Here is a 72,089-nt window from a genome sequence, read left to right as displayed (position 1 = left end):
GTATATGACCAGTACAGAAACCGCAGCTTCAAAAGTCGCTAAGGCAAAACAAGAAAAATTTGAAAGAAAAATCATTCTGCTTACCTGCTGCTCTGTCTTCCCTGATTCCTGAGCAACTCTTTTCCTCCTGACAGGGGATTCTGCTAACAGTTCTGGCTTTCCCCTTTCCTCTGGAAATAAACAAGAAAGGCTGGTAAGCAAAATGAGTTTACAGAAAAATTATGAATGATTGAAAATTGAACCAGATTATGACATTTTTTATTTACTCAAGACATACTCCCATGTTAAGAAACAAAGATACATAAATATAAATATGATCGAGTCATTTTTGTTTCCCAGATATGAATGCATTTATTAGTATATAGAAAGGACCAGGGGTCATTGCTTCTATTATCACTTCCATAAACTGCAAATTCTTCTCTGCTTCTCGAATTTGAGCAGGAGTAACCTGTAAGCATGCAGATGAGATGATAAATGTTCACAAATATATAATCAGGACTGGAAATCTAGTAAAAATTTGTAAATGCAATAATGCTCAATTTTAAGGTTCATAGACCAAAATTGGAAAATTGTATATAATTGACTACTTTGTTCCCAATTGCTATAAGCTACCAAATGCATGAAATTGTCATAAATAAAAATAGAAATATCTAGGATAGCTCATATGATAGTTCATACCTTTGCCATACCAGGAATCATCCCAAGGACTCGAGACACAGAACCCATTTTAGCAACAGTACGAGTTTGCTTTAGAAGATCATTAAAGTCAAACTTTGCACTCATGATTTTCTTTTGCATGTCTTCAGCATCTTCTTCAAGCATCTATAATAAATGCAGTTCATAACTGAATATTCTATTTTTCATTTTTTATCAATGACAGTATAGAAATATAGTAAGACTTACAACTTCTTGTGCCTTTTCCACAAATGAAAGAACATCTCCCATTCCTAGTATACGTCCTGCCATTCGGTCGGGGTAAAAAGGTTCAAGATCTTCCATGCGTTCTCCCCGTCCTACCAGCTTAATTGGTTTTCCAGATACCTGTCATCATGGAATTACCCAACTAAATAAAACATATAAGAGAAAGGAGAGAGCTTCAAATGTTGGACTAAATCAATCACAATCCAATTTCAAATACGGTTTAGAAACCTAGGCAAAACTGTCACTTAAAAATTAACAAAATACTGGAAGACCTCTCATAGCTGAGGGCCAAAATCTATACATTCATAAACTAAAAGCAGCATCAGTATATTTTGACTCTGAAATATGTCTTCAAAATATATTTCTAATTCAATGTGATTCTAATAAATTATGGAAACATACATTTCAGTTGCAGATCCTTCAATGAAACAGCAGTTATTAGGAAAAATCTATCGGGGTTACCGTGTTTATCTCTCAGAAGATTTGTAAATAACATTTCCTTAGACACCTACAATCACTTATTAGAGGCGAAATGTTACACAATCCAGTTTCCCTAAAAGAATTTATTAACATTCAATTGTCAGTCAGCTAAGTTTTTTGGGAACATTTTACTATATCCGCACTCCACAAAAATTATTATAAAACTTTTTTATGTCATTTTCTAAGAAAACATCAAAGTCAGTGGAGGCTAAGCTGACAAACCGGTTCTTATGATTTCTAGCATTGTGCCAGCATAATGACAGGAACCAACCGGTATTGAAAGGAAAGATTGAAGGAAGAACAAAATCTTAATAGAGAACTCCTCTGTTTACAACTCTAGGCTGATTTGAGAGGGCCTCACATCTCCAAACAAATTATGAATCACTCACCAATTATCTTCAAATGGAATTCCTTCGTAATTCTTATTTATGGAGCTCCTATTTCTTTTAGTAATTATTACTACCTCTGTCCCAAATTATAAGACGTTTTGGGTGTTTCACACGAATTAAGAAGTACAATTAATTTGGTATCGGAAAGACAAATTATGTATGACTTTACAAAATTGTCCTTCTTTAATTATATAGAGCAGAAAAATTAAAAGAATTGAAAGAAGGAAGAGTAATAATAGTAGAGGGTATATTAGGAAAAAAATCATTAATGCTGTATTATAATTGTATAGTGACTTATAATTTGGGAGTTGGAACAAATATTTTTGGCAAAGTGACTTATAATTTGGGAGAGAGGGAGTAACAGACAAGAGGCCCATTAAGGTCTATATAAACTGACACAAAGTGTCAAAGCAAAATACAAGAACAAGAAGGAAGATAGGATTTTTTGGTCCACGTGCACCTATTAATAATATTGTTAAAACTAAAGGAACTACCTTTTAAGAGCTTGTAATGTTGAAAATTCTGGTATAGAGGATAAGAATCGGTTAAGACGAGAACCAATGCATGAAAGACTGAAACTAAAATATAAAATATAAACATTTCAGGAGCTAAGATAAAGACAAGCAAACCTCTTTGACACTCAAAGCTGCTCCACCTCTTGAATCACCATCCAACTTTGTCAAGATGGCACCAGTTATTCCAATCTCAAGATTGAAAGTAGTCACCAGAGCTGTTCACAAGAGAAAAAAATAGTAAGTCTGAAATTTGGGTTGGTTTTGGTTGTCATGGTGAAACTTTGGTCTGGTTTTGGCACAAAATTATAACTAAACCAAAGTAAATATTGTTCTTATGGTTTCTCAAGGTGCCATCTATGGACAAATGCAGAGACTAACTCCTTTGATGATATATGGCACATTTAATGGCTATCTCTCAAATGATGAAATTCCATACGCACAAGTCAAGGAACAAACCTTTGACCATATGCTTAAGGAACTTGAGCCGCTTGCCCCTCAGACCACACCAGTTTGGTTGTAAAAATTATGTTTAATAATATGCCAACCATTAATTTAGTATCAGTTTATAAATATGAATAATTTAGTTTTATAGAAACTATTTTCTTCTTCATGTAAAGGTAAATGAATAAACGCTTATAACTTCACTTCTGAATACCTGCTGCTTCTTGCCCTGTCATAGCATCCACAACTAGCAAAACTTCTGTTGGATTCAGTACCTGTTTCACTTCTTTTAACTCGTCCATCATAGCTTTGTCTATCTGTTTCATAATAAATAACAACGTTAATGAGCATGTGAATTTATTCAAACATTAAAAATATCAGAAATAATTATTCATTATAAAGTTTCCAATTATATGAAGAATTACCTGCAGCCTACCAGCAGTGTCAACAATAACCACGTCAATTTTCTTCTTTTTGGCCTCTTCAAAACCTTGTTTAGCAATCACTGAAGGCTTAACATCGGTACCTGCTGCATAGACAGGCACATCCACCTGATACAAGCTATAACTAATTATAAATATGTAACTAGAAGCAAATAGAGAGAATACACGGTGAGGTAAGTCCAATAATGCTAATTTGATCTTGAATCTTGATATTAGATTCCTGATTAATTTGTTAAAACATAAGTCTCCTCCGTTTACTTTGTGAAAACATTTTCTGTTTTCATTTTCTAAAAGATGTTCATTTTAAATTGCTAATGAGATGTGAAACTCTAAAAATGAACAATTGTCTTGGAGAAAAGATGAAATGCTAGTTAGAAATGATGCAATTTTGAAAATAAAGAAAACAATCTTTTGACAAGTAAAACTAACACGAGTTTTAAGAAATAAGAAATAGAAAATGTTTTGACAAAGTAAACAGGGTCTAAGAATGATTCTGGCATTTCTCTTGTTTCCTTGTTAATTTTAGAGCCATACGATCATTAAGTAGGCTACAAGATGCTAAAGCACCCCTGTTAGGACTTAGGAGTCCCACATTCAGTAGATAAAGTGTTCAATGTGGTACTTAAGCCACGGGACTCTCCCACCCTATGGACTAGTCTTTTGGGTTGGACACTCCTCACAATTGGTGCTCTCTTTGAGAGTTTGACCACAGAAAGGGCTAATTATAGGCTGGATTAAGATACTCTACCCAATACAGATAGGTGAGTGAAGTTGCTAAAGAGGAAAGAGCTACAATTGAGTCAGTGCTGATAAGGTGAAATCCGCCGTGAAAAGGGATGGAAATGTTAGTACTAGTAGTCCCACAATGAGCGGGTAAAAGTACTTAATTTGGTACTTAAGCCATGATGCTCTCCCACCTATTAGACTAGTCTCTAGAATTGGGCTCTTCTCATGAGTTTAAATCCTAACAACCACCTATTCCAGACCAGTATAATTGTTGTAGCCCAGTAATCGTCTCATATCCCGACGGTAGTCTCTCCAATCCTACAAGGTACTTCATTCTTGATTATTATTTAATAATTAAATAATATGTTATAATATGCTAGAAAATTTTGAATAGCACACTCTTCATCAGTTTCATGCTAGCAAGCAACAACATACTTCTGCAGGCCCCATCCAGAAAACTAAATTAAATTATAAAATTAAAATGACATTGCTGACGATATTTAAATGAGGTGTATGCATCTTTAAAGAAATTGCAACTTGTAAACAGCTTCAGCTACCTGCTTGCCCAAAATAGTCAGCTGGTCAATAGCAGCAGGTCTGTAAACATCCCCAGCAACTAACATACAACTCTTTCCCTGATCAGGTTAATATGATTCGTTTCAATAAGGTGAAGGAACAAAAAACCATCAGAATGTGATAAAGCATGTGGAAAGAGATTGGAAATACACCTGTTTCTTGAAATAAGTTGCTAACTTTGCACATACAGTTGTCTTCCCAACTCCCTGGAGTCCAGCCAATAAAATGACAGTGGGCCCCGAATTGGCAAAAGTTAGTTCAGAGACCTCTCCACCCATCAATTGTACAAGTTCATCATGAACAATCTGCAAAACCCAACAATCAACACCCACTTTGTTCTCATACGGAACTTCAGTAGTTAAAGGAAAAAAACAAGTTGATGCTATTTCATCCAAACAAGTTCTCTCACCTGCACTGTAAGTAAATTACTTTTAGATGTTATCAAGAAAAACCAGAAATTTACACTCATTCGTAGTGTCGTGTCAACTTTCTACAGTAAACAAAGATTAGTTGCTGTAATTGTGCATTGCCCACCACACATTTCAAATGCAGTTTAAGACTTCCCAATTGTTTTGACTTTAAAAGCAAGAATAGAATCGGTTGAATTTAAACGCAATTTTAAGGCCGTTCAATTGAACCCTTGAAGCCAAAAACATATATACATATTTGAGTCTAAAAACATTGCTCTAAGTGAAACCAAAACGCATTCCACAAATCAGACACCAGTGTGGGAACAATGTGAAGTTGCACTTGCACTTGCACTCTACAATTTTCAGATGGTGATTTCAACAAACATAACAGAAATGTTAATACAGTAAGTTACTTTTTTTTTTGAAATCTTGATATCCGGCCTTGCGACCAACTAATACAAGGGGACTAATCCCACCGCCCACTTGCAGTGGCCCCGTTTAAAGCAAGAGCAAAGCTTTGTATGGACATGGCCCAATACAGAAACTTTTTGCACCTAGCAGGATTCAAACCTTAGACCATGAGAGGAGCACAATCTCAGGACCCAAGTCTTCGCCACTAGGCCAACCCCTAGGGGACGTTAATACAGTAAGTTACATGATGCAATGAGAAACGACTGAATTCAACCTTAACCAATTGTTGATCGGGTTTGACTCCTCGAGTGACTCCAACACCCACAGCTTTATCAGTAACAGATTGCACAAACCTTCTTACAACAGGAAGACTAACCTGCCAACACAATATCCATGCACATTATACTAAAACTAGCAAAAGCATACAAATTTCAACAAACAAACAAAAAAAATCCAAACAAGATAAATGTTAAATCTTACATCAGCTTCTAAAAGAGCTCTCCGAATATCTCGCATAGGCTCCACAATATTCTCTTTAGTCAAAACCTCTGCAAAACCAAATCAAAATCCACAAATTTCAGCATGTAAACATTAAAATCGAAGGCATTTCCAGCGTCCAACACTTATAATTTCTTAAGCAATTAGCGATTAAATAAAAACGGAATAAAAGACCTTCTCGTTTGAGCTTGTTCCAGGCAGATTCAAGACCAGATGTTAACTGTCCGAACATTTCAGCCCTGACAACAACCGGACGAATCATGTCCGTTCTTCTGGAAGTTAAGCTCTTGGACTGAACCAAACCCCATATCTCTCTCTGAAAGACACAGAACTGAATTAGGAAGTAGCGAATTACAAGAAAAGTAGGTGAGGTAGTAGCATGCTTACCGCGAAGGAATTCCGAAAAGAAATGGAAGAGGAAGGTTTGATAGAAGAGGAGGAGGAGGAGGAGGAGGCGGTGGTTCGATTGTGAGAGAACGGTGTCGACAAATGGCGGGATGCTAGTACTGCTTCCATATCCGCCGGCTAAGTTCAGTCGCTACGAAAACTGCTATCTGTGTTTTATTTTATCCACAACAACTGCCAAAGTATATCAAAGGATTACATTCCATAATCATTTTTAATTCATTTATTTAACTTTCTATACTCTCCTCTCTCCACGATATTATTATTATTTTATATCACATAAAATATATTTATTTGATACCACATAAAATATATATAAATTTGAAATTAAATATTTAATTATAAAATAAATAATAATCATATAAACTCAATTATATTAAATCATTATATAAAAAGATAATCCATAAAAAAAATAAAAAAAAATAAAAAAATAAAAAATAATATATGAAACTCTATTATTGAAAAATAAGCACCACTTTGTTTATGTCTACTTTATTTTCTTTGTCCAAATAGTCCTTACAAATGTTCCTCTACTCTATGTCTCTTTTGTTAAGATGTCATATATTACTTCAACAAAGTCTTTCGTTTTTTTTCTAAATCCAACAACAAAGTATGAACTTAGGATTTTATTTTTGATAAATTTAGAAACAAATAATAAAATTAGATATTGATATTTTTATTAAGAGAGGGAAATGTCATAGCAACAAAAATAAAAATAATGGAGTATTATAAATATTAAAAAAAATAGAGAGAAGAAGGTAGAAGAAGATGAGAATCTTTGGGTTCATTTGTTGTCATTTATAGTTTCCAACTAATCCTTTTTTTACTCCTGACTTTAATGTTAGGACAATAAAAAAAGAATGATTATAATGCTAGGTCAATAAAAAAGGAAAGGGAAAAATGAAAATAAAAAACGAAATTTAAGAGAGGGAAAAAAGTCAAATTTAAATTTTAAAATGAAATATTTAAATTGAGAGAGTAAGTAGGTGTGTGTTTGTGTTTTTGTAGAAAAGAAAATATTAAATTGTGAACTAATGAGAGTACGTCAGGTGCTTGAGGTTTGAAAGAGTTTTAATTATAATATTTATCGATTCGTCTAATATTCGGTATAATTAAATTTGAGTGAAAGGACAAAGTAGTACGAACATGCAATAATATTATTATGAGTTGATTCGTCTAACATATAATACAATTATATTTGAGTGAAAATGTAAAATAATAAGAATATGCAATAATATTATTATAGGTTGATAGTAGATTATTATTATTATTATTATTATTATTTTATTATTATATTATATTTATTATTATTATTATCATTACATTTATTATCATTATTAATATTATCTTTATTATTATTATCTTTATTTTTATTATTATTATTATTGTTATTATTATTATTATCTTTATTTTTTATTTTTTATTTTTGGAATATAACCAAAAAGTAAGGGTTTGCAATCCAAAGATCCAGTCCAAATCAAGAAATACAACAAAAAAAATTAAAACACATAATTTAGGTTAATACAACATAAGTCTAACTAAATACTCTATCAACTTAGAGTTGGTTCAGACCATGTATATTAAGTTATCTATAATTTGTTGTACTATTTTGAAATTACTTACACTACCTCAATAACAAGTATCATTTATGTATTTTCAACATTCATACAAAATTTCTACAATTTAATCACTTTAATTTTTGCTTCTTTTCTATTACTTTCCTTTATCATCCATTGTAGCTCTCTTGTCCAATCTCCGGGCAAGTGATTAATTTGCAAACCACTTAAGAACCTTCTTTCATATATTTTATATGTGTTATTGTATTCAAATAATATATGTCGTAAGGTTTCTACTTGAGGGCAAAAATACCACTTGTTGTTATCAATTAAGTTGAACATGATCATTCTCTCTCTTATTGCAAGCTTTTCATGGCATGCCATCCACGTGACAAACAGAGCTCACGGTCCCGCTACACTACCGTAGAGCAGCTTCCTCAATTGGACCTCTTGAAAATTCTCTTTAATAGCAAGATACATTTTCTTCGTGGGAAATTTCTTACTACTTTTTGCCTATTGCCACTCATGTGTTTGTTGACCCTCGTTTCTCTACTTAGGAATAGCTTTGAGGGTTCACGAGCATGTCATCTTTATTAGCATTGTCATTATATTATCATTTTTTAAATAGTAGCAATGGATCCACTTGATCTATTACCACTAAGGTTCCATAAAATATTTATCATGTTTGCGTCATTCCACTCCTGCAACGAAATCAAGTTAAGACATCATTGCTTCTTCAGTGCACGCACTTTACTCCAAGCTATAAGTGACTTTCTTGTGATTTCATCCTTCCTGGTCCATAAGAAAGGTCTACAAATTGCCTCAACTTTATTAATCACTCTTTTAGGCAAAGGAAGACGTTTGAGCTAGTAGTTTGTTATTGCGAACAACACACTTCTAATGAGTTGAACTATTCCAACATAACTTAGAATATACTTCATCCATTTGGATTATATGAGATGAATCGAGAATATTCTTCTTGAGCTGGGAAAAATGAAAAACATGATGTAGATTCGAAAGAGATGGTGTCAAGGCCACTTTGTAAGCAACATATTCCACTCGCTGGCCAATCTAATATGGACCAATGAAATGAGGAGTAAGCTTCTCAGACTTCATCGCACGTCCAACACCCGTCACAAGAGTGACTCTCATAAATATATGATCACCTTCTCGGAACTCAAGAGCTTTCCTTCGCTTATCATGGTAACTCTTTTGCCTACTATGTGACGCCTTCGCCTTCTCTTGGATCATATTCACATTTTCAATAGTTTGTTGTACAATCTCTGGTCCAAGTACAACACTCTTTCCAGACTCATACCAACACATATGAGTCTTACACCTTCTTCCATATAAATCCTCAAATAGTGTGATTCCAATACTATAATGGTATTTGTTATTGTATGTAAATTCGATTAATAGCATAAAATCGTTCCAAGCGCCTTCTTGCTCTAAGATACAATCCATTAATAAGTCCTCTAGAGACTAGATAGTTCTCTCAGTCTGACCATCTATCTCCGGATGATACACAAAACTCAGCCTCAACTTAGTACCCAAATCCTCATACAAAATCTCCCAAAACCTGGATGTGAATCTCGGGTATATATCAAACACAATACTTGACACAATACCACGAAGCTTCACAATCACACTAATACAGATCTCAGCCGGATTCTGTAATGAAAAACTAATCTTAATCGGGATCAAATGCACCAATTTAGTCAGTCTATCCATAATCACCCAAATCACATCAAATCCCCTAGGAGTATTCGGTAAACCAGTCAAAAAATCCATCGGGATATTGTCCCACTTCCATTCAGGAATATCCAATGATTGTATTAGTCTAGACGACTTCTGACTTCTGACAAGTCAAACATAAATATACAAACTATGTGACGTCCCTTTTCATTCATGGCCACCAAAATATTTTCTTGAGGTCTTGGTATATTTTGGTATCCCTATGGTGAATACTCAAACCGCTTCGGAATATCTTCATCCTTCACTCGAATCTGATGATAGTCTGATCTCAAATCAATTTTGTTGAATGCATAAGCTCCTACCAATTGATCTATCAGTTCGTCGATTATGGGAAAATGATACTTATTCTTAATTGTAACTTTATTCAGCTGATGATAGCCAACACACAACCTCATAATGTCCTCTTTCTTTTTCACTAATAATATTGGAACTCCCCACGACAACACACTTGGCCTGACAAACTTATTCTCAAGCATATCTTCTAATTGCTTCTTCAGTTCACCCAACTCTAACGCAGACACCCTGCATAGAGCCATCAACATAGATCTAGTACCACATATTAAATCTACGACAAACTCAACTTCATGTTCCGGAGGCTAGTCACAATGTCTGCAGGGAAAACATCATGAATTTCACATGCTACCTGCACATCACTAGTCGCCACATTGTTCTCTACTCTCAGAGAAGCGAACATTACAAGCACCTGATCGTCCTCCTAAAGACATCTCAACTTTACCAACGAACATAAATTTTGAACTTGTACTCTCTTTGGGTTTGGGAAACAACACAGCCTCATCCAAAAACATGCACTCTTGCAACCAGCGACGGAATGAACCAACCCTCTATACCTGAAACACCTCGGAGAAGCAAAAGCTTTTCCCCCACTTGTTTCAATCCCGCTACTACTGGCAAGCGGTTAGAAAAACAAACGACCACATGCAGTGCTTCACACACATATCGCATGCCATGGAAAATATAAAAATCACAAAAATCTGGTCGGATGGACCGACCTGCTCTGATATCACTATGTAAAATCCTAAATCCCAAATTTTATTTTTAATGAAAAATCCATGCATAGGATATTACTTCATCAAAACTCTCATACATAAGCATGCAACTAAATAATTAACAACGGAAGATAAAAAAAACATATCATAAGTTTGAATAAAACATCTTTGAAAATTCATGCATAGGAATTTTTTTTGAAGCTTGGAGGTGATAAGAGAGAGAGAGAGAGAGAGAGAGAGAGAGAGAGAGAGAGAGAGAGAGAGAGAGAAAGGTTGATTTGTGAAACTAGGGTTACACGCCAAGAGATCCTTTTATAATTAATGGATGGAGTGATTTGATTGGACCAAAAATAAAGCAAATAAATGCACAAAAGTGGGACCATGTAGAACACGTGAAGCAAAAAAGAGAACAAATTGATTGGTTAAAATAGAACAATAAATTATTGTGAGATAAAATTGAAAAAAAAACTAAATGGATCAATTGATTACATAAAGGAAACAATAGATTGTTGTGAACTCTATGTGAAAAGAAATTTGCAAAAAAAAGGTGAACCAATTGATTCATAAAGACCATTAATCGATTGGTGTAAATGTTTTTTTTAAACTTAAATGCAAGTTTGTAAAAGTTTATATCATATAATTATCATACTTTAATGCACATAAGTCCTTTTGCAAACAATCATAAACATAAAAATTGTAAACATAAAAAATTCAAAGTATCATAAAAATTATATCATGATTAACATAAAAAAAATATAATGGTCATTAAATCATGTTGTCACACAAATTCAAAGTATCACCATAATAATTTAGAAAAAATTCAACTGAATTTTAAACATTTAGAAGAATGGGGTATAAAGAGATGTACATGAAATTAAATTTACTGAACTATAAAATAGTCAAAAGCATGCATGCACATTTGATTTTCTTTATGATCCATGAATCTTTGTGAATGATCCCATGTCTCATTCATCCAAGATTCCCAACTTGCGTTGAATTTTGTAGAACGGTTCTTTTGGCAATGGTCTATTGAAGATATCTGCAATTTAATTACGAGTATCCACAAAAGTGACTTCAATATCTCCTTGTAGAACATAATGATCACAAAGGAAATGATGTCTGATGTCGATGTGTTTTCTTCCGGAATGCATGACTGGATTCTTTGTAACATTGATCGCACTTGTGTTGTCACATCTTAGGGTGTGTTTGTTTCAAGTTATAAAATAACATTCCCGAGAATATGATATTAGAAATGCAATAATCTCACATTTGCTTCAAGTTTTTAAAAATTGTTCCTGGATATTCTTTATTCCAAGAATTTATTTTACACATGGTTTTTTCTTTAATTTTTCCCATGTTAAAGGGTGGGAACCCATAATTCCCATGGGAATAAAGTCCAACTAATTCTAACTTCCCACTAATACTCACATTTATTTTTATTTCTATTTTTATTTTTATTTTTTATAATTTTTTAATTAAATTAAATTCGGTGACATTCCTTGGAAATCTAATATTTGGCCAAACACGTGCATAGGAATATTATTCCTGGAAATAATAATCTTGGGAATATAATTCCAAGGAATGTTATTTTATAACTCGAAATAAACACACATTTAATGGTATGCATCCAAGATCAATTCCATAGTCACGAAGTTGTTGCTTAAGCCACAAAATTTGAGCACAACAACTACGCGCTGCTATGTATTCTGCTTCTGCGGTACTAAGAGCAACACATGCTTATTTCTTGTAGGACCAAGAAACTAATGCATTTCCTAGGACGCGGTAAGTTCCACTAGTGCTCATTCTATCAGTTTTAAAACCTGCATAATTCAAGTCAGAATAACCAACTAAATCACATATACTACCTTTTGGATACCATAGTCAAAGATTTCTTGTTCTTTTTAGATACTTCATGATCCTCTTTACGAGTGTGAGATGGGATTCCTTTGGATTTTCTTGAAAGTATGCACAAAAACAAACATTAAACACAATGTCAGGACGACTTGCCATCAAATAAAGTAATGAACCAATCATACCTTGGTATTTAGTGATGTCAATGGAAACACCGGATTCATCTTGATCTACATATGTTTCGAAACTCATTGGAGTAGCCATCTCTTTACAATTATCCATATCAAACCTTTTCAACAATTCTTTACAATACTTGGATTGGATTATGAAGATTCCATTCTTTAATTTCTTAATTTGTAGTCCAAGAAACTAATTCATCTCACCCATCATAGACATCTTGAACTCTCCTTTCACCATCAATGAAAATTCTTCACATATATCTTTGCTTGTTGATACAAATATGATGTAGTCAACGTAGACTTGAAACAATAAAGTATGATTTTTATTTTTCTTCATAAACAAAGTATTATCAACTTTACATTTTTCAAATCCTCTTTCACATATAAAGTTTCTAAGTATATAATACCATGCTCTTGGTGGATGCTTTAAGCCATAAAGAACCTTTTTCAACTTGAAGACATCTGAAGGATTCTTGAAATCTTCAAAATCGAGAGGTTGTTTGGCATAGACGTCCTCATTGATGTATCCATTCAAAAAGACACTTTTAACGTCCACTTGGAATAACTGAAAATTTGATGAACACACATAAAGTAATAAACAAATAGCTTATAACCTTGCAACCCGAGTGAATATTTCTTCAAATTCGATTCCTTCTTCTTTATAGTAACCTTGAGCCACCAATCTTGCTTTGTTTCGAGCATTTATACCATTCTCATCAAGTTTATTCTTTACTGAAATTCTAGTTAACAGACTTTCGATGTCACACGGGATGTTATGACATCTAATTCTGCGTAGACAAGAATTATGCAGAACTTAAAAAGTAAGTGCAGTAAATAACACAGGGAATTGTTTACCCAGTTCGGTGTCACACACACCTACGTCTGGGGGCTACCAAGCCAGGGAGGAAATCCACAATTAGTAGTATTAATTCAGACCTTAAACCAACTGTTTAATCCTATAACTTAATACATACCCAATGCAATTTCAATCTTACACTAAGATCAGAGTTCCTACTCACTCCCCCTCAATCACCTCAGTGATTACAACCTTTAATTAGATTAAAGTAAATGGTGAAGTCACACTTCAAACAACTCTTGATTGTGCTTAACAGCTTTAATCAAGATACACAACACTCACGCTTAAAAGCTTAGAGTGACACAACACTTACAACTCAATGAACACCCTAGTCCAATGCAATCATCTAGGAGATAATTGTTTGGCTCACAAGATACACCTAATACAAGACACACACAAATACAGCAGTGAAGTATATGGAACAATAAAATCTTCACGCCTAAAATCCCCGAGTTCTGAATGAAGGATTGCCATCCTTTTATATTGCAGTACTTGAGCCTTGTACTTGTATTTCCTGAAATTAAGGTTAAGCAAGTTAACCTAATTTCCACATATTAAGGTACTAACAAATAGGCTATTTGTTAGGTTCATTAATTGTAGCTTAGTTGTTAGTTTCCTGGTTTTTAGCTCAGCTGTTGGATTCCTGAAGAATGGCCTGAGAAAAATGCTGAAACAGAAAAACTAACCAACCTACAATTTAGCATATGTTGTCAGGAATGAATGTCACAACATTCAGTTTGACGTCCAAAGCATAAACCATATGCTAAGTCTGTTATTTTCCTGAAAACAGACTGTACAAAATGTTGTACTGTAAAGGACCACTCAGTCCATACTTCAATATCAGCTTACATTAATAAATGTCAAAACATCCAATTTGACATTTACACATAGAGCCTTATGCCATGGTCTGTTATCCTCCTGAAGAACAGACTGAGATACACACTGAATTGTAGCAGACAACCAACCTGCCTATTTTTCAGTATATGCTGTCAATGATGAATGTCAGAGCATCCAGTTTGACATTCAGACAGTAGGCCTTATACCAGGTCTGTTATTCCCTTGATAAACAGACTGAAATTAAATACTGAGTTATAACAGATAACCAACTGTTCTATACCTCAGTATCTGCTGTCAGGAATGAATGTCATAACATATAGTTTGACATTCTATAAATCTTGTATTAGCTAAACCTGCAGCATACTACTCAAGTATGTCATGACATCAGTCAAGACATCAGAGTACAGTTAGATGTTCTAACACACAATGCAGCCAATCAAACATCTCCAGCACATGTCATGACATCAGCCAAGACATTAGAGTCCAGTTAATGTTTTAACATAAAATGCAGCCAATCAAACATCTACAAACTCCCCCTCTGGCAAATTTTTGGCTAAAACAACTTGGCATCACAACAGAGTTCACAGCAGTGGAAAACACACATCTAGCAGGGAAATTAACCTAGCTAATACACTCAGAGCAGCAGCACACTCACCACAGATAGAAGTTAAATAAAAACTTCACATATCAGCACACATACACTCATCACAGCATACATAAACACACACAAACACACTCATAGAAGTGGAACATCATCTGCAACACAACCTCTGGATTAGAGGATCTTCAATATCTGTTTAGCAAAAAAATTTGTTGTCATGGGGCATCACAGGTGTTACTCCCCCTTTTTGTCAAAAATGTTGCCAAAGCAACACTTTAAATTACAGACCAAAATAAACAGAATTACACACAAATGACAGAGCCACAATCTTGATTTTACTTCATAGTTTCAACCAAGAATACCCCCTCTTGATCTTGCTTTACAGCTTTGATCAAGACACCACCCACTTGATCTTGCTTAACAGCTTTGATCAAGTAGTCACACACTCTTGCTTTACAGCAGGTACCCCCATATCAGATGCCATGACTTTGAGTCTGACATCTTGATCCACTCCTGCATGAGCCCTTTCTTGAAGTCCAGCAGGCACATAGGTTGTCTCATGTTAGGATATCCCCTTAACATCTTGTTACCACACTTGCAGCAAGTAACATAGCTGTGATCTGTTGTCCAGTCATAGCACACTTTCAATTGTTTAATAGGTTGAGATATTAAACAATACATCCCAAACATCATTGATTGCTATAAATCCTCAGAGAGGCATATTCCCAGTTTGCCCCTTAAGTTTTCAAACTGAGTAGCATCCAGTGCCTTTGTGAATATGTCAGCAAGTTGTAGTTCAGTGGCTACATGTTCCAAAGTGATCACTTTGTCTTCCACCAGATCTCTGATGAAGTGATGTCTAATGTCAATATGTTTGATCCTGCTGTGTTGGATGGGATTCTTGGAAATATTGATGGCACTGAGATTGTCACAGAACAATGTCATGACATTTTGAGAGACATTGTACTCAGTAAGCATCTGTTTCATCCACACCAGTTGGGAACAACTACTTCCAGCTGCTATGTATTCAGCCTCTGCAGTGGACAGAGATACACAATTCTGTTTCTTGCTGAACCATGATATGAGATTGTTTCCCAAGAAGAAACATCCTCCTGATGTGCTTTTTCTGTCATCAGCACTCCCAGCCCAATCAGCATCACAATACCCAGATAGGACAGGCTCAGAGCCATGAGAGTATAGCATACCCTAGTCACAAGTCCCATTGACATACTTGAGAATCCTCTTGACTTGATTTAAGTGGCTCACTTTGGGTTCTGCTTGGTATCTAGCACACACTCCAACTGCATAGGAAATATCAGGTCTACTTGCAGTTAGATATAGTAGACTATCTATCATGCTTCTATACAAGCATTCATCAACATTGGGACCTCCATCATCTTTGGTTAACTTTAAATGAGTAGGTGCAGGAGTTCTTTTGTGCCTAGCATTATCCATACCAAACTTCTTAACTATGTTTTTGGCATATTTGCTTTGGGAGAGAAACATAGAATCCTCCATTTGGTTAACTTGCATTCCAAGAAAATAAGTCAGTTCCCCAACCAGACTCATTTCAAACTCAGATTGCATCTGGTGAACAAAATGTTTCACCATTTGCTCTGACATTCCACCAAAGACAATATCATCCACATAAATTTGGGCAATCATGATTTTGCCATCTTCATCCTTCACAAACAAGGTCTTATCTATCCCACCTTTTCTGTACCCATGAGAGGTCAGAAATTCAGTCAACCTTTCATACCAAGCTCTAGGTGCTTGCTTCAACCCATACAAGGCTTTCCTCAACTTGTACACATGTTTAGGTTGGTTAGGATCACAGAACCCTTTAGGTTGTTCCACGTATACTTCTTCATTCAAGTACCCATTTAAAAAGGCACTCTTCACATCCATTTGGAACAATTTGAACTTCAGAATGCAGGCCACACCTAAAAGCAATCTGAATGACTCAAGTCTAGCAACAGGTCCAAACGTCTCATCAAAATCAACCCCTTCAACTTGAGTATATCCTTGAGCCACTAGTCTTGCTTTATTCCTAGTGATTACTCCTTTCTCATCAGATTTGTTCTTGTAAATCCACTTGGTACCAATGATGTTAGTCCCTTCAGGTCGTGGAACTAACTCCCATACTTCATTCCGTTTAAACTGCTCCAGTTCATCTTGCATGGCATTGATCCAATATTCATCAGTCAGGGCTTCTTTAACATTTTTTGGTTCAACCTTGGATACAAAACAGGAATTTGAGCTATTCTCCCTTGATCTGGTAGTCACACCACTATTGGGATCACCTATGATAAGATCCTTGGGGTGGTCCTTCTGGATTCTGATAGAAGGCACTTTGTTGGATGCATCTACCTCACACTCAGGAGGAGTCTCCTGTACCTCTTCTGACTTGACTGAAACGTCTGTTGATGTATCAAGGAATGTTCCAACATCCTCTATGACATTGATTCCTTCATCTCTATCATCCACAATAACATTTATGGATTCCATCAGGACATTGGTCCTATAGTTGAACACTCTGTAGGCTCTGTTGTTAGTTGAGTATCCTAGGAATATACCCTCATCACTTTTGGGATCCATTTTCCTTCTCTGTTCATGATCTGTAAGAATGTAACATTTACTTCCAAAGATATGAAAGTACTTCACAGTGGGTTTTCTGCCTTTCCATATTTCATACAGAGTGGAAGAGGTTCCTTTTCTCAAGGTAACTCTATTGTGAACATAGCAAGCTGTATTCATCGCTTCGGCCCAAAAGTGCATAGGAAGCTTCTTTGCATGAATCATTGCCCTGGCAGATTCTTGAATAGTTCTGTTTTTCCTTTCAACTATCCCATTTTGCTGAGGAGTTATAGGAGAGGAAAACTCATGACTTATCCCTTCAGACGAGCAAAACTCATCAAACTTGGAATTCTTAAACTCCGTCCCATGGTCACTCCTAATTCGGACAACACAACTGTCCTTTTCCCTTTGAAGTCTGATGCACAGTTCTTTGAAGACATCAAATGCATCTGACTTTTCTCTGATGAAGCTTATCCAAGTGTATCTGGAATGGTCATCAACAACCACATAGGCATACCTCTTTCCACCCAGACTCTCAACCTGCATAGGTCCCATTAAGTCCATGTGCAAAAGTTCCAGAGTTTTGGAAGTTGTAGGATGTCCCAGCTTAGGATGTGACATCTTGGTTTGCTTGCCAACTTGGCATTCTCCACAGACTCTTCCTTCATCAATAAGCAGCTTTGGGATTCCTCTAACTGCTTCCCTGGATATGATCTTTTTCATTCCCCTTAAGTGGAGATGACCAAGACGTCTATGCCACAACTTCACCTCCTGTTCTTCCTTGGCTGAGGAGCAAATTGTGGAGTAGTTTGAGACTTTAGGTTCCCACAGATAACAATTATCTTTGGATATGGATCCTCTCATAACTTCCTGATTATCTCCATTCGTCACAACACATAGCTCCTTAGTGAACTGAACATAGAACCCTTGATCACACAACTGGCTTATGCTGATGAGATTAGCAGTTAGTCCTTTTACTAATAACACATTATTCAGTTCTGGAACTCCAGAGCTGTCCAGCTTACCCACACCTTTGATTTTTCCTTTAGCACCATCACCAAAGGTCACATAACTGGTAGTGTGAGGTTGTATATTCACCAATAGGTTCTACATACCAGTCATATGTCTTGAGCAGCCACTATCAAAGTACCAGTCTTCTCTGGTAGAAGCCCTTAGAGCTGTGTGAGCTAACCTAGCAAACCATTGTCGTTTCTTGATGGGGGCATTATGCTTATATGCCTTATGCTTAGGTCTGACATGAGGGGTTTGGTTAGGATAACCATGCAGCCAGTAGCAGAAGGCTTTTATATGACCAAACCTACCACAGTAGTGACATCTCCATCTCTGATATTTCTTCTTCTGATGGTTACTCATCCTGGTTCCCTGAAGTTGAGACATTGGGTGTGACCTCCGCTTGAATTTCTGAACTTCAGCCTTTGAGCGTTTGAGTTCAGCTGAGGATTTCTTCACAAAGCCTAAACCAGATATGGTTCCTGACTTCTGTCCCACCTTTAGGATCTCTTCCAAGGTGTCTGTTCCTTTATTCAGCATTCTGATGGATTTCGTCATTTGATCTAGCTTGGAGGTCAGCAAGGTTATCTCACCCTTTAGACCATCTATGACTGTCAGATGCTTCTGTTTCTCGTCCTCCAGCTCCGTGATGAGTTTCTTCTGCTTTTCTCCTTGTACACTTACTTCTGCACTTTTGACACACAGCTCTTTATATGATGCAACAAGTTCATCGAAGGTCAGTTCATCTCCACTTGAGTCATCATCAGTGGCACAAACACTAGTTAGTGCAGTGACATGTTTAGCAGATTCTCCTTCAGATTCACTCTCAGAGTCTCCTTCAGACCATGTGACAGATAGCCCTTTCTTTTGCATCTTGAGGTAAGTAGGGCATTCAGCTCTAACGTGTCCAAAACCTTCACATCCATGACACTGGATTCCCTTGCCTTGGTTGAACCTTTCTTCAGAAGTTGATCTTTTCCTGATGTCAGACGAGATGTTCTTGACATTTGGTCTACCTTTTTGATCAATCTTCTTTACGAACTTGTTGAACTGTCTCCCAAGCATGGCTATGGCTTCTGATATGCTTTCATCACCACCAGTACTTCCTGCTTCTGAATCCTCTCCAGTATTTGATACAAAAGCTATGCTTTTGTTCTTCTTTTCAACATTCTTTCCCAATCCCATTTCAAAAGTTTGGAGAAAACCAATAAGCTCATCCACCTTCATATTGCAGATATCCTGAGCCTCTTCTATAGCAGTGACCTTCATGGAAAATCTCTTAGGTAATGACCTGAGAATCTTTCTTACAAGTTTCTCTTCAGCCATTTTCTCCCCTAAGCCACCAGAAGTGTTGGCAATTTCAAGAATATTCATGTGGAAGTCATGAATAGTCTCATCCTCTTTCATCCTCAGATTTTCAAACTTGGTGGTCAGCATCTGAAGTTTTGACATCCTCACCTTGGAGGTACCTTCATATGTTATCTTGAGGGTATCCCAAACTTCTTTAGCCAGCTCACAGTGATGCACCACTCTGAAGATGTTTTTACTTATTCCATTGAACAGTGCATTCAAGGCCTTAGAGTTTCCAAGGGCTAATGCCTCTTGCTCCTTGTTCCACTCTTCTTCAGGAATTTGTATACTAACTCCATCTTTACCTGTCTTCATTGGATATTCCCATCCTTTATTGACAGCTCTCCAGACCTTGCTATCTAGAGACCTCAAGAAGGCTATCATACGAGGTTTCCAGTCATCATAGTTAGAACCATCCAGCATGGGTGGTCTATTTGAGTATCCTACATCCTTGTCCATGGTACTAGAAAGTAACTTCCCTAGATCTCACCCAGAAATTAACAGGCAGGGTGCCTGCTCTGATGCCAATTGAAATTCTAGTTAACAGACTTTCGATGTCACACGGGATGTTATGACATCCAATTCTGCGCAGACAAAAATTATGCAGAACTTAAAAAGTAAGTGCAGTAAATAACACAGGGAATTGTTTACCCAGTTCGGTGTCACACACACCTACATCTGGGGGCTACCAAGCCAGGGAGGAAATCCACTATTAGTAGTATTCATTCAGACCTTAAACCAACTGTTTAATCCTATCACTTAATACCTACCCAATGCAATTTCAATCTTACACTAAGATCAGAGTTCCTACTCACTCCCCCTCAATCACCTCAGTGATTACAACCTTTAATTAGATTAAAGTAAATGGTGAAGTCACACTTCAAACAACTCTTGATTGTGCTTAACAACTTTAATCAAGATACACAACACTCACGCTTAAAAGCTTAGAGTGACACAACACTTACAACTCAATGAACACCCTAGTTCAATGCAATCATCTAGGAGATAATTGCTTGGCTCACAAGATACACCTAATACAAGACACACAAAAATACAGCAGTGAAGTATATGGAACAATAAAATCTTCACGCCTAAAATCCCCGAGTTCTGAATGAAGGATTGTCATCCTTTTATATTGCAGCACTTAAGCAAGTTAACCTAATTTCCACATATTAGGGTACTAACAAATAGGCTATTTGTTAGGTTCATTAATTGTAGCTTAGTTGTTAGTTTCCTAGTTTTTTAGCTCAGCTGTTGGATTCCTGAAGAATAGCCTGAGAAAAATGCTGAAACAGAAAAACTAACCAACCTACAATTTAGCATATGCTGTCAGGAATGAATGTCACAACATTCAGTTTGACGTCCAAAGCATAAACCATATGCTAAGTCTGTTATTTTCCTGAAAACAGACTGTACAAAATGCTGTACTGTAAAGGACCACTCAGTCCATACTTCAGTATCAGCTTACATTAATAAATGTCAAAACATCCAATTTGACATTTACACATAGAGCCTTATGCCATGGTCTGTTATCCTCCTGAAGAACAGACTGAGATACACACTAAACTGTAGCAGACAACCAACCTGCCTATTTTTCCGTATATGCTGTCAATGATGAATGTCAGAGCATCCAGTTTGACATTCAGACAGTAGGCCTTATCCCAGGTCTGTTATTCCCTTGATAAACAGACTGAAATTAAATACTGAGTTATAATAGACAACCAACTGTTCTATACCTCAGTATCTGCTGTCAGGAATGAATGTCATAACATCTAGTTTGACATTCTATAAATCTTGTATTAGCTAAACCTGCAGGATACTACTCAAGTATGTCATGACATCAGTCAAGACATCAGAGTACAATTAGATGTTCTAACACACAATACAGCCAATCAAACATCTCCAACGCATGTCATGACATCAGCCAAGACATTAGAGTCCAGTTAATGTTTTAACATAAAATGCAGCCAATCAAACATCTACATTTAGCACCCATTTGGTGCCTATGATGTGTTTACCACTTGGCCTAGGGACAAGTTCCCAAACTTGATTCCTTTTGAATTGATTTAATTTTTCTTACTTGACAAGTATCAATTGGCCATCTTATAAGGCATCATCAACTTTTGATGGTTCTATTTGAGAAACAAATGTCATATTCAAGCAATCATCCTTAAGATTAAGTCTTTTTGAAACTCATTTACTTGTGTCACCAATAACTTTGTTAATTGGATGATCACGATGAGTTCTCCATTCTTAAGGAAGATAACTTTGATTTGTCTCTTGTTAGGTATATTCCTCTTTGTGTTCCTATTAATCATCATTGTTATCTTTGGCAACATCTTCCATATGAATTTCTAAAATATTATCATCATCACAAAGAACTGTATCCTCTTTAGAGGGGTTAGACTCATCAAAGGAAACATGCATTAATTCTTTAATAATTAAATTTCTTTTTATTATAAATCCTATAGGCTTTACTAAAGAGAGAGTGACCAAGAAATATACATTCGTCGGACTTCTCGTCAATCTTACCGAGATTGTCTTTGTCATTGTTGAGGAGAAATCATTCACATCCAAAGATATGAAAGTGGCAATGTTTGGCTTTCTTCCTTTGAATATTTCATATGGAGTATTTTTCAATATTGATCTTATGATAACCCGATTACTTACATAACATATCGTGTTAACCGCATATGCCCCAAAATACTTTGGTATACTTGAGTCACTAAGCATTGTTCTTGCAAGTTCCACTAGAGATCTATTCTTTCTTTCCACCACTTCGATTTATTGTGGAGTCCTTGGTGCTCAAAAACTATGAAAGATGTCATGTTCTTCATAAAACTCTTCAAAATGATGCATTTTGGAAATCTCCACCATGGTCACTTCTAATTGATGCAATCTTTAGTAATTTTTCATTTTTGTACTTACTTTGCATACTTTTTGAACGCCTTGAGTGCATCATTTTTCTGCACTAAAAAGAGTTTCCAAGAAAATCTAGAAAAATCATCAACAATAACTAAAGAATATACATTACCTCCTAAGATTTTTGTTCTTGATGAACCAAGCAAGTTCATATGCAACAACTGAAGTGTCATTGTAGTTGATACTACATTCTTTAGTTTGAAAGTTGATTTGGTTTGCTTTCCCTTTTGACATGTAACACATGATTTATCTTTGACAAACTGTATCTTAGGTAAACCAATGACAAGATCATGTTTGACTAGTTTGCTTAAATGTTCCATATGAATACTAACAACTCTTTTATGCCAAAGCCATGAGTCATTGTTGCTTACCATGAGACATTTTACTTTCAAAGATAAATCATCTAAGGAAATCATGAAAATATTATTAGTTCTTTTACCTTTGAGGCTTACCTCATGAGTGGCTTCATCTTCAATCAAACATTCATCCTTTGTGAACTTGATTTTGAAGCCTTTGTCACAAAGATGTCTTATGCTTAGAAGATTGTGTTTTAGTCTTTCAACCTAAAGAACATCTTCAATGGATGTGAAATATCCATTATTATTGTCCCCGTATGTGACATATCCCTTGGTTTTTATGACTAGAGATAGAAATTTGTTGAGATATCTCATGATATGCTTAGAACAACCACTATCAAGATACCATAGATTTATAGTGGTCTTCAAGCAAACCTACAAAACAAATTAAATTTTTTTAGGTACCCAACTGTTGGTGTAAGCCCTAGAGGCCAATACTTTTGGTACTTGTATCGAATTATTTATTAATAATAAAAGGCTTTTTCTTTATTACGTTTGTTTAATAAAGTCCCTAGAATAGTTAGTCTGTTTAATGTATCAAGTATAACTTAATCATGAGATCACATTAAACATAAGGACACTATTCTTAAAGTATTCGTAGTCGAGCTTTAGTGTGAAGTGGGATAACATTAAAGCATTAAGACTATTATGTTTGTAGACTGATGATCACATCTCATGAATCATGGATAAAGAGTTATCAAGTCTTAAACATAGGTGTGAATATTAGGAGTAATATTTATACCGGATTGACCCGCTGTGAGAACACTATATAGAAAGTTATGCAAAGTGTCATAAGTTATTCTCATGGTGATAATAGTGTATTCCACTCTTCGACCTGAAACCACTATGGATCCTAGATGTGCAGTCGAGTGCTTTATTGCTGATCCAACGTTGTCCGTAACTGGATAACCATAAAGACAGTCGATGGGTACTCCACGAAGCATGCTGAGGGACATGAGTGACCTAGATGGAATTTGCCCATCCTGCATAACAGGATAAATGTCTATGGGCCCAATATTGAACTGGACAAGGATGACACGGTCTATGCCTTGTGTTCAATATAGACATAAGGGCAAAAGGGTAATTATACACATAATTATTATCACAGAAGGAATTGTCAGATCACATGACATTTTCGTGTCTTGGGTAGCAGTGATGTGTTGCTAGATACCGCTCACTGTTTATTATGTTAAATGCGTGATTTAATATAATTGCCAACGTCACGAAAACCTACAGGGTCACACACAAAGGACGGATTGATGAGAGATAGAGTAACTAAGGAATACCGTAAGGTACGGTGCCCTTAAGTGAGTTATAGAGCATCGTAAGGTACGATGTACTTGAGTAGAATACGAAATATGGTAAGGTACCATGAGCTTAAGTGATTTTGGGCATATTATAAGATATGGGCCAAAATACACTTAAGTGGGCTTTTAGCTTGAAGCCCACACAAGTGGTTCTATAAATAGAACTCTTGTGCAGAAGCAAAAATTTGCGGTTGCATTATTTTCGTTTTCTCACACTCTCTCTCTCTCACTCAAAGCCTTCATTCGTACCAGCTAGCACTGAGATTGAAGGAATCCGTTCGTGTGGACTGAGTAGAGACGTTGTCATCGTTCAACGTTCGTGATCGCTTCGTGGATCTGCATCAAAGGTTTTGATTGTCACAAGAGATCTGCACCAAAGGTTTCAACCGTCACAAGAGGTAAATATTCTATCACTGATCATGACCATTCGTAAGGATCTCTAAAGGAGAAAATTTTAATTTCCGCTGCGTTTTGGACCGCAATTCTCCTTCACCAACATGCCTGGGGTCTTCATAATTAATTCCTTTCTTGACCCACACATAATTCCCACTAGCAAGACTAAAGCTCCTTACATAGCAAGCATTATGTGTGTGATCAATTATACCACAATAGAAACAAGTAGGAACAAAATTACTTCTATATCTAGGAGCATACGATTTTTTCTTAACAAATATTTTCTGAGGATATCGATGAACATGTTTCACTTTGTTCACTTTCTCTTTTGTGGATTAGTCACTTGCCTTAATAAAGATAGTTTTGCTAGTACTTGGTTTATCAAATTTAGAATAACCAAGTCCACTTTTGTCATTAGAATATCTTTGTTGACTAAGAACATCATCCAATCCAATTTGTCATTTTTCATATCTTTCAAGATCCCTTTTCAATTAGATAATTTAGAAAGAAAGTGACTCACACTCTTTACATGTAAAATTATGTTTTTGTTTATCAACTTCAAAATATTTTTTCATGGTGTCAATCTCTTCTTTAAGAGATGAAATTTATTTATTTTGTGTTGACATCATTTTGTACAAAATTTTACATTCATTGATTAATTCATCTATTGTTCCTTGCGCATCATTATCATAAGAGAAAATTTCATTACTAACCTCTTCGTCTTCATCATCGGAATTGTGCGTGCCATCAATGCAAGATTTGCATATTCTTCATTTTTCGAATCGGATTATAAACTTACTTCATTGTCATCCCATGCAATGTAGGCCTTTTTAGATTGTCTCTTTTATACCTTTAAATTCACTTTTCTTGATGAGTTTTGGACAATCCATATTTATGTAGCTTTGTTTTCCACATTTATAATAAGTGACATTTTGTGTTGAAGTAGAAGCATCTATTTTCCTAAAAAAAAATCTTTTCATAATTCAAGAATTTAAATCTATAGTAAAAGGAGGAACAATATGCCATTGAGTGTTCATAGTTCACTGGCTTAAAAGTTGCCTTCACAATATATCTTAGTCAAATTAAAATAAGCTGTTCTATAATAGTTGTTACATTTGGAAAATATAGTTGTTAAAAAAAATTTAAACTTTATTTTTTATATATATACATCACTCTTATGTAGGAATGGCAATTTGAACATCCACGGTGGACATCTATAAAAATATCTAATATTTATAATAGATAGGATAAAAATCCTTAAAAATAGTACAAATACGAATTTGAATAATTATCAATTTAAATAAATGAATATAGATATAGATATGAATATCTTAATATCCATCTTATTTCATACCCGCACAATATATATATATATATATATATATATATATATATATATATATATATATATATATATTATATATATATATATATATATATATATATATATATATATATATATATATATATATATATATATATATATATATATATATTAATTTAGGATTTAATTGAAATACATTGACAATGTAAAGGAATTTTACACTGTCAGTTAATTCTAGACGTTGGATATTAAGATAAGTTTGACTTTTATTTTAAAAATCTATAAAGTAATGCAAACGTGTGATGGTGATGAATCAACAGTGTAAATCTTTTTACACTGACAGTACATAGTAATTAATCTCATTAATTTATATAATGATATAAAAATATCTGTATCAACTTTTAACAATATATCGATGTTAAACTATTATATATTTAATATAAATTTTTGTTCATTTCATAATTCAACAATAAATTTTTTTTGAAAATTTTATAATATTCTTAAAGATTTAAATAGATATAATATTATTATATAAAAATTTATATTTGATATATATTTTTATTAAAAATGTAGATGGGTAGGAATATTAACCTATGGCAGTTTGGGTGCTTGAGTTGATACCCAAGTGGATATGAAATCAAAATACTGAGATTTTTTCAATCACATGTATATAAATAAATATTATAGAATCCCTCCTATTCAGAAAGAAAAAAAAAACTCACATCCCTCTTAAATTATATTTACCACTTCCTATTTATTATAGTAAGATTTCACCAATAATTTTTTATGACACCAAAAATACACTAATCGTTTAAAAAATCAAATTAGTAGATTTACAATTCTTCTTCTTTGAAATATCATTGTTTAATTTATGGAATATAATTAAATGTTATAATTACCTAAGAACAAAGATAGTACGAGCAAAAATATGAATGAATCTTTTTTTTTCTTTCTAATATTATGAAAAATAATGGTATTTCTTAAACTGCTGTTTATTTCTTTTACAAAAACCTGGTTCATGGGAATAAAAATAATGGTTACTTAACTTGAATTAGTTAGAGGATAGTATTTTTTAAAATGATAGCCACAATCTCACCCCAATACATTCATGCACTAAAAAGACAAACATAAGTTCCGAATAAATACCATGCACTTTGGAGAAAGTAGCAATTCTCCAAATTCATCAAACTCTACATTTCAAGAACCCCAAAAACATATGTTACAAGTCTGCATGATTAATGAAATAGAACCAAGAACGTGGTGAAGAATCTCCCCCGAAAAGCATAACAGAAAAAACACACAACAGATCACTAATAGACATTTCGAATACGTGGTAACAATCATAGACCTCTTTACACAACTTGTCATCCTGTCCATTTTCATTTCCTTTCCACAAGGACCTTATCTTATGCAATGACTCCACTACGACGACATCAGCAATCATGCAACTCGCAAATGCAGACAAATTTATTGGAGTACCATTTTCCTTTTGCCATCCATCTCTTCCATCGACGGCAAGATTAAAAAAAGCAACTTTTTGCGTTCAACGCCAAGAATCGGCCAACTCAGATCTTGAATTTATACGTCCAATAAGTGCAATTCCCCTGTTCTTCTCCACCGCTCCTGCTGAACACTTGTCTGTATCAGAAGTATTCAACTGAAGGCTTTTGTTTTTACAAATTTTTGTTTGATCCCCCATTGCCAGAGAGCAAATTTGAGAGACAACGCCACAAGGACAACTGTCAACAAGCAACCGATTTCCGCTTGAAATAAAACTTTCCGCAGATGTTGGTAGACTTTTGGATCCGCTTTCAGTTTCACAACCATCTTTGAATAGATGTGTAGGGCTTTGATGTGAAGGTTCGGCTGTGACAAATACTGTGTCTTCATCGCTAAAATTGTTTCCGTATTCACTGTCATCCTTGAAAAGCACTTGTGAATCATTTTGATGCCCGTCGTCATCAAAGGAGTTTATATTCGAAACAGGGTTTAATTTTGTGATTGACTCCTCTCTTTCTTTTAGTGTCATCACTACTAGAGTCTTGAGGAAATTCATGACTTGTACAGCATACATCAAAGCAGTCAAAGGATCTACCATCTGCAATAGACATGTAAAAAAAGGCTGTTATTGGAGTAAAGATTAATCATAACATCATATAAGAAACAAGTTTAGTGGAACACACCAAAGTCAAACAGAAATTCTGTTCTTGAAAACATATCTCACCAACAAATTTGTCTGATATTATAATTTTGCACAACAAATTTGAATAGTTTTTAAGAATACCAGAAGTCACAGCCAGATTTATAGCACTAAGCTGAATAATTTATAAATGTTCATCAGAAAACAATAATCATATGATCATTCTGTAGATTTGAAACATACATGTCATTCCAAAGTAGCATTCAGCCATCTAAAGGATGTGTATTGCTCCACATTGAGCATGAAAAGTAGAACAATAAACCTAGAATACACACCTAAGGACAAGTACTACTATGATTAGGGCATGATTTTGACTTACATGAGTCATGTTTGGTGCAAAAACCATCGCAACATTACGTGCATTCATCTTGTTCAAATGTTCCAGTTGAGCAACATCTGCCATTAGGTTGACTGCCCAATCTAGGAGGGCAGCTTCTGTTGGAGGAAGAAGCCTAACAAGCTGAGCACATTCTTCTTCTGATTGGGACTGCATCACCTGCTCTGGTGAAAGAGGGTCCAATATACCGGTTGGAAGTTCTCTGAACCAAGCCTACAAAGGTTCTCAAGTATATAAAATTAATGAAATAATCCCCTTTTAATATAGCTGCCTTAACGAGTTATAGCACGTCAGAGGCCGCTTTAATGCTTTCACCACATTGCTCCAAAGTAAGAAAAAGATGAAAAAATTAAGATTAGTTCACATTATAACTAGGGTTAAATTTGTTTTTAATTCCTATAATAATTATCTCGATTTTCTTTTTAGTCCTTAAAGAGAGGCTAAAAAGCATGCATTCCCTGACTACAAAGTGAATATAGGAACTAAAAAAAGAATCAAATTTTCATAGGGACTAAACATATTTAACCATTTGAATTCCTAAACAACGTTCAAATAGACGATAGGACCAAATCCCAACAACCCGAGAGCCTAATTAAAAGGGGAAAGAGGGATAAATATTTAGAAGGAGAAAACTTAGCAATACCTTTATAAGACCTGCCAGGCAGTGCACATCAATGCCATTCGGTACCACTCCTCTGTTCAATTGTTCCCTCACAAACTCCTCTTGACTATTTTCAGCATTAATTCTGAAGATTCCTTCCGCCTAGATGTATACGTTAAATAGTTAAATTTTAAGATTCAAGACTATTGAAATTAAACAACAAGACATACGAAAGGTTTCTGGTATGTGTTAGTTCAAATACCTGAAGGCCTCCTTGTGCATACAGATGTCTTTGCATTAAGAGAAGTATTGTAGGCACACTATTTCCTCTGGCATCGAAAGAAAGCTGCATAGATTCTGTTGAAACACCAAAAACACTTGTGCTGTGCACAATAAATGAAAATATATCAACATTCAAAAAGATGATATCATTCAAGATGCATTCGCCAATCATGTAATGAGTCAGAAAAAAAAGAGAATACTGCCAAAAAAAACTGATGAAAAAATACGTGGTTTTGCAAGTAATATTTTGTCTATTTGTATCAACAAGGGCTATATACTCACAAATGCAAAAAATCACATCACGTTGTTTATCATTACGCGCCATCACAGTTGCAAGAAATAATCAATTATTTTGCAACGATAAATCCAACGCCATTGATGAAGTGCCCCAAATTTCAAATAAAAACAAAACCGACAACATAACCAACCAGGAACTAAAAGGCATCTTCGGCTTGACTAACAAATATGGAAGAAAGCATCTACACTAATGATATTATTCCTCTCATTTTTCTCGTATCTTTTACTAACACAATGATCCAAACCCACCTCAGAAAACTAATTAGCAGATAGACAAGTCATAGCGACTAAAATTGCTCCATTTATCCACACAAAAATGGAACCATATGCCATAGAGAACTTTCAATTCCATCTCCTAGCAACTTTAAGCTTAATATGATAAAAACCAAAAGAGAAAAAGCGGGAAAAAACTAAACATTAACCCCTTGTCTACAATATTACAAAACCATAATCAGCATACATTAACCCTAAAAATTGAAATCTCAAAATAGAAAGAGATTTTCCAAACGCAATTAATTAAGAATTTGACCATAGATTTTAAAGTCCAACATCACACAAGTTAATTTGATGACACAAAATTAAAAAAACATAAATCGTGCAGAATAGATTTCCAAGAAAATGCCCTAATTAGGTAACGAAATCACGAAAAAAAATCGAAACGATTAGGTCAAATAGAACAAACCTAGCACTGGGAGGTCTTCTTGGAACTTCAGGTTCAAATTCAACAGGCAAGCCAAGAAAACCATGAAAGCGATCAAAAGTAACATGAGCAACGTGTCTAACATTGGAAGGCCAACCAATTTCCATGGAAGAAGCAATATCAGTAGCAGTAGTGCTACAACCAATCAAAGATTTTCTAAAAGTAGCAATCAGAAGAGTCAAAATAGAAAGTTGATCTCTTTCTCTATCCTTGTCTTGATTCTGTTGTTGCTGTTGCTGGTGTTGAATCTGAAAACGGTGAATAACAGTTTCAGTTTCGTCGTTGTTAAGAAGAGAAGTTTGGTGTGAAGCATCATTGGAGTTGAGACGAACGCATGGACTTGATGAACAGCTTGAAGGTGAAGGGAATTGAAGCACTTCCATCATTTTGATTTATAATAATATTTTGTTCTTCTTGTTGGTGAAAAGGCGATGATTTTTGATGGAGTGAAGTTTCGTTCAAGAAATTGGTGGAAGGTGGAACGTGACCATCATCACTCTGTTACTTCGGTTAACCGCTTTACCCGACCCGGTTTCGAATTCGGTTTCGGATTCGGATTTGGATTTGGATTCTCGGTGTATTCAATATTCAGAGAAGAATCATAGCGTCGGAGAGAGAAATGGTTGGTTAGGGTGAATCGGAGATGAAGCGTGTATGAGAGAGAAAGAGAAAGACAGAGAGAGAATGTAACGTGCTATTATTTTATTTTTATTTTTATTTTTATTTATCCAGATAAGGGATCAAAGAAAATCAATACTCCATTGATATTTTAGGATGTAATACTAGTTTATTTATTATTCTATTATTGGTGCAATTATTTGGATTATTTTATTTGTTTTTCTTAAAACATATATATTTATTTATGAGGTAAAGTAATGAAATGTATTTATTTTAGTAGGGGTTAGGTTAGGTTTGACTAGAATGGAATAAGTGTAAGAAAAAGTTGAGATACTAATATTTTTTTTCCTTCTCTTGTTTATTATACAAAATGGGATGAGTTTATATATATATATATATATATATATATATATATATATATATATATATATATATATATATATATTAAGTAATACTATTTCAGTTTGCAATGTAAATGTTTATTTTTTTCCTCTGATATGTTTATAAGTTGATAGAGAAGAAAATATTAATATAGTAATTAACATATTAATATTGTAAAAAAAAATTATTTTTTACTATAGGGATTGGCCGAAAATAAAATATATGTTAGTTGTGAAATATTCTAAAAAGAAAATACTTATATTAAATATTTGAGTTTTTTTTTAATAGACAAACAATTGATGTTTTTATTTTTAAAAATAAATAAATAAGAGATAATAAGAGAAACGTCACATTTTCACTAAAAATATTAGAGAAAAAAGATTATGTACTGATAATATAAAATATTTTTTCACTTTCAACCAATCAGAGACGTGTATCATGCCAAATCACATGTTTAATTTTAAAATACTGGTATGACATGACCGAAAGTTATAATTCTATTGGATGATGGTGTAAAAATAATTTACACTGATAGTGCACTATCTTTAATCACAAAATATTAATATATTATATATATGAATGACTTTTTTTTAAAATTCAAAATTAAAATATTTTATAGATTTCATGAGATTTAACCACTTACATTTGTATTCAATAAAACCTCTCTTACAACTCTCACATTCTATAACAGAATCGACTCGACTCTCCGCCAACGAATATTAGAGAATCTGAAAAGGACGAGAACACAAAGGAATATCAATGATTTAACGTAATTGTGCATGAATATAAGATACAACACAAACTCGAGTTCAGATATATTACATCACATTTTTTTTATTTTTAGAATGTAAATTTGAACCGCTAAATTATTTAATTAAAGAAATATTTTAAGATTTGAAACATTAAATATATAAACTCTTTTATAAATTCATTATTTCGCGATGACTTAATCATTTAGGCTTACACCAAAGATAAACATTTAAGTTTAATAAGTTGATTTATTTTTGCTTTGCATGATATTAATATTAGGTGACATTTAAGTTTGTGTCTGTATGTATGATTTACAATAGAGCAATCCATGTCAATATGAAAATCCAAGTGGATGATAATAACATGTGACAAGTATTGTTCCTTACCTTTTTGAGTGAATTGTGGTAACTTTTTTCATTTTGAAGTTCATATTTTAATCAGAAAATATGGATATGATAGCGTTGTTGAAAAAGTTGTTTTCATTATGATAAAAAAAGTTAAACAACAACCTCAGTGGAATGACCCAAAGAAACAATGAGGTGCGCACCCACCTAATCTACACATGGCCCCTTGTTTTATTACATAAGGTTAATCAACAAAAAAAAAATCTATATTGATGTCTCCACGTGTCATTAACTATGTTTTCATTGTTTCTATCATGGCCATTGTGTTAGATTTATTTATTTATTTTAAAGTTGTTGTATAAATGGCCTTTTCAATCTCATAAAGGATGATTATTGTAGTATACTTGTTCTCTTTTCAAATTACTATTACAAAATCAATCAATTATAGAAATTCGGTATAGATTATCTACAATTTAATAATACAAAATAAATTGAGAACTGACAAGTATGTTATAAAAATTAATTTAATTTTAACATTACAGTAATGCACTTTATACATTTTTCAAAGACGCTCTGCATGTTAAAAACAAAATTTATTTATGTAAAGATAATTGATTGAATTTGTAATAGTAATTTGAAAATAGAACGGAGGCTTATTAATTTAAATTGCATTCTAAAGATTTATTTAATTTAATTTTGTAACTTTTTTTAGTTTTAAAATTTGAAAATAATAAAATTTGTTTAATAGTTTAAATTTATATCCATAAGTGTGTGAATATGAATGTGTTTGAGAGGATTGTTGATTTAACGACGACTGAAGTTGCATGAGACACACTAGTACGGTGTTATGATGGTGATGCATCAGTGAAAAAGGTGAAACTTTCGTCTCTACGTAAACAGTATGAGAATCTTAACATAAAGAACAACGATAAGGTATCTTATTACATCTCTAGAGTGATCCTGATCACAAATGAGATGAAATATTGGAGAGACTCTCTCTGAACAAGTAATCATTAAAAAGGTACTGAGATCACTTACTCCTCAGTTTTATTACATTGTTGTAGCAATTGAACACTCTAAAGACCTTAGCACCATGAGAATTGGAGAGCTGCAGAGTAGTCTATAGACACAAGAGTTGCGTCTGACTGAGAGAAACTCTGAAAGAGAGGTAGAGCATGCTTTGAAAGCATCTTCTGGTAAGAAGAATCAAAAGTAATCTTGGTCAGAGGCCAAAAAGAGACATGTCGGTGGTTATCAGAAGTCAGAAGTCTCCAACTCTAATGAGAAGAAACATCATAAGGGAAAGAAGAAGCTTGACAAGAAGAAGGTTTAATGCTACTGTTGTAAGAAGTTTGACCATTTTGCTGTTGACTGTTGGTCAAACAAAGAAAGGAAATTAGAAGAAGCAAACATAGTCAGAGGAGAATCTTGTGATGAACATGTGCTATCGATGGCTTTTGAATCTGCTGGTGGATATTTGATAGACTGGTGGTATATGGACACTAGCTTCTCAAATCAGCTAACTAAAAACAAACCATGACTTACTAACTTTGAATTTAGAAAGAGGACAAAAATCAGATGTGCTTATGATAAGTGTTTGAATGCTGAAAGAATGGAAAATGTCAAGGTCGGAGTGAAGAATGGAAAAATTGTTTAGATTGAGGATGTTTGGTATGTTTTTGGCATGAAAAGCAATATGATTGGTGTAGGTAAGCTAACTGAGAAAGCTTTCTCAGTTACTACAGAGGACAATCTCTTGAAGTTGTATGATTCTGATCAGAAACTAATTATGTAGTCTAAAAAAGGAAGCAACAAAACATTCAAAGTGAATGATAAAATAGATGAAACTAAATGCATTATTGCATAAGTTGCTGAAAGTCACAGTGAGTTATGGCACAAGAGATTGGGGGCATCTGAACTTCAGAAGCTTAGGGCATCTGAGTTTTAAGAAGCTGGTACATGGCATTCCTAAGATTGTAAAGCTTGAGAAGTCATGTGAGATATACACGAAAGACAAGCAACCTAGATTGCCATTTGAATCAAAAGTGGCTCCAAAAGCAAAACATGCTTTATGAGTAGTGCATTCTGATGTATATGGACCATTTGGAGTACCTTCACTTGGAGGAAACGAGTACTTTTTGTCATTTGTGAATGAGTTCACAAGAATGACATGGGTAACACTCATCAAGTTTAAGAATGAGGTGTTTGTTGAGTTTTAGAAGTTCAAGGTGAAAGATGATAAACAAAGTGGTAATAAGTTGAAAATTCTCAGAACTGATGGTGGAGGTGAGTACAACTATATGGAGTTTAAGAAATATTGTGAGAAGAATGGAATTGAGCATGGGGTTACTACTCCATACACAACACAATGGCCTTGCTGAAAGAAGAAACAAAACTTTGCTTGATATGGAAAGGAGCATGATTAAGGAGAAGAAGCTCCCTCACACCTTATGGGGAGAAGCCATTGCCACTGCGTCATATGTGCTCAACAAGTGTTCAACTAAGAAGCCTAAGGAAATTGTTCCTTTTAAGAAGTGGACTGGAGATAAGCAAAATGTGATTCATCTGAAGGTGTCTGGTTCTGTTTGTTATAAACATGTCTCAAATGCTAAGAGAAGGAAGTTGGATGACAAAAACAAAGTCATGTTGCTTGTAGGGTACCACAGTATAAGTGCTTATAAGCTTTATTGTCATGTCACCTACAAAGTTGAATTCAGAAGAGATGTCATTGTGAAAGAAACAAAAGCATGTAATTGGAACAAGTATCAATTTAGCTTTGATGCAGAGTTAAAACCTGAGTTAACTTCTGAAGATATTCCAAACTTTGAAAGAGAAATTGCCTCTGAAGAAGAATTTGCCTTTGAAGGAGAATTTGCCTCTGAAGATAAGACATAGTCTGAAGGTGACTCTGATGATGTAGGATAGTCTGAAGGTGAGTATGATTTTGAAGGTGAATCTGATTTTGATCTAGATTCTGATGATGATCCATACTTTGGTGGTAATAATGCCTTTGAAGGTGGTTATGCCTTTAAAGGTGGTCAAACCTCTGAAGGTAGTTCAACATTTGATATTGTTTCAGCATCTGAAGAAGATTTTAAACAAGTTTCGAGACCATAAATAATCAAACAAATACCCAGAAGATTTGCAGAGTTTGATATGTTGCAAGATAAATATACTCTGAAGGGGAAGGCATTTAGTGTGCAATGTTGGTAGACTCTGAACTAGTTAGTACTGAAGAAGCTCTCGAGAAGAAAGTGTGGTTGAAATCCATGAAAGAAAAACTTGAGGCTATACAAATAAACAAGACTTGGGAGTTGACTGAGCTTCCGAAGAACAAGAAAACCATCAGTGTGAGATGGGTTTACAAGTTGAAACTGAATCCAAAGGGATCAATTGGAAAACACAAAACTGTCATACCCCAATTTTGTCCGGGTAAGGAAAAGTCTTCAACCAACATTCACTACCCAATGTTATAAGACATGTATTTTATCTTAAGACATAAACTTTATCTTAGGGTTTCTCAGCCCTTAGTGACAGCAAATCTTCAGTGATATTTTCATCTGTTAAGATCCTTAAGAAGACACCAGTTGCATTTGTCTATTATGGCCATTGACTGAAGCATGGGATAGTATGTACTTTTTGGTTAACAAGGCCCATTTTGGTTTATCCATGAGAACTTTTGGTTTTAAAAAGGTCCATTCGCATAAACGTGTCCATGATTAATATTGCAAAGTGCGGTCCAAATCCTTTTACATTTCTAATCCAAAATTCATTTGATTATTAGTAAGCATTAAGAGTCATGGATATTTTTTATGATCATTTATTGATAAGCTCACTTCCACATGTTGCGGCCAAAGTCTTGATCCTTCATAAATATCTAGATTCAAATTGCATTTTTAAACATGCATTTCTTTTAAGCTAAAGTGGATTGTTGAAAAACTATGATAATGAACAATGTTTTAAAGCTCACTTTGGAATTGTTTCTTTTATTGCTTATGATGCACATTTCATATTGTTCATTTAAGTGAATAATAAGCATAATTAGAAGTGACCAAGTGGAAAGTCCAATTTTGATTAATATGGCCCAATCCATTTTCAGTTTGAGTTAGAGTTTAGGCATTCTTGTTTAACACATATAGAATAATTAGGACAAAGTTCAAGTGATAAAAAGGGATTAATTGCATAATTAATTTAATAATCCAAGATATTCTAAATAATCCAAATTACAAATAATCAAAACAAGGGCTAATGCATAATACAAAGGGTTATACGTTTAATCCAAACTTACATAGTCCAAAGGTTACATAATTAAATCCAAATATTAGTACAAAGTTCTGAGTACATCTAAAATAAGTTGAAAAATTGAATAAGCTGTAAGTACAGCAGTTTGATGCAGCTCTTCAAAGACTTTTCCAAAAGCTTTTGGAAATTGCAGTGCCCCAATCCCAATCCCTAATTGCAACCCCCCCCCCCCTTTTTCAAATCAGCATCACTTCACAAAACCTGCAAAAACCAATTCAAAATTAAAAACAGCTTATCAAATAAGCACTTAAAAAACTGAAAAACAATTGATAAGAGGGACAGATTATTTCTTTGCACAGTAAACCAAAATGAACACCCAAGGATGTGTTCCAATATCTAATCCAGACAACCTTAAATCCATAGATTAATTATCCCATGAAATCTGGAAGAGATAACTTAACAAGTTATCTCAAAACCAACAATCAACATATAAATAACAACAACAAATCTTCCATTTTTCTTTCAAATCTTTGCATCATTATTTTCGCCTCTACATACTGAGTAAAACCCCTCTTTTAATTTCTTCAAAACGCATCTGTAGAAGTTTGAATCTCAAATTTTAGGGTTATGGTTTTGACGGATAAGGTTTGTGTTTAGGGTAAGAACGAACTAGGGTTCGTTTGGCTGCGTGAGAGGGAGAGTTTAGAGTTAGGTTTTAGGTTTGGGTTTTGAAGGAGGGTCTCGATCCGGCCATTTGAGAAAGAATTTGGAAAAGGCAAGTTTAGATTTGAGTTTAGAAGCCAAAATAAGGTGGGGGTATGTGTTTGGTGTTTTAAGGTTTGGGAGGTGGAGTCGCCGGAGAAGAGGGCGGCGTCACCGCGGTTGGCCAACCGCCACCGTCTTCTCCGGCAGGTTCGACCGTAAGAGTGGTGACGGAGGAGAAGAGGAAGTTGAAGAGCAACTTCATTCTCAGGATGAAGAGAGAGAACGAGAGGAGCAAAATGGCTCTCTCTCTCTCTCACAATTTTTGTTTTTATATACAAGTGGGAGTGGATGCATGGGCGACACATGGCACCTCCTGCCAGCGCCACACGTTTGGTTGACTTCTGAGTCAACCAGGGGATCCTATGTGGATCCCCCCACCATATGGTGGTGTACCCTCACGCTTCTCCCTTTGATCTTTTGACCAGGTCAAAGTATTCTGATCATACGGCCCAGATTTCTCCCTAGAAGGTCAATGTTTGACCAAGCTGTTTAGGGCCTTGGTAGCTCCGTTTTGGGCCAACTCAGGTTGGGCCCAAAAGACTTTTTCTATTCAAACTCCCTATTTTGTTCAGCTTAGCCCATTTTCTTTTCTTTTTTTAATTTTTAATTTATTCAACTTATTTTCTTTTATTTATGTACATATAAAATATGTACATTAAGATTTTATAGCTATCAAACAAAAAAACAATATCTTATTTTATTTATTTTCTTTCAAAATTATATAAATATATATTATTATTATTATTAATACTTAATAGTAAATATGCAATGATGTTGTTATTATTATTATTAATATTTAATAGTAAATATGCAGTTATTTGGTTATATTCATTATTTTTTAATTGCTTATTATTTAATCAAAATAATCTACTAAATATTTAATTAATTAATTATATTATTATTAATGTCACTTATAATTTAGATAATTATTTATTTTTTGTGGAGTGTATGTGCATGATTATTTTGTGTTTATTTATACCGAGTCTCAAGTACATATGGATGACATGTTATAATTGTGGGAAGATTATGTCGATGTCACCGATTTAAAGTCATTTTCAAACCAATTTCAAAAATAAATCACATATTTCTCGATTCAAAGTCGAGCCCATTTTCGAAACACCTTTGTAAGTCGATCGCTGGTAAAAGCATCGCCATCAACCTCACATGGCTTACTCTTGGGCCTTCTTACAATGAGACCTATTCGGTTTTTTATTAATCGATTAGATGAGTTATTCACTAAATAAACTCAATTCGTTCACAAAAATACAAATTTAAAACCTCGATCCAACATCGAGTATTCTTTGTTAAGAATTAAAATACCAGGTCACAATTAAATGTTATTTCACTTAGGAATAAAAGAGGAAATGGTTTTGAGTTTTCAACTCCTCTTCTCGATTATTTAAACACGAACTCTTTTACCCGATTAATCGAACAACCGTCATTTCTAATCCACCTAAGCGCAAATAAATCAAATTCTTTTACAATAATAAATAAAAAAGGAGATGACTTTGAGTCTTCAATTTTTCTTCCCGACTATTTGAATACAAGTTCTCTTACTTGGTTAGTCAAATAATTATCGTTCCTCTACAAACCTCCAAACCCCGATTAAATCAAAATATTTTCACAGTAAGCTAAATGAAAAAGGAGCTGACTTTGAGTTTTCAACTTCACTCCTCAATTGGTCGAATACGAGTTCTCTTACTCGGTCAGTCGAACAATTGTCATTTTTCCACCAACTTATACCATAAGTCAAATCATTCTCAATCAAAACTATACGAAAAGGGAGATGGTCTTGAATTTTAAATTCCTCCTCTCAAATACTTGGATATGAGTAGTCTTACTCAGCCATTCAAGTACTTGTCGTTTATTCTAAAATACATCAACCATACACAAACCAATTTTCATAATCACTCAGATGAAACAGAAAGCGGTATAGAGTCTTCTATTCCCTTTCCTGATTATTAGGATACGAGTTGTCTTACTCGATTATCCGAGTATTTGTCATCCATTCAAAACACCTTAATCATTATCAAATCCTTTTTGTAATTAAGGATGAAAAAGAAAGTGGTCTAGAGTCTTCTATTCCCTTCTCTGACTATTAGGATACGAGTTGTCTTACTCGATTATCCGAGTAATCGTCATCCGGTAAAAATACCTTAATTATTACTAAAACCTTTTATAATTAAGGATGAAAGTGGAGATGGTCTAGAGCCTTCGATTCCTCTCTTCGACTATTAGGATATGAGTTGTCTTACTCGAATATCCGAGTAATCGTCATCCAACAAAATGTAAGAACAAAAATTGTGATACAACAGATTCCTTGATTTTGATGATAACAAAGGATGAAACCAAAAATGGCACCCTAACGAAAAGTTTCTAAGTGTGCAGGACTCTAATGACATCATCAGATAGAGTACCAGATCAGAAGTATATTATCAAATGATCAGAAACTCTGAAGAAGAAACAAGTTCAAGAAAGTCAAACTCTGAACTAAACAACAAGTATCAGAAGCATCTTAACAAGAAGTAAGTCCTAGAACCTCTGACTCTGAACAACGCTTTCTGAAGAATCTATTTAGATCAACATCAGAAGCAAGATTCCAAGGTTCTCCAGAAACACAAATACTTTGATTATGGATTTGCTAATCATGAAAGAGTAACGTTGAAGACAAGTAAAGATTTTCAAATGGATTTCCTAATTGAGAAAGAGACGTTAATCTCCAATCTCAATAAAGAAAATACTACTTGTGGTAAGTAGTCATTTCAAGAAGAAAAAGTCATCCTGCATTAGCTAATTATGTGATGGCGTAACTTCATCTCAATATCCACCAGTTTCAACTACTACTTCAACTGATCTATATAAAGGATTGCAAATCAACTTTCAGGACACAAGCCAATAAGCCAAAACTATACTGAAACTTCAAACATTCAAGAAAAACACTCTTGCTCTCTAAGATATTCACGAAGCTTTTGCTTATAACGTGAAAAACTCTTGTTCTTAACACTGTAATATTTGCTTTCTTAGAAGCACTCTAGATTACAATTTATCTTTCATCTTTTGTTTGTTGATTTCCTCAAGTGACTTAGTGTAGTCTGTAGACTTGAGAGGACTAAGAGATTTTTCTCTTAGGCGTTGTTTGTAATCTTTCAAGATTAGTGGATTAAGTCCTTGTTGAAGGCGAAATCACCTTGGCCGGGTGGACTGGAGTAGCTTTGTGTTATAAGCGAACCAGTATAAAATCCTTGTGTGATTTTCATTTTGAAAAGCGCTTATTTTTCAAAACAATTCAAACACCCCCTTTCTTGTTTTTCTCACCTTCATTTGGTATCAGAGCTCCGGCTCTGTTATTGATTTTCTAATCAAACACTTAACCGTGTAGAGAGATCCAGTTCGAGAAAAACAATGGCCCACTCAAATGAAAGAGATTCTTACAATGCCAAGCCTCCTGTTTTTGATGGAGAAAAGTTTGATTACTGGAAAGACAGAATTAAAAGTTTCTTTCTGGGTTATGATGCTGACCTCTGGGACATTGTCACAGATGGATACACTCCTCCAGTCTTAAATGGAGCTGAAGTTCCCAGAAGTAAGATGTCAGAAGATCAGAAACGTGTGTTCAAAAATCACCACAAGGCCAGAACAATACTTCTAAATGCTATATCATACAATGAATATGAAAAGATCACCAACAGAGAGACAGCCAAAGATATACTTGACTCTCTAAAGATGACCCATGAAGGAAACTCCCAAGTCAAGGAGACGAAGGCTCTGGCACTTATCCAGAAATATGAAGCTTTCAAAATGGAAGACGACGAAGCTATAGAGGCTATGTTTTCTAGATTTCAAACTCTTATTGCAGGTCTTAAAGTGTTAGACAAAGGATACACGACTGCAGATCATGTTAAGAAGATAGTCAGAAGTCTGCCAAAGAAATGGAGACCTATGGTTACTGCTCTAAAGCTGTCAAAGGATCTGAACAATATCAGCCTTGAAGAACTTGTTAGTTCTCTCAGAAGCCATGAGATAGAACTAGAGGAGGGTGAACCTCAGAAAAGGAACAAGTCCGTAGCGCTTAAGTCCAGATCTGAAAGACGGAAGCCTGACAGAACCAAAGCTCTCCAGGCAGAAGCTGAAGATACTGACGATTCTGAACCAGAAGACTCTGATGATGAAGAAGAGTTGTCCCTACTAACCAGAAGAGTCAAGCAACTCTGGAAAAAGAGGAACAACAACTTCAGAAGACCAAGACCCAGAGGGGATCGATCAGAGTCAACTTCAAAAGGTAAAGCTAACAAAGATATTACCTGTTATGAATGTAAAGAAACAGGTCATTACAGAAATGAATGCCCCAAGTTGAAGAAAGACAACCCTAGAAAAGAAAGCTTCAAGAAAAACACCTTCAGAACAAAGAAAGGACTGATGGCTACCTGGGATGACAGTGAATCTGGATCATCAGAATCTGACTCTGACGAACAAGCCAACGTAGCACTTATGGCTACCACATCCAGCTGTTCAGACGAAGAATCTGAAGAGGTATTTTCTGAACTTTCTAGATCTGACTTAGAATCATGTTTGTCAGAAACTCTTACTTCTTATCAGAAATTAAAACAAAAGTTTAAAAACGTTAAAGGCTGTCTTAAAGCAAAATTTGAAGAGTGTAGTGAACTTGAGATAACAATTCTATCACAAGAAGATACTATCAAATCTTTAATGTTAGAAAGAAATGAAGCAAAAATAAAATTAGAAGAAACGTTATCTCAAGCACCACAAATCTCAAATAAAATTATTTACAAATATGAAGAAGCCTTTCAAGAATTTATGAAGAATGGGATAGATATGAGTATTATGGCATCCATGATTTATGGAGTAAGTCAGAACAATAAAAGGGGAATTGGGTATGATCCTAATGAAGATAAAACTTCTGCAAGTGATAAAATTAAATCTCCTTTTTCATATCACTACACACACACACAAGAACACAAATTTAAAAATGCTAGAAGACCCAAAGTTGTAAGAAACTCTGGGAAAACTAATCTAAAAGGACCCAAGAGATTCTGGGTACCGAAAGATAAGATTATCTATGTTGCAGATATCCTATGCAGCGAAGTTCAGACACCAGTCATGGTACCTGGACTCTGGATGCTCGCGACACATGACAGGAAGAAAGTCTATGTTCCAAAGTCTGGAACTTAAAGACGCTGGATTTGTAGGCTTCGGAGGAGATCAGAAAGGAAGGATCAGAGGCTCCGGAACTATTGGTAATGGTACTCTTCCCTCTATATCTGATGTTCTTTATGTAGAAGGATTAATGCATAACTTGTTATCCATAAGTCAATTAAGTGATAACGGTTATGATGTAATCTTCAATCAAAAAACATGTAAAGCCATTAATCAGAACGATGGCTCTGTCCTTTTCACAGGCAAGAGGAAAAACAACATTTACAAAATAAATCTTTCTGATTTAAAAGATCAAAATGTTAAATGTCTAATGTCAGTTCACGAAGAGCAATGGGTATGGCATAGACGCTTGGGCCACATTAGCATGAGGAAACTTTCTCAGCTAACTAAACTCGAGTTAGTCAGAGGCCTACCTAAACTGAAGTTTTCTTCAGATGCTCTGTGTGAAGCTTGTCAGAAAGGAAAATTTTCAAAAACATCTTTTAAAAAGAAAAATGTTGTTTCTACCTCTAAGCCTCTGGAGCTTCTTCACATTGACTTATTTGGTCCTGTGAAAACAGCATCAGTTAATGGAAAAAAGTATGGACTAGTCATTGTTGATGATTACAGTCGCTGGACATGGGTAAAATTCCTAAAGCACAAGAGTGAGTCTCACTCTGTATTCACCAGTTTCTGTTCCAAAGTGCAAAAAGAATTTGACTCTAAAATTATTAGAGTCAGAAGTGATCATGGTGGAGAATTTGAAAATAAAGATTTTGAAGAATTATTTGATTCTAATGGAATATCCCATGATTTCTCCTGCCCTAGAACTCCACAACAAAATGGAGTTGTAGAGAGGAAGAATAGGACACTCCAAGAGATGGCCAGAACCATGATCAATGAAACTAATGTAGCAAAGCACTTTTGGGCAGAAGCTGTAAATACAGCGTGTTACATTCAGAATAGAATCTCTATAAGACCTATTCTAGAAAAGACTCCCTATGAACAGTGTAAAGGAAGAAAACCCAACATCTCATATTTTCATCCTTTTGGATGCTCTTGTTTTATATTAAATACTAAAGAACATCTGAACAAGTTTGATTCCAAAGCACAGAAAGGTATTATGTTAGGATACTCAGAACGCTCTAAAGGCTATAGAGTATACAACACAGAAACCAAAATTGTGGAGGAATCAATTCATGTCAGATTTGATGATAAGCTTGACCCTGAAAAGTCAAAGCTAGTTGAAAAGTTTGCAGATTTGGAAATCACTCTTGTAGAATCTGAGAAAACTCCAGAAGCAACTGTCACTCAAGACTCTGAAGAAATTAAATCTCCAGAAATTCCAAGGAAAGTTAAAAGTCGTATTAACGTATCTGAAGATTTGATTTTGGGAAACAAAGATGAACCTGTTAGAACCAGATCTACCTTCAGAACTTCTGAAGATATTCCTCTGGGACTAGTGTCTCTGATTGAGCCTACATCCTGTGATGAAGCTCTTCAAGATAACGATTGGGTGGCAGCTATGCAAGAAGAATTAGATCAATTCTCAAAGAATGATGTCTGGGATCTCGTTCCTAAACCCAGAGGCACTCATGTCATTGGAACCAGATGGGTTTTCAGAAACAAGCTGAACGAGAAAGGAGAAGTTGTCAGAAACAAAGCACGACTGGTAGCTCAAGGTTATAGTCAACAAGAAGGTATTGATTATAATGAAACTTTTGCTCCAGTCGCGAGGTTAGAATCTATTCGTCTTCTTGTATCTTTTGCTATTAATCATTCTATCAAATTATACCAAATGGATGTCAAGAGTGCATTTCTTAATGGTTATATTTCAGAAGAAGTGTATGTCAATCAACCTCCAGGTTTTGAAAATTCAAACTTTCCAGAACATGTTTTTAAACTTAAGAAATCCTTATATGGACTTAAACAAGCTCCCAGAGCTTGGTATGAACGCTTAAGCAATTTTCTTCTGGAACAAAATTTTATCAGAGGGAAAGTTGATTCTACACTCTTCTGTAAAAACCTTAATAATGATCTCATGATATGCCAGATTTATGTTGATGATATTATTTTTGGTTCTGCTAATATCTCTGTTTGCCAAGAATTTTCTAAGTTAATGCAGGCAGAATTTGAAATGAGTTTAATGCAAGAACTAAAGTTCTTTCTGGGAATTCAAATCAATCAAACTCCAGAAGTCACGTACATTCATCAAAGCAAGTACATTAAAGACGTTCTGAAGAAGTTTGATATGACTGAATGCAACTCTGCAAAAACTCCTATGCACCCAACTTGCATTCTGGAAAAGGAAGAGGTAAGCAACAAGGTTTGTCAGAAGCTCTATCGAGGTATGATAGGCTCTCTTCTCTATCTGACTGCTACTCGTCCTGATATTCTCTTTAGCGTCTGTCTTTGTGCCAGATTCCAATCAGATCCTAGAGAATCTCATTTAACAGCTGTTAAGAGAATTCTTAAGTATCTGAAAGGAACTCCTAACCTGGGCCTGATGTATGAGAAAACATCAGAGTATAGACTTTCTGGTTACTGTGATGCAGACTACGCAGGAGATAGAATAGAACGAAAAAGCACATCTGGAAATTGCCAGCTTCTGGGAAACAATCTAATCTCCTGGGCTAGCAAAAGACAGTCAACTATTGCTCTATCAACTGCAGAAGCAGAATACATCTCAGCATCACTGTGCACAACTCAGATGCTCTGGATGAAGCATCAGCTAGAAGATCTTCAGATATTTGAGAGTAACATTCCTATCTTTTGTGATAATACTGCTGCTATTTGTTTAAGTAAGAATCTCATTCTACATTCCAGAGCCAAACACATAGAAATAAAACATCATTTTATCAGAGACTATGTTTAGAAAGGGATAGTAACATTGAAGTTCATTGATACAGAACATCAATGGGCAGATATCTTTACTAAGCCTCTAGCTGAAGATAGATTTCTTTTTATCTTAGAAAATCTGAACATTAAAAATTGCCCTGAGTGAAAAATGGCTCTGAAAAATGTAAAATGTGAATCTGATGTAAACAAATGTACTTCTGCCTCTGACTCTGATACTTCTACAAGTTAAGAAGATATCTGAGTTAGAAATCTTCAGAAACCAATCCTTTGGTATTCCTGAAGATCAGATACATCAACATGTGGAGCTCTAAACGTCTAACCCTAGAACTTCTAGACAACTGTCAAAAGAAATCAAAGGTCAGAACGTTTGAAATCTCCTAGAGCAGTGTGCGTACTGTTGGGATTAGACATTCATTTATTAGCTGTAATCATTTTTCCCCCCAAACGTGCTATTTTGATTTTTGTGCTAACGCTGGAATGTGTGTCGTTTTGCATGTTTTTAATTAGAGTATATAAACACTTTCTCTCACTTTTCACACTTATCACTCTCACTCACTCTAAAACCCTAAACCCTCTCTCAAAGCATTCTCTGCAAGTTCTTCATCAATCTTCATCTTCTTCTTCATGGATGCTCAACAACAAGAAGTTTTTAACTTCTCTCAACAGATGGAATCAAGTTCTAATCCCCAAACCTCAAACACTCAAACACCAACGGTTACTGGTGTCACCATAACCCCTGTTTACAAAGAACCTCACGTTCTTGACCGTGAACGCCACATTAACCTTTCAACCCCCTTTGAAGGCTTGGATGTGTTGTGCGAATCGTTGGTTGATTTCGACAACCTAAGAAGAAATGGCGTTGATCTAACTGGAGAACTGCGTCAACAAGGGTGGGAGAACTATTTCCAAAGGTTGTATGGTCCAATCTACCCTCTTCTGGTCAAGGAATTCTGGAGACATGCAGATGCAGATGACAACTTCATTGTCTCATTTGTTCTGGGAGTGAAGATAGTTATCACAGAAGGGTCCATTGCCTCTCTGTTGAATATGGAAAGAAGTGGAGGAAAAAGGATCTACAACATTCCTCCTAGGTCAAAGCGCATAACAGATGTGATAAACCCAACAATCTTCAAACCAAATGTTGAAGGAAACCCATCTAAGAACAAGGAGCTACACCAGAACCTCAGAGTGTGGCTGAAGATTATTCTGGGAACTATCCACCACCGTCCAGCCTCCAACTCTTCTGATTACATTAATGCAGACCAGAAATGCATTTTGTACTGCATCCAGAAAGGTGTGAAGATCAACCTCCCTGCTCTCCTCTTCAGATATCTGAGAGATTCAGTCAGAGAAACCAGGAATAACATGAAGCCTAGATCCTACATTCCTCTGGGAAGATTGCTATCTGACGTCTTCATTGAGCATGGACTGGTAGATGAGCTGGAAAAGACCAAGTTGATGGATGATCTGGCAATTGATGTGGGGAAGCCTCTGAATGCCAGAAACCTCAAGAGTATGGGGATTATCAAGAAAATACAAGTCAAGCCAACTCTGGAAACATCCTGGGATAGCTTGAAAGATCAGAGGAAGATGCCTCATGGCCTGGCCAGATTCTTCAAAAACGAACCCAGAGATGCTGTTGCCCTCTACCTTCATCGTCTGCTGGAAGAAGGTATTGATGTCTCTGATTTCAGCCTCGATGACTGTCTGGACTCTGAAGAAGATTTAGTCAGATACAAGAGAGGTATTTCTGAGAGAAAGATAGCACCTCCAGCAAAGAAAGCCAGACTTGAAGGAGCTTCTGGAAGCGGATCTTCAGCTCCTCTGCAATTTTCTACTGGTAAGTCTGTTCCTCCTGCTACCTCTGAATTTATGATGGCTTCCTCTAATCCTCTCTCTTCACAACCCATTTATACCACCTCTGACATTACACCCTCAATCACCAGAACCTCCCAACCTACACCAGTTCTAAACATAGCAAGAACTTTCATACCTCCCTCTATACCTGCACAAACTCACCAAAGCACCTCATCTTCATCATCCTCAGCACCATAATCACCCCCATATGTTTCCCTCTCATCTGACCCTGAATTTTCTGATCCTGAATCACCAACCATAGCCACAATTTACGCTCATAGACTTGCTTCACAACAAACACAAACCACAGAACCTGAAATAACTTCACCACTACAACAAACAACCACCATCCCCTCTGAAACTCAACCCTCTGAAATTCAACCATCTGATCCCCACACCTCTGATATCACCCCACCAAAAATTCTCGCTGCACCTGAAGCAGAATCTGAACCCTTAGACTTAAACCCTCTTTACGCTTCATCCCAATCTTCTGAACCTCAACCTGAACCAGAAATTGAACCAGAACCTCTCACTTTAAATCTCAGCCCTCCAAACTCTCCACCTCACACCTCTGAACCAGAACCTGAACCTGAGCTTTCTAAACCTACCCTTAAGGAAGCCATCTTTATGATTGCAGAGGCTTCAGCTCGAAAGGTTGATTCTCTGGTCACTAACTCTGAAATCAGTGATGATCCTGAATCTGTAAGGACACACTGGAACAGAGTCATTGGCTGGATGACATCTGAGTCCTTTAGGCTGAAGAGCATATCTGAACAAGTCAGAAATGACTACATCAGAAATGCTGAGGCAAGACTCCAGGAGAGACTTGCCAGAGAGGCTGAAGCCAGAAGGCTAGAGGAAGAGAGGTTGGCCAGAGAAGCAGAAGAAGCAAAAAGGTTAGAAGAAGAACGACTTGCTAAAGAAGCTGAACTCCTAAGGCAAAAGGAAGCTGAAGCAAAGGCTCTGGCAGATGCAGAAGCTCAAGCTGCTGCTGAAGCTGAAGCTCAGCAAGCTCTGACTCTGGGGGAGTCATCTTCTGTGATTCCTACGGTTCTTCAGACTCTGAAAGAACTCAAGCAAGATCAGAATGAACTCCGGGCCAGAATGGACAAGCAAGATACTGTCAACGAAAACATCCAGAACATGCTTGCTATGCTGCTTCAGAGAATGCCTCCGCCTCCGAACCCTTAGGCACTTAGGAGTTATTTGTTTTTACTTGCCTATTGTTTTTGCTTCTGTCTTCTTTTGACTCTGATATTTTTCTTGTTCTTTTGAACCTGATGTTTTGTTTGTTGCCTTTGTGCTTCTATCTATGAATTTCAAGTTTTTCTCTTTATTTATTTTCTCTTTACTTATTTTTTTTACTATGTCTTTTTGATTCTGACAAAAAGGGGGAGAAAGTAATTATTAGCTCTGATGAAAATATTGTCTAAAACCATCAAGCATTCTGCAACATTTTTTATATAAACAAAATTATCTAACTTGGATTTAAGAAATTGCAGAAAATCTCAGAAACCTCTTTACTTAAGAAACTCTGGTAAGAACTTCAGAACCTCTGAACTCCCTAGTACTATCTCAGGGGGAGCTTCTGTCTATCTGATCTATTTTTATTCATGTTTCATCTGCTAATTAAAGTTGTTTTGTCATCATCAAAAAGGGGGAGATTGTAAGAACAAAAATTGTGATACAACAGATTCCTTGATTTTGATGATAACAAAGGATGAAACCAAAAATGGCACCCTAACGAAAAGTTTCTAAGTGTGCAGGACTCTAATGACATCATCAGATAGAGTACCAGATCAGAAGTATATTATCAAATGATCAGAAACTCTGAAGAAGAAACAAGTTCAAGAAAGTCAAACTCTGAACTAAACAACAAGTATCAGAAGCATCTTAACAAGAAGTAAGTCCTAGAACCTCTGACTCTGAACAACGCTTTCTGAAGAATCTATTTAGATCAACATCAGAAGCAAGATTCCAAGGTTCTCCAGAAACACAAATACTTTGATTATGGATTTGCTAATCATGAAAGAGTAACGTTGAAGACAAGTAAAGATTTTCAAATGGATTTCCTAATTGAGAAAGAGACGTTAATCTCCAATCTCAATAAAGAAAATACTACTTGTGGTAAGTAGTCATTTCAAGAAGAAAAAGTCATCCTGCATTAGCTAATTATGTGATGGCGTAACTTCATCTCAATATCCACCAGTTTCAACTACTACTTCAACTGATCTATATAAAGGATTGCAAATCAACTTTCAGGACACAAGCCAATAAGCCAAAACTATACTGAAACTTCAAACATTCAAGAAAAACACTCTTGCTCTCTAAGATATTCACGAAGCTTTTGCTTATAACGTGAAAAACTCTTGTTCTTAACACTGTAATATTTGCTTTCTTAGAAGCACTCTAGATTACAATTTATCTTTCATCTTTTGTTTGTTGATTTCCTCAAGTGACTTAGTGTAGTCTGTAGACTTGAGAGGACTAAGAGATTTTTCTCTTAGGCGTTGTTTGTAATCTTTCAAGATTAGTGGATTAAGTCCTTGTTGAAGGCGAAATCACCTTGGCCGGGTGGACTGGAGTAGCTTTGTGTTATAAGCGAACCAGTATAAAATCCTTGTGTGATTTTCATTTTGAAAAGCGCTTATTTTTCAAAACAATTCAAACCCCCCCTTTCTTGTTTTTCTCACCTTCACAAAATGTCTCAACACATCAAATATATATCTTTCTCGCCCCCGTGCGATCAAAACCAACCAAACAAAACGTCAAACATATTAATCCAACTTGTCACCCTCGTGTGATCAAAACTATTTTCAAAAAGAACACCATTTAATCCTTTCTAATGTGTATAACAAACCAATGCTTAAGCCTCCGCCGAGAGTAGACAAGCCAACGTTTAGCCTTTAGAACACGATCTAAACAGTTGTTCACTAAAAAACATCAACCAACCGTAGTTCTCCAAACTACGAATGCTCTGACTTCCTTATTTAAGGATACGTAGGTAGAAGATTGTTGTATCTTCGCGAGCACACTAATAAAAAACCTCCCCCTTCCCTTTCTAAGGTTCTAATCCATTTCTAGTTTTAATATTTTATAACCCAAAAAAATAAACAAACATAAATTAACACTCAAATCGCAAATTAGAACTAAAAGGTCCCCGTTGAGTACAACGGACGTAAGGGGTGCTAATACCTTCCCCTTACGTAATCCACTCCCGAACCCGAATATGGTTGCGACGACCATTATTCTATTTTCCAAAGGTTTTATCGATATTTTCCTATCCCTTCATTGGGATAAATAAAGTTTGGTGGCGACTCTGTTGGAATGTAATTTTTTCCGCGACCATCGCGAGGAATCGTATTTTTCGAGATGCGACCAAAACAAGGTTAGTAGATAGAGGATTTCTACATAAATCTGGATTAGATTACTTTGAGGTGTTTGTACCTGTAGCTAGAGATGAAACAATCAGACCGGTGATTGTTATAGCTACTAATAGAAATTGGCCTCTAATGCATTTAGATGTGAAATATGAATTTATGAATGGTCCTTTACAAGAGGAAGTTTATGTGTCACAACTTCTTGGATTTGTGAAAAAGAATTAGGAAGGGATGGTGTACAAGTTGCATAAAGCCTTGTATGGACTGAAATAAGCTCTTAGAGCTTGGAATATGAAAATTGATTCATTTTTCAAGCTTGAAGGGTTCAGAAAATGTGAGATGGAGTATGTTTTTCTTGGCTTATCGCTTTCATCTTTCATTTAATTTTGATTGTTGAGTCGCCTTCATGATTGCACTTCTCAGAATCAAGTTTGAAAATGTTCGTTTTTAGCATGCATAAAACCTTGGTTATATTTGATCTTGACCAAGATGTTCTTTGATCAAATTGCATGAGTAAGTGGAATGAAAATATTTTAAGTTTAATTCAAAGTAAAATCTCAAAGTACCTTTAAAAATATGAAAATTTGAGATTTTTCATGTTTGATTCGAATCATGGAGTTTACACACATTTTATGATTCTGATCAAATTGGACATAGGGAAAACTGAGTCATTCGATTTAAATCATTTTTTGCACTTGATTCGAATCATTTTTCTAATGTCCACTTCTGTTTGATTTGGTTCAAATCAAATTTTAAACATGATTTAAATCACACACTTTTCAACATTTTCCAGTTAGGGTTGTGACATTTGATTCGAATCAATTTTTGTACATGATTTGAATTACGTGGCTCATGATTCGAATCATTCTTTTCTCTGATTCAAAAATGTAACATCCTAAATCCCAAAACTTATAAATAAAGGATTACTCGACAATTCAAGGTGTTATCAACGATAACCCTTTAATAAAATATATACATTTTGAAAACATATAATGGAAGTAAACAACATACAACACCTATCATTGTATGCTCACCTTCACTTATGCCATCATCGTGGCAGAATCACATTAATCATAGTAATAAAACATATTAACTTCAATTTGGATCTTATAAAGGAATTTCAATATCCAACTCTTGGCAACTTCCAAAACAACTCAACATAATAGTTATTAAACTTCAACAAAGCAAGTAAGTCGACACCAAACATAATAAAAGAAAACATCATTTTCCCCCAGTGTTACAAAATTAGAGTATAACGACTAAAAATAAACGCAATAACTAAAGAAAATAACTCCAAGAGCTATTTCTCACTCACAACAGCAACTATACTCATGAGTATCTACAAGATATCCATGGTGGACAACATAAAAGTAAAGGGGGTGAGAATTCACATCAATAATTTAGCGGCATAAGCTGCAAGGTAGAATTCAAACATCTACTCATACAACAACAATGACACAACATCATTCTCACACCCAATCCATCAACAAACACAAAGCAATCACATATTCATCATTTAAATTATGCAGTGAGACTCACAACTTCAACCATAATCATATGCATGTGGTACCATATCATCATCAATTGGTTCACTTAAGAATCGGGTTCACCCTGCTCAAACCCCGAATCCACCCTGCTCGGATTCAGGACAAGTCACCAATTCACCCTGCTCGGATTATAATTCTCCCATTTCATCAACAACAACAACATAATGAATGCATGTCATAACACGTCAATGCGATGACAACATAATGTTTAAAGTCCCCTCCCGACAATAAACAAATCATGCATTGACCCAATGATAATAGTCCCCCTCCCGAACTATCATCCTACAACAACATACTCACAATCCAACAACATAATTCATGCTCATATAACAACATGTCATCATCACAGTTCACGGAAATTAACACAACATCATCATCGCGTATGTGTCATACCCCAATTTTGTCCGGGCATATTTAAATTTTTGTAAAATTGATTTCATTTTTAATTTGCATCATATGCACAACATGACATGCATTCCATCATGAATAATAACTAAAATATCAGTCAGAATAAATTTATTGAAAATACAAACAAATCGGTTGAATCACTTCTCAAGAACGTGCACAAATCAGCAGGTAAAAAGATTTTCAAAATTAAAATTACAGACACCAGTACTATTAATCTACGGTTCACGTAGTTTAACCTGGTGTGCTCGTTGTTTATTTTAGCGGCTCTTTCAGTTGCATTTTGACCCGCCTGAGCCTTTTAACCGGTGAAAATTTATTTCAAAATTTAAAGAAACGCTGTATTTTTTCAATAAGTATATTTCGCACTGATCATTTTCATGCATCTGATTTAATTTTTCGAGCAAATTTTCGCTCGACTTTTATTCATTTTTAGTCGTTTTAATTTTGTTCTTTCGTCAAAATAGTCCGATTAAATAAATAGAATTTTCCATGTTATTAGTTTAATTTTATCATGATTATTTAAAAAAAAGTTATGAATTTTATTTGATTCAATTGATTAAAATTGTTTTAAATCGATTAAGTCATCTAAAAAAAGGGATTATATATATTTTGATTTATTTAAATAGTGTGTGTTTCTTGGTGTGCTTCTTTGATTCAATCCAAACCATTGATTCAAATTAATCAGTGGTCATTATTAGCAATCCACACTTGTTTCATTTATCCAATAAAAAATTAGGATTTATAAATAAAATGAATTATCTCTCTCTTCCTCCAATCTTTTCCAACAGCTAACTCTCAACGGTAATAAGAGTAAAATTGAAAATAGCTAGGCCAGGGACCTACTTTCCACGTCACCTCTCTCTCTCTTGTCCTCCAACGGAAAGAAAAAGAAAATAAAAAGAGGAAAGGAGGACAACACCAAGAGGACAAAAAAAAACATACGCTCTCTGTGGTAAAAAAGAAAACAGAAAATATAAAGAAGAAAGAAGAAGCTTTTCCCCTTCTTCTTCCTAAAATCTCCACACCTTTTCAACGGTTAAACTTGCGACCCACCATAAAAATTTTCACTTCATCTTCTTCAACTCACCCTCCGCCTAACACCGCCCGCACCACTTAACAAAAAACACCAATTTAATTTCTTCCGCTGCCGACAAAACTCTTCAACCACTTACCTCAACAACACCGAAAATCCCTCCGCCAATCACAACCAACATCCTAAACCCTCCAACCTCCGTTTCCACCACCATACCGCCATTAACTTCATTCGGTGGACACACCCACCTTACCTTCCTCTTCTTATTCATCGCTGATCTTCACCGAATCACCGCTTTCATAACAAAAGCCAGAAAATAACCTTTACCAATCATAATGCGCCACCGCGAGCTTCATCACCATCGACTCATTTTCCTCTTCTTTTCCAAAACTACCATACAACCAAACCTCATACACCTTGTTTCTCAAAACAACAAACACCTTGCAAAACACAACGCATACACCTTCATCACCGATACAAACCTAACTCATCCTAAACGTTTTGACGGCCTTCAGCTTTATCGATCCATCACTATCAATTTCACTTTTACAATTAAAAGTTTCTTGGTTTTGTTTTGATTTCTTCTCAATGTTGTGTTGTTGATTTCCAGGATTCAATCATCGGTTCGATGACTCAGATGGAGGTTTTTCGGTATTGAGTGTTGTCGTTATTATGATGTTTGTATTGCTGCTCTAACTTGGGTAAATTTGAGTCGTCGTTTTGTTTACGGTAATTTGTTTTTTGGATTTATAATAATGAACATTATGTGATTCTGTGATGTGTTGGTATTATTATTAAACTTAGATTTTGTCCATGGATTTCGTGATATGGTGATGACGATTTAATCTCTGGTCCAATTATAGAACAAATGCCCTGCTATTTGTAGTATGATACATATAAATTGCTGCTTGTGTTTTTTTTCAAATTTCTTCTTCTTTTTTTTCGTTCGAGTTGTATGCTAGAGGTCCTCTGGTTGCATCGTTTTCGTTGCGGCTAATGCTTGTTTCAATACTAGCGATTGTTTTGTTAGGCTAAGGTATTTAGTTGTGTCAATTTTAGTGTTTATTCTACCCTTATATATTATATATATGTTGATTGGTGTTGTTAACAGACTTTTTTTCTAAATAAGATCATAGTGTTATCTTGTATAAAGACCAATGTACCTTCTGCAAACGTGATGTAGTCCTTAAGATGAATAGTGAAATGTTTTATATTATTATTTAAAGTGTGGCCATGGGTGATGTATAAGACTTTCGAAATAATTGATTGAGTTGTTCAGTAGAAAGCATGAAGTTAAGGAGAATTTCTTGTATGCATCTTATTCTCACGTGAATTAGAGGAAGAAGAGAATTTGGTCTTCTTTCATTGTTATTATATGTTATAATAGTGTCACATGTCCTTCATTGTTTGGCTTGCTTTGAATTTTAGAAAAAAAAGGTTCAAAAATAGTTATTGTATGTTTCCTAAAGAGTGGCTCCCCCACGTATATATTTTTTTTCTCATTGGCTTAATTAAATTGATTATTTTTATTTTATTTTAATTTTGATTAGAATATTGGTCCTCATTTTAGCCTATTTTCTTTTATAAATACACCTCATGTCCAATCACTTTGCACCTCCCATATGCTTTAAATAAATTTGTAAATATTGTCATAATATTTATGTTGTTGTTGTCAAGTTTTTCATTACATTTTTAATCGGATTTTTATCTGCGGATTCAATATTTTATGTCATTCTTCCGCCAAAATTCCAATACATCAACAGAAATATTTTCACCGCGTTGTGATCTTGCGAATGATATAAATCATGTTGTCATTTCGCCCTGACCGGTTCTTGAGCACATCGTTACCAATTCAATCCGATCTTTTTAATCTCGCATACTTCTTTCTCTTTTAATTATAATTAATTAATTAATTAAAATTTGTTTAATTAGTTAATTACGATTAATTAATTTTAATTAGCTTGATTATTTGATTCAATTAAACAATTTTGATAATTAATCTTAACTAACTTTAATTAATCAATTTAACCGAGTTTTAATCAATTAATTTTGATAATTAAATATTGATTGATTTTTTTCCACTATCATTTCATAATACAAACTCAATTCCAAACCACTTTAAACCACTAAAATCACACAATTCTCGATTCGATGTAGAGCCAATTTCAACACCTTTGTAAGTTGATTGCTTTAGGCATCGCCATCAACCTCACATAGCTTACTCTTGGGCTTTCTTACAATGAGACCTATTCAATTTTAATCGAGTAGATGTTTGATTCACTAAATAAAATCCATTTCATTCATAAACACGAAATTAAAACCTCGATCCAATATCGAGTACTTTCATTCAAATCAAATTAATATATCCAATCACAATCCAATACCATTACATTTGGAAATAAAAAAAGGGATGGCTTTGAGTTTTCAACTCCTCTCCTCGATTATTTGAATACGAGTTCTCTTACTCGGTTAGTCAAATAGTCATCATTCCTAACCCACCTAAGCACAATCAAATAGAACCATTTTATAAATAAGAAACGAAAAGGGAGATGACTTCGAGTCTTCAATTTTTCTCCTCGATTATTTGAATACAAGTTCTCTTACTTGGTTAGTCAAATAATTGTCGTTCCTATACCAACTTCCAAACTCCGATTAAATCGAAATATTTTCACAGTAAGCTAAATGAAAAGGGAGTTGACTTTGAGTTTTCAACTTCACTCCTCAATTGTTTGAATACGAGTTCTCTTACTCGGTCAGTCGAACAATTGTCATTTTTCACCAACTCATACTGTAAGTCAAATCATTCTCAATCAAAACTATACGAAAAGAGAGATGGTCTTGAGTTTTTAATTCCTCTTCTCAAATGCTTGGATATGACACTACGCCAAAAACTGGAATAGACAGCGCACCTTAGAGGGCGCTTTATTACAAAAGCGCACTCTAAAGTGAAGCGAAAAAATAAGGAGCGAACAATTGGAATAGACAACGCACTTTAGAGGGCGCTTTTGTAATAAAGAGCCCTCTAAGGTGAAGCGAAAAAATAAGGAGGAGATAGAGGGACAACAATACAGGGCGCTTTTTAGAAAGCGCCCTCTAAGGTTACCCTTAGAGGGCGCTTTTAAAAAAGCGCTCTATAAGTCCATGTGCATTTCCAGTTTATAAAGCGCTTTTGGAAAGCCTTAAAGAGCGCTTTCATAAGCGCCCTCTTAGGCCCCCTTTAGAGGGCGCTTTTTTTCCACAAGCGCCCTCTAAGGTCCCCTTTAGTAAACATTAAAATTATAACATACTGCGCGTTTTGTTATTTCACTCTCTGTTATTTTCGTTCTTTTTCACGTTAGGGTTCTCACTGCTACGATTTTCGCTACTTCTAAGGCGTTCTCCTTCCATCTCTGTTAGATCTACGACGTTTCCTCCTTCTATTAATTAGTTGTTAGCTGTTCGATTTTGACACCATAGGTATTTTTCTAATCTTTATATTACTTGGTTTCTCTTCTGACGTTCGCTATTGTTCATTTTTGGTTTCATTTTTCTTGGTTCATACATTTATTGAGTATTCCAAACGATTGCGTTTTGTTTCGAAATGAGTATGCATCATTAAATGAGTGTCCTAAATGCGGTGTCTCGCGATATAAGAACAAGTTGTCTCCAGCAAAAGTCTTGTGGTATTTTCCTGTTATTCCGAGATTTAGACGCATGTTTCGAGTGATGTAGCAACATTTGGAGTCGATGCTGTTCAGGTTCGACCGAAAGGAAACTAAATTTGTAACGTTCCAAATTTATCAGACCATAATCTGAACAATATTTACATGTCATTTAGGTTCTTGCTACGATTTTAACTTTGTGGTTAGCAGACAAATCTGGTCGCCGACTTTTACTTATTGTGAGTCTGAGCTTTTTCGATAATTTTTGCATTCACATTACTATTTGTTTGGAGGGTAATAAGAGATTAATCAAAATCTCCTATTGCAGGTTTCTTCATCTGCAATGGCTTTGAGTCTTTTGGTTGTTTCAATATCATTCTACTTGAAGGTAATAATAATTTTTTTGTTTGTTATATTTTTTGAACATTTTTTTTGTTTATTTTTATATATACATAATACATTAACTAGATATTACACATGCATTCATGCATAAATGTTCAGAAATTTGTAACACAGATTCACAAGATTATATATCAGTAAATTCTTCTTTATATTTTTGGTTTTTTATATGGATAATATATTTTATGTTGAATTTCCTCTCAGGAATATATATCACCAGATTCTGATTTATATGCGACATTGAGCCTCGTATCGGTGGCTGGAGTTGTGGTGTGTAAATACAACTTTATTACAGAAATGATGGTTTCTATTATTTGTTTCCCTAACTTCATTATTATAAACTTTCAATTTCTTTCAGGTCATGGTTATTGCATTCTCTCTGGGATTAGGAGCAATGCCATGGATTATAATGTCTGAGGTACAATTTTCTTCAATAATAATATGCATGACAACCCTATATGAACAAACCTTTGTTGTAATATAATGTGATAGTTGATGTGTTGAATATATTTTACATAATAGATTCTTCCGATTAACATCAAAGGCCTAGCTGGAAGTTTTGCAACACTTGCCAATTGGTTCTTTTCCTGGTTGGTTACATTAACAACAAATTTGCTCTTGGATTGGAGTTCGGGAGGTTTGTGTGCATTGCCTATGTTAATTTTCTATAAATATCTATTGTTTCTAACCAGAAGCTTCCTATGTTTTTATCAGGAACCTTCACAATATATACTGCAGTCTGTGTTTTCACAGCAGGATTTGTTGCCATTTGGGTCCCCGAGACAAAGGGAAAAACTCTTGAAGAAATACAACAGTTTTTCAGATGAAGTTTCCTTTCGAGTAGCACTTCAGCTAGTGTTCACTCATGTATTCACATTCATATTTTTTTTCTTCTGAATCAACTCAATTCATTTTTATGCTCTTTGGTCTTGTTAAATATGAAAAATACCAAAACAGTGTGATTTTCTAATCTAGCAGCATATTTGCATTTTTGTTGTAATTGATTGATTATAAACAAATAAATGAAAGAGAGTGGTTATTATACATTTCAATTAGAGTAGCAGTGGTTTCGGTTCATGACATTTCAAATAGCAAGAGGATCATATAAACAATAAGCATATATCAGTATTTGTATTTTAATATTATAAAAGCATAAAAAGAACCTTTAGTTGCTCTTGTGAATTATAACAAGCAGCTGTATGCCATTTTCTTCTGGTTACCTCTTGTGGCTGCAACATAACCTGAAATGAGAATATGGTCACAGAGACATGTGATGCACGTAAATGTTAAATAACCACCCACTTTAGAGGGTGCTTTCCAAAATAAGCGCCCTCTAAACCCTTTAAATTTCCACTTTAGAGGGCGCTTTCCAGTAAAAGCGCCCTCTAAACCCTTAAAGGTTTCCACTTTAGAGGGCGCTTTCCAGTAAAAGCGCCCTCTAAACCCTTAAAAGTTTCTACTTTAGAGGGCACTTTCTTTAAAAAGCGCCCTCTAAAGTGGCCCTTAAAGGGCTTAAAGAGCCACTTTAGAGAGCGCTTTCACCAGGAAAAAAAGCGCTGTCTTTACCTATGCCAGCGCCAGATTAGAGGGCGCTTTAAAGCGCTGTTATAGGCCAAAAAAAGCGCCCTCTTTTCCCTTATTTGGCGTAGTGTGAGTTGTCTTACTCAGCCATTCAAGTACTTGTCGTTCTTTCTAAAATACGTCAACCATATACAACCTTATTTTCATAAATATTCAGATGAAACAGAAAGCGATCTAGAGTCTTCTACTCCCTTTCCCGATTATTAGGATACGAGTTGTCTTACTCGGTTATCCGAGTATTCTTCATCCGTTTAAAATACCTTAATCATCATTAAGATCCTTTCACAATTAAGGATGAAAAAGAAAGCGGTCTAGAGTCTTCTATTCCCTTTCCCGACTGTTAGGATACGAGTTGTCTTACTCGACCATCCGAGTAATCGTCATCCAACCAAAATATCTCAACACAACCAGTCAAACAAAATATCCAACATATTAATCCAACTTGTCGCCCCCGTGTGACCAAAACTCTTTTCAGAAAGAACACTGTTAATCCTTTCTAATGCGCACACCAAACCAATGCTTAAGCCTCCACCGAGAGTAGACAAGCCAACGTTTAGCCTTTAGGATGCGATCCAAACAGTTGTTCATTAAAAAAACACCAACCAACCGTAGTTCCCCGAACTATGAATGCTCTGATTTCCTTATTTCAGGATACGTAGGCAGGAGATTGTTGTATCTTCGCGAGCACACTAATAAAGAACCTCCCCTTTCCCTATATGAGGTTCTCATCCATTTCTATAGTTTATAACCTAAAGATAACAAACAAACATAAGTTAACACTCGAAACACACATTAGAACTAAAAGGTTCCCGTTGATTACAACGGACGTAAGGGGTGCTAATACCTTCCCCTTACGTAATCCACTCCTGGACCCGAATATGGTTGCGGTGACCACTATTCCATTTCCTAAAGGTTTTATCGATATTTTCCTATCCCTTCATTGGGATAAATAAAGTTAGGTGGCGACTCTGTTCGAACGTAATTTTTTCCACGACCATCGCGAGGAATTGTATTTTTCGAGATGCGACAGTATGCACATATCCATCATTCAATAATAAGTCATAAATTCGATTGAAATCATGCTTAATCGTTTAAGTCATACCAATACATCATTTAAATTGTAGCTAACATAATATAACAGTACCCAAAATATCCATAAAAGTTGAAAAATCAAAATCTATAACTTGATATCATCAAAACAAGTATTTATGCCCACAGCAAACTCATGACAAGTTACTCGTCATGGTCGTAACGCCCGTCACTAGACCCAACATTGCAGAACGTCACCTATGTGACGAACGGCTTGGAAATCAAGTCTGGGTAGTGTGACAGGTTACCAATCACCAGCGTGACGCCCGTCAGCACCCTAAAACCTGAATAATTTGTCTTCTTCAATGAAGTTCACCACATAACTCCTATTTATCAATTCAAACATCCAAAATCGATCCAAAACATCACACGAGTTATATACTCAACAATAACATCTAATTTCATCAAATCATCACCTTTAATTCATGGTTTTCATAAAATTATATTATTCCTAAAACTTTCAATTAACAACAATTGCGAATATATCATAAAAATAAAATTTGTCATACCACTTAGTACACGAATTTCATCATCAATCATCATCACATACAACAAATCAATCATCAATAACATAATTATATTAAAATCCCAATGTCCTATTGGAGGTTAAGGACTCCTCAACTCTACCCCTCATGCATATACCCATTATTGAGATAGTTCTCCCCCTTACCTGATTATCCTAACAGTAGTGAGAAATTCTGGTTTTTGATTCTCTAATCTCGTCCAAGTTCTAAGTTTTCTCTTGCCATTTCCATAGCCTTTCCTCTATTCTCCAATTTCTGATTATACATACTGATAAAACTCCTCAAACTAGGTTATGCTTCTAGTTTATACCATTAGGGTAAATATTATTACAATTCTAATTATGCTCCAAACTCTTATTCCTCTTACTCATTCCTCCTTTCCACTTCTCATAAATCACATTTTGCCCCAAAACTCTCTATTTTCTACTAAATTAAATAATCTAATAAAATACTATTATTTTAATTATTAAAATAAATTCTAATAATTTAATCAACCTCTACTAACCTCTAATTACTCACCGCATTCTCACCTCAAGGTCACACACCCCTACCACCCTTATTTATTTAATTAATATTACACAATAATCAAATAAATGCACAAAAATCATAATAAATCAAATAGTTTCAATAAATCAAAAAACTGTGGTGTTATAGAATCAATGGATAGATTTTCAAAAAAAATCCCTTTTATTCCATTTCACTTGCTCATTTAATTCAAATCATAGATTGCTCTTGATTCAAATCTAACTGACTTTTTCAACCATTTTGTACGTGTAATCTCAGGCACATATAAAAGCTTTTTGTCATAAATTCTCACATATCATATATCATTTTGATCATAATTTTCAGTGTGATTTAAGTGAAAAACCAATTTCCTCAGTTTTGAGTGTTCAAAGTCTTGCAACGAAATTCTTATATCTTCAACTTCAATTGAGTTCAAATCTTGATAACGAGAGTTTTATAATTGATTTAAGGAGGCGCGTCTTTGAAACTAATCGTTCTTGAATATCTTGTTGAGGTTTTTAGGTTGTTAGCAAGATTGAGGTGATTGTCAATGGTGGAGACAAATTCCATTGAAAAGAAGTAGGTTCTTCTCTCCAGAATTGCCTTAGTAGTGACTGTGTGGAAGGCTATTGATAAAGCGGAATTCTTCTCAGATCTTCAGACAATTTCACCTCTCAACGAATCGGTAGGATCAAGGGGTTAATTTCTACAGATGCAAGATTGAAGCAGAATTGGTGAATTGTAATATTCAAGAAACATAATTCGAGTAAAGATTACGTATAAGAGTTTGATTGTATGTTGTATACAAGTCAAGATCCAAATAGGATATTTATTTTCTCAGTTGTATTGTGGATTGTTGATCGTATGAACTCTTGGAAATATTTATCAAATAACAAGGAACTATGCAGGTTCCAATGGAAAACCATTGAAGAGTGCACGTAGGCAAAGCGAGGATGAATGTCGAAGCACTATAAATCTCGGTGTCATCTCTCTCTCTCTCTCTCTCTCTCAAACACACACACACACACATACACACACACACACACACACACACACACACACACACACACACTTGCATTTGATTTCGTAGTATTTGCATGTTTAGGTTGTTCAATTCCATCATAGTTATCGTTTGTTCATTAATAGCAATTTATTACGTAAACATTAGGTTTTGTTAGAATCTGATAACTTTTTAAGCTAGATTGGTGATTAAGTTCTATGAAACAAATTGACTTTAGAACTCCATAAACTGAATCATTGTGTACACTTCTAGTGTATTACGCAATTGAATCAATCCATACAAAATGTTTCATCATATTAATCTTTGATATTTATGAAACAATCTGTGTTAACTTGATCAATACTTGAATAGTATAATTTTCATTTTCGATCAAACCTTCAACTCAAAACTATTTTTGAAAACACTTTTATTTTGAAAATGGTGGTTGAATTTTTTAATTTGGGTCTATTCACCCCCATCTAGATCGTTTTAGCAATTCCATATTCACACCCAACAAATATGATACATTATTTTTGTTGTTCTCTTGGTTAACTATTTGATTCGATCTTTACCATATTGTATACCAATTGAGGTGTTATGTGTATATATTGTTCGATAAACATAATCATTTTATACGCACTTTGCTTTTGTATTGTAAACTAATTTTGTTTTCAAAACTCTGATAAACATTTCAAAACTATTTTTCAATAGGTCACTTTTATTTGGAAGGTTTATTCACCCCCTCTATACCGTTGAATTCTCGTATTCTCACTCAACACACCCCTAGAATTTCATCAAGGGTTTCAGTTCTAGAATCCAACATACAAATATATTGATTCATACCTTCAAGTTTGGAATTAAGATGATCAAATTCTTCCTTTAATTCAAAGACAATAGTTATGAGGCGAGCTTTGTCTTTAAGTAGAACTTCAATTTTCTCTTTTTGCTTCTCACCAGCTTTGCATGCTTCATTCCATTTGAGATAAAAAAAAATCTTGTATGCTTTAGCAAGTACATCATCAGACAAGTCTTGACCTTATGTGAGTTATGAATGCAACTACACTGCTAATGTGTTCAATTCACTTTCCTATTCTGACTCATAATCATAAAAAGTGGCATTGTACCCCCCTTTTTATGCTTTCTAAGAAAGTTAGTACATTGAGGATGAATATGTCTAAATCCTGAAGGTGTGAAAAACACAAGAAATGGGGGTTAGAATTGGATTTTACAAAACAAAAGCTTTTTACCAACTCAAGAACACCACTTAAATGTTAATAACAAAGAGATAGAAACAGAAGTATTTTTATCCTGATTCGCTTGAAACTCAAAGCTACTCCAGTCCACCCGCCAAGGTGATTTCGCCTTATACACAAGGACTTAACCCACTATAATCAACTGATTACAATAATAACAAAGAATAACCTTCTTTGTCTTCTCAAGGATCCGACTATACCATAGTCTCCTTAAGGAATCACAAAGAATACCCTTCTCTGTCTTCTCAAGGATCCGACTATACCCTAGTCTCCTTAAGGAATCAAACAAAGAGTTTGAATAATATTTTGTGTGTTACAAGTTGCTTCTATTCAAGCAGATTTTACACAAATGATAAACAATTACTTAAATAAAAAGTGGTATAAATAATAATAGCTTTTCACAAAGAAATAGACTTTGTCAACTTTAGCAACACTTCAACATTCTTGTAAGTTGTTCTTCTTCGAGTCTCCAAGTCCCACTTATATAGCATAAGAAGAAGACAGTTAGAGTGCAAAATGGGGAAAGCAAATAGAACTGTTGTACATTATTGGATGGTGAAAGGAGTGATATTGCGTATTATCCTTTGCTCATAAATTCAATGACATGTGGGATGTATAATACTGTCCTTACCCATGATATCAGGTAGTGGGAAAGATATTTGGTTTGTACTATGTACTATTTGATCACGTGCCCATTTGATCTTATATTCAAGTTCATTGGCTTCTGATGAAAATTGATGAAGCATGAAATGAAGAAACATAAAGTTGGATTAAGAAACTTCAGAATCTCTGGTCAGAACCTTGACATCGTCAGTAGTCTGGCTTGAGATCTCCAGTATCTTCATAATCTTCAGAATCTTCAGATTCTTCAGAATCCACAGTGAGAACCTTGATAACCTCAACATCTGGTTTGAGATCTTCAGAATCTTAAGCTAAGTAACACAACTTCAAAAGCTTGCCATTCTTCAGAAGCTTAGTGATCAGAGTCACGTCCAGAAGGACGGGCTGAAGGAACGTTGGGGAAGCCACATAGCGTCTCCTCATAATCTTTTTAGGAGTGAATTATCACAGAAGCAGAAAGATCATTGCAACAGAAATTTTGAACATCTTTCAAAACTTCTTATTATTGGCGCAAAAGAGGAATCGAAACTCATCGTTCAGAAACTAATGACGCAACACGTCATATACTCGAAATCGAAACTGGTTAGGGTACCAAAATTATTCTCACACAAATATAACATTGTTATCATCAAAACTCAAGCTATAGATACATAACCAAATCTTATCATAAGAATCTCCCCCTTTTTGATGATGACAAAACATGTATTATGATGAATAGTTTTGTATAGGGTAATCACATAAGAATACATCTTACAGAAGCACAAATCTCCCCATGAGATGTATAATCCTAAAAAAGATTAAATCAGAATGAAAGAGTACTTTCCTGATTAACCTTTTTGAAGTACCAGAATGATCTTCCATCAAAATCCAATTTCACTTCAGAAGTTTCTTGATGTTATCCCGAGCACCAGTTTGTTAACATCAACATTCTGATGAGCTTCACTTCAGAACCTTGGTTGAATTCTTTTGAATAAGCTTCAGAGTTGGTTATCTTCAGAAGCTCGAATTCTGGTTCTATATGAAATTCTCTTTCAGAGCATGATTACCTTTGAAGAATAAATCTCTTTGAAAAGAACTTTCAGAACCTGGTTAAGAATTCTTCTTAAAAGCTTGATTGCGAAGTCTAATTCATATGGAAGTTACACTTCCTCATAGCTTGATGCCGAATTTTTCAATTCTTCAAAACTTGATGCCAAGTACCTGTTTACCGTGAAAATATGTAAACAATCGTTGATCTTCCAAATTGCTAAATTTGGTTACTTACAGGATCGATCAGATTGATCCTAGGACATGTACTAATTGTTTTAAAGTAAATTCTAGTAAATATGAACACTTCGACAGTGTCTGTGGTAATGATGATTAAAAACTCAGACAGTAAAAGACTAATATGAATTAAAGAGAAAAGTTGTAAAAGAAATGATGATAACTAGCAGCAAAGAAGAATGTTTGAAATAAAGAAGTATTTCTGGAAAATTTTACAGACTCTGTACACACTTTGATACACACTGATCCTAACACTAAGACCCTATATTTATACTTAATAGAAATAATCATTTCTAACGGCCCTTCAATCACGTCGAGACACATGTCACTTTGCATGGATGTAGCTGTCCATTATGCCCCACGTGTGCTTTCAGCAGTTTCAGATAAGAACAAAATTCTCTCCTTTATTTGAATTTTGAATCTCCAATTGAAACCGTCTTAGAAATATTTAAAGAAATATTTCTAAGTCCTGACTGCATGCTGGCCCTTCTCACCTAGGTACTTTCGACTGGATCTCCCTAATACCAGATTCGGTCGAAAACATCTTCATTGGTCGAAAACATCTTCATTGGTCAAAAACATCTTCATTGGTCGAAAACATCTTCACATGGGATTTCCATTTTGGTAATTCTAAAATGGGCGTCGAAATTATGAGCTAACAAATTGCCCCCTAAAAATGTTATTTTCGACATATAGGAGAAAAAGACATTTTTTGAGAACATGCTTCGACGCCTTGAACAACTTTGACATATTACCAATATTCCGAAGTTTCCTTCATCACCGTATCCCAGCTTTGTCTTTTCTAAGTCTGATGAGGTTAATCTGGTTGATACAACTTTTCCTCTGACTTCGATGACTTTTTGCAATTTTTCTTTTGAAATTTTATACCCAGATGTAATTTGAGCCAAATCATTAGCCACTTGATTTTCCAATCGAGGCATATGTTGAATTTTGGCCATCTCGACTCTTTTTAGCAATCAACTGGCTATTATGAAGTACATAATTAAATTCTCCTTAATACATCTATATTCTTTTGTGATCTGTTTTATGACTAACTCTGAGTCACCCATTATTTCGACTCGAGTTGCCCCTAATTCCAACAATATTTCAAGTCCGACTATGAGGGCTTCATATCCAGCCTCATTGTTCGAGCAGAGACCCTCCATTCTGTACTCGAATCTTGTTGTAATTTTATTAGGAGAAATAATTAGAACTCCTATGCCAGTCCCATCCTTGTGACTAGACTCATCAAAATACAACTTCAAAGATTCTAATTCGAGATAGTCCAGTGCATTCGCATCTATAGAGTGGTTGACTATAAAATCTGCTACCACTTGTCCTTTAACAACCTTTAATGGCATATACATTAAGGAATATTCATTTAATGTTGATGCCCACTTCCCAATTCGACTGTGAAAAATTGGTTTGGACAACATATGTTTAATGATGTCGAAATGAGATGAAACATAAACATCAACATGTTTTATATAATGCTTCAACTTCGTACAAGAGAAATACAAGCATAAACACAATTTTCCAACTATTATATACCTAGTTTCTGCATCATTTAAGACCATACTAGGGTAGTAGATGGTTCTTTCGACACCATTATCATCCTCTTGAGCCAACATGCTCCTTAAAGTTTTGTCAGATGCAGATATGTAAAATCTCATACTCTTATTTCTACAAGGTGGTGTCAGGATTGACGGATGACTCAAGTATCCTTTAATTTTATCGAATGCTTCTTGTTGATCCTGCCCCAATTCAAACCCTTCCTTGTTTAGTCGAAGTAAAGGCGAAAAAGCTTGCGTCTTCCCACTAAGGTTTGAGATGAATTTCCTTAGGAAATTGATCTTGCCCAGTAGTGAATGCAAATCCTTCTTTGTTGATGGCGCTTTCGCCTCCATTATAACCCTGGTCTTATTCTGGTTTATTTCAATTCCCTTTTTGTGGACCACAAAGCATAAAAAGTCCCCAGCCTGCACACAAAAAGCGCACTTAAGAGGATTCATTTTCAGATAGTGTTTTCTCATTCTTTCGGAGGACCATCGGAGATAGTCTATATGGCTCTTCCCTGAAACAGACTTAATGATAATATCATCTATGTAAATTTGCATAAAAGTCTCTATAAAATCATGGAAGATCGAATTCATTTCCCTTTGGTAGGTTGCCCCAACATTTTTCAAACCAAAAGGCATCACCACTCATTCGTAGGTGCCTAAGGCTCCAGGACATCAACATGCTGTTTTTGGGGCATCCTCTTCTGCAATAAATATTTGATTATATCTAGAATATCCATCGAGCATGCTAAGATATTCATAGCCGGCAGCAAAATTGACTAGCATTTCTGCCACTGGCATTGAATATTCATCCTTTAGGGTTGCAGTATTTAAATCTCTAAAGTCTATGCAAACCCTCAAAGTACCATGCTTTTTAATTACATGCACAATATTAGCTAACCATTCGACATACCTGGCTGTATGAATGAAGTTACAACGAAGAAGCTTTTTGACCTCTTTGATCTTCGAGATTATTGCTGGTGCAAATCGCCTTGGGTTCTACTTGATGGGCTTATTTCTAAGATTGATTGGTAGCTTCAACTCGACCAAATCTCTATTCAAACCAGACATCTCATCATAGTCCCACGCGAAATAATCTTTGAACTCTTTCAACAACTGTACTACTTCGACTTTAAGTTGAGGGTTGATATTGGCGCTAATTTAAGTTGGCCTCTTTATCAATCCCTCTCCCAAGTCTATTTCCTCAAGTGGATCTTGAGCCAGCATTTTAACATTTGTTTCCAGCAGATCCATATCGAAACCCAAAGGCTCATCATCATAGATAACGTCGAGCCTCTGGCATTGCTCTTCGTTTTGACCCTTGTCAGGTGGCATTTGATTAAAGTCCTCCCTAGGACCTATTTGATGAGAAACTTTATTGGCTTTGACAACCATGTTTTTTACTCCGGCCTCTAAGGCCAATTGCTGTTTGTTTTCGGCTATGCAAGCCGAAATCCTTTTTAGTGCGGCGAACTCAGTCATCGGCACTGAATTCGCTTCCCTAACCAGTGGGTTCAATTCCATACGCTCCTAAGTATCCAAAGTCGTCTTCGCCCACTACTTCTCTGTCATAGCGAAAGCCATTGTAAGGGTGCAACGACAGGGAACATTAAGTGTTGTCATCAGGTGTGAATGCAAAATCGATCGAATCACATGGAGCGATATTGGCCAAATGCTTGTCGAACTGGCGTCTGTCGGTATGGTTGATAGGGGTTTTAAAGTACCCTTGATATGCCTCTATATTTTCCACAATACCATCTAGACGTCTGTAATACCCCAAAATTTACCCTTCATTTTTCCTGGAAGCATACGCTTTACACCTCATGCATGCATTCATTTTTAGGTCATTTAGCATTTGCATTTCATCATGGCAATCGGAATCGGATCCAAGAAGCTTGAACATCATCCAGGACACTTTGTGGGCTCTATTTAGATGATCAGTCAACACAAGGGAAATACTTGAGTTACTTCCAACAGGGGTCTATTCGTCAGTCAAAACGTTAATCTTGAAGGAGCAAAGGTTTGTTCATGAGCTGTCATGCTCGCTAGGCGAAGCCCACGTGTTTTGGAAAAAAAAAGAAAAAAAAGAAAAAAAACGGAAAACGAAAAAATAATAATAATAAAAATAATTAAATAAATAAATAAATAAATAAAAGAAAAAATATTGGACTTGGACCTCTCTCATTTGAGCCCACAGGTCCACAAAAATCAGGTTATAAATTCAGAGTTTCAGTGAAACAAAAGCATTCTATTCCTATTACCCTGTCTGGGAAAAAGATAGTGAGAGAAGAACCCTGGGGAAAAAGATAGTGAGAGAAGAGCTAACAGAATTCAGAGCAACCTCCAGGCAACTCTGAAAGGTTCATTCTGACTCACACACTTTCAGCTCAAGCAAACCCTAACATTGGTTTGCAAATCCAGTCGTGCCATTTGATTTCAACCGATCTCTCCAATCAGGTTTGCCCTTATTCCCATTACCTTTGTGCTTTGAAGTTGAATACTCTGAATGTTTGAGGTATGATGGATGAATTTCATTAGGTTTTTGCCCACGGGTTCATAATTATGTATGAATGTATAAATAATGCCTTGAATGCTTAATCGTTTAATTTCTGAAGTGTATGCCACAGGGTTTGAGGTTTCTGAAACCATACTGTTATCCATGAAAAACCATACTGTTTTGCTCTAATCTGACTTACGTTTGTCATATCATGTTTTCTCCTAATCCTTATCTTGTTTCACTAACCCCTTTGTTGAGTTTTTGTGAAGGCTCACATGACTTTTGAAGGGATAGCTCGCTGGATATTCCACTTTGCTTGTGGGATACCATTTGGGAGATTTATTCTGATTGCCTTGTTGGCACATTTACTTTATACATGTTTGTTTTGTATGTGTTCGTATTCCCGCAGGTAGCGCGGTTCCTTCGTCAAGGACTGCCTTTTTGCATGAGCATCCCAAACCCTAACCCTTCATTGATTTTTCTTCTCCTAAACACACGTTTACTCCTTCTACTACAGGTGAGTAAGTCTCCAAAGGTCGAGCATCCGGTAGATTGCGTAGTAACGTCGTCCGCCCCCAAAACATAATCCTTATCCCCGTAGTTAGCTGAACTTCGGCTTGCTCTGATTCTCATTCCAGATGAGATACGTAGGCATAAGATGCGATATCTTAGCGAGCACACATCCCCCAAACCCCTAGGTCAGTCGAGCTACGAAGACTCTGATTCTCATATTCAGATGAGATACGTATGTAGTGGATGCGACATCCGCGTGAGTCATTTTCATTTAACCCCTTTTTTAGTAAACATCACAAGATAAACTCACACCCTTTAGACAAGAACTACAAAAGTGGATCCCGTAGAGTACTACGGATGTGTAGGGGTGCTAATACCTTCCCTTCGCATAACCGACTCCCGAACCCAAGATTTGGTTGCGAGACCTTGTCTTTTCCTTTCCTCTTTTCAGGTTTACTTCGAGCGTTTCCTTTCCATCCTTTAGGATAAATAACGCACGGTGGCGACTCTTCTGTCATTTTCTTTCGCCGGTTGTTTTTTCGCACACTATATTTTTCAGGTTGCGACAGCTGGCGACTCTGCTGGGGACCCGGTTTCCCTAAGCGAGTCCCTCCTAGCTTTTGTAGTTTGTTTGTTTATTGGGTGTTCATGCTTTTGTACAGTTATTTATTTACCTGCTTTACCTTATTGCATTGTGTACATATCATTGCTGTATCTGTTGGCTGGCTATGGCTGCTTGGTGATCTTTGTGAGATGAGTTCTATACCCGAACTCGAGTGCACTTAGGATAGGAGAATGGCATAGTCTTGTCGACTTGTGTGGAGTTATTCCTTAGCAAGTTGACTTGCAAGCCCATTCACTTGGTGGAGGTCATGTTGAGATCAATAATGTCACACAAGTAAGTTGTGGTTAGACATTACTTTTTCCAATATAGACCTTAGAAGCCGAGGACCTTAGTTTACCAAACCCATCTTGGCCTATTCGTAGGACGTAGTGCGAGAGTCGTTCAAGTGTAAGATTTGATACGATTGTTACGCGATACTACACTCATAAGAGTCTCTCTTGAGAATATTTTTGGAATACGAGTAGTCGTTCCTTCGATAATATCCGAAAGATGGGATTATGACTATGGGAACCTTTTATAGAACATATTTGGCAGGTTTAAACCTTAGTACACTCCTTTTGGGTGGTTCTTAACCTAAACTCCATGCTCTTGACTTGCAACAAACCCTTGATTCATGGTTGATCCGATCAGGTATCCTTAATATCAATGAAACTTGGGTGTTGATAAGGTGTAAACCATAATCCACCAAAATGGGTGGTTGATATTAAGGATAACATGATCCATCCCATGACCTTTGTTTGGTGTGCTCTTAATTTCTCTTCAGACAGTGCAACCTGACAGATGTTCAAGCAGATACAACGATCCTGATTCCCATGCCACTGCACTGCATTCACATTATTTTGCATCACATCATTTTGCATTCATAATCATTCACACATGTTTATCCATTTCTGTGGGGTTTATATCTTCTACTTGATTCTAGTCGGAATTTTCTTGGTTCTCATCAACGACTTAGTCTTTTTTTTTTACATCGTTTATCTATTGAGAGATTGGAATCAAGGGGGTAGAATACCTTTGGAATTGATAAACATGTCATTGCATTTACATATTCATTAGCATGTCTTGCATAACAGGTACCGCCACAGTGTTCTCAGTTTGTTTGGTGTTCCATCAACAGGATAGCTGACCCAGGCATTCACCGGTACGGTACCCGCAGAAACCAACAGAG

The 72,089-nt window shown here is 35.3% G+C and overlaps 3 protein-coding genes across 3 annotated transcripts in view; 1 reads left to right on the top strand and 2 right to left on the bottom strand.

Annotated features, from left to right (window-relative positions):
• The window catches only part of LOC127125636 (signal recognition particle 54 kDa protein, chloroplastic), a 7,410-nt gene extending 955 nt beyond the window's left edge, over positions 1-6,455 (bottom strand). Inside the window, exons 1-13 of the mRNA XM_051054418.1 lie at positions 6,198-6,455; positions 5,985-6,126; positions 5,793-5,860; positions 5,587-5,688; positions 4,644-4,796; positions 4,473-4,550; positions 3,172-3,297; positions 2,961-3,063; positions 2,420-2,520; positions 904-1,041; positions 679-822; positions 373-448; positions 85-170 (exon numbers count right to left, since the gene is read on the bottom strand). Of these exons, the coding sequence (XP_050910375.1) occupies positions 85-170; positions 373-448; positions 679-822; positions 904-1,041; positions 2,420-2,520; positions 2,961-3,063; positions 3,172-3,297; positions 4,473-4,550; positions 4,644-4,796; positions 5,587-5,688; positions 5,793-5,860; positions 5,985-6,126; positions 6,198-6,326 (1,446 nt within the window). The 5' untranslated portion in view covers positions 6,327-6,455. The remainder of the gene's footprint in view (positions 1-84; positions 171-372; positions 449-678; positions 823-903; positions 1,042-2,419; positions 2,521-2,960; positions 3,064-3,171; positions 3,298-4,472; positions 4,551-4,643; positions 4,797-5,586; positions 5,689-5,792; positions 5,861-5,984; positions 6,127-6,197) is intronic.
• A 20,720-nt stretch (positions 6,456-27,175) lies between these two features.
• On the bottom strand, positions 27,176-31,208 carry LOC127125634 (rho GTPase-activating protein 5). The gene is made up of 5 exons (XM_051054416.1): positions 30,497-31,208; positions 29,498-29,618; positions 29,278-29,397; positions 28,617-28,847; positions 27,176-28,195 (listed from the first exon to the last, which is right to left on the bottom strand). Exons 1-5 carry the CDS (start codon positions 30,898-30,900, stop codon positions 27,641-27,643), a joined length of 1,431 nt encoding a protein of 476 aa, XP_050910373.1. The 5' UTR covers positions 30,901-31,208; the 3' UTR covers positions 27,176-27,640.
• A 4,602-nt stretch (positions 31,209-35,810) lies between these two features.
• Positions 35,811-62,091, top strand: LOC127129913 (sugar transporter ERD6-like 6). The gene is made up of 8 exons (XM_051059017.1): positions 35,811-36,039; positions 57,564-57,589; positions 57,670-57,732; positions 57,822-57,881; positions 58,097-58,162; positions 58,251-58,310; positions 58,415-58,529; positions 61,967-62,091. The coding sequence occupies exons 1-8, from the start codon at positions 35,811-35,813 to the stop codon at positions 62,089-62,091; spliced, it is 744 nt and encodes a 247-aa protein (XP_050914974.1).
• Positions 62,092-72,089: the final 9,998 nt, after the last annotated feature.

The sequence above is a fragment of the Lathyrus oleraceus genome, chromosome 3 (assembly GCF_024323335.1).
Source record: "Lathyrus oleraceus cultivar Zhongwan6 chromosome 3, CAAS_Psat_ZW6_1.0, whole genome shotgun sequence".
NCBI lineage: Eukaryota > Viridiplantae > Streptophyta > Magnoliopsida > Fabales > Fabaceae > Lathyrus > Lathyrus oleraceus.
The sequence above is the reverse complement of the archived record's forward strand: the minus strand, read 5'-3'. Positions and strand labels throughout refer to the sequence as shown.

Excerpts from the sequence above, each read along its gene's own strand:
- LOC127129913 (XM_051059017.1), top strand. The coding sequence starts at position 35,811 with ATGTTGGTAGACTCTGAACTAGTTAGTACTGAAGAAGCTCTCGAGAAG. Across the intron at positions 36,040-57,563 it reads CATACCCCAATTTTGTCCGG|CAACATTTGGAGTCGATGCT; the intron begins GTAAGGAAAAGT and ends CGAGTGATGTAG. Across the intron at positions 58,163-58,250 it reads TATCGGTGGCTGGAGTTGTG|GTCATGGTTATTGCATTCTC; the intron begins GTGTGTAAATAC and ends AATTTCTTTCAG.
- LOC127125634 (XM_051054416.1), bottom strand. The coding sequence starts at position 30,900 with ATGATGGAAGTGCTTCAATTCCCTTCACCTTCAAGCTGTTCATCAAGT. Across the intron at positions 29,398-29,497 it reads ATGCACAAGGAGGCCTTCAG|GCGGAAGGAATCTTCAGAAT; the intron begins GTATTTGAACTA and ends GTATACATCTAG. Across the intron at positions 28,848-29,277 it reads GCCTGGCAGGTCTTATAAAG|GCTTGGTTCAGAGAACTTCC; the intron begins GTATTGCTAAGT and ends GAACCTTTGTAG.